This window comes from Trematomus bernacchii, unplaced genomic scaffold, assembly GCF_902827165.1.
Source record: "Trematomus bernacchii unplaced genomic scaffold, fTreBer1.1, whole genome shotgun sequence".
Classification (NCBI taxonomy): Eukaryota; Metazoa; Chordata; class Actinopteri; order Perciformes; family Nototheniidae; genus Trematomus; species Trematomus bernacchii.
Window position 1 is genome coordinate 14,064,761 of NW_022987648.1, and position 71,641 is coordinate 14,136,401.

Here is a 71,641-nt window from a genome sequence, read left to right on the forward strand (position 1 = left end):
GTTAACTGCAGGCCACTGAGCGCACGCTGGGAACATGGAGGAGATGGCATTATTACCAGTGGGTATTAGAAGAATTATTTCTACATGTTGTTCAGTAACACTGCTCACCTCAGCTGCCTGTCCTGGTCTTTCACCTGCCGACAGTTACGCGCTCTTCTGCTGACACCTAAAGGACAAACAGGATTCTGTAGCTTTAATGCAAAATAAATCTTATCTTAAAATAAAACAACAAAGAAGAAATGTTATATACAAATACTCTTTATTTAAAAATTACAATAATTCACAGTTCATTTGGGAATTACAGCACACAATTAAATGTGATGAGCATTCATTAAAATGTATCGCTTTGGTTATACTAGTACCCATATCCATAAAATAATGTAAATAAAAAAGGTATTTGCCTGCTTCTTTGAATGAATTACATGATTGAAGTGGGAAAACATACATTTTAAATTATTTTCATGGTCAAATGTCATGATTTTCAATGCTCAAAATACAGTATGTTTAATTTGTCACCAAATATAATAAAAGTATCATTTGCAGTGTACATAAAGCTACAATAAGCTTAAAAATAGAATCTATAAAATATTTATAAATGTACAGAGAATGCTGTGGAAGCCTCTGTTAGTGCGGAAGTATTCAGAATCTGCATAAGTCATAGAGAAATGGCAGATAAATAAGTTATGGACAAAACACTTAAGTCTTCGCTCAGCGATGGCGGCGGTGTTAACAACACGGGGTGATTAATCTGCCACGCTCGCTTGATTTTAAGCTTCTCACGTTTACAGAAGGCAGAGACGACCCAGATCACCACAATAACTTCATATTGTAATCCGAGCCCTCCGTCTTTCACAGTGGTTTTTTGGAAGATTCAGTTTCCATTTCTGCACATTATTAGTGTCATACTCTTCTGCTCTCTAAAGAAAGAGATGCGTTATAAAAATGACCTCCGCGGTCTTTGTTCACATGGCAGAAAATACAGCAAACACTGTTGAGGATCACCACTGCAGATGTAGTGTTTCCAATAAATACTTTGAATCCGATTAAAGTTAAATAAAATGGACTTGCCTTAATGTATTTCAAAGCAAATTTGATGATGAAAAGTGTCTAGTGTCAGCAAAATACATTAAAGGTCTTTTCAAAAGAAAATACAGTGTATTTACTTAACATTGAACAGAAAGCACCAGATGCTTTATGCAATGTCATGAACAGTATTGTGATAAACACACTGCAGTATTTGCAGCAATTGTCTTTGAATTAAAAGACCCCCTCCATCGGACATATAGCCAGTTGTGTTATCTGTAATATTGCACATTATAATATACTAATAACTTTCTGGTGTCCAGTACCGATACATCCACAACCTCCACTCAGTAATGTAGAAAAGGCCTCCCATTGGACTGCACTGAGACTGGGAGAAAGCTGCCGTTTCTAAAACCGAGCCCAGGAAATGGAGGACAATGACATCATTCAATAATTTATAAAAAATACTTTAGAACATTTAGACATCTTTTTTAGAGTATAAAAAAAACTATCTGCTAAACTTGATGTGGAAAAATTGTTTTTTGATTTAAAAATATTCAGTTTTAAAGTACAGCTTTAACGAGGACTCGCATGGGCCATCACTTCAGACGTTTACCTAGGTGATTTATTTCCCCCCATTATTCATGATTGCCCTTTGCCTCTTGAATGTACATTTTCTTACAACATCAAAAGCTTAAATACACACTGCTGGCCTACTGGAATACACTAGTCTTCACCTATAACCTCTGAAGACCAACAGAAGATCAACCCCTCCCCTGCTTTGAGGCACATTTAAAACCTGTCACCTTTAAAAAAAAAAAAAGTTAACTGACTCTCCATTCATTCCTCTCAGCTGTGTAACAGGCTTTATCCACAGTGGAAGATACTATCTCCCACCCAACAGTCAGTGTCAAGGCACATATACAAAGATTTGCCTTTGTAAATCAGAACGTGTCAAAAGCTCAATGCTTCAATGTGAATGAGCACACAACCTGTGGTGCAATATACCGATTATCTTTTAGAGCTTCACCTTAAAGCCCCATCTTACAATATCTTTGAAATTAACAATAAAAATGGACAATGAGTAGGATTTTTCAACATTCACAGTCAGCCCCTCCTCACCGTATCAATGAGGTTTACTGTGCTCGCCAGCGTGTAAAAGCAAAACCTCAGGGTCACGTTTTTGGTACAAGCATTGTCCGCATGGTGTTTCACCACACTATATTTGCATTTTTTTGGCACTGTGTCCACCATTCTTTTGGCTTTTTCTTTGATCTGTGCTTACAATCTGGCACCTGGTTGCTGCGTTTTATAAATGTTGGTGCACACAAAAGCCCCCAACACAGCAAAATGAACAGAAAATAGAAAATACAGGCAGAGCTGCTGAAACAGACACCATTCTATACACATACAAATACAATCCTACTCATTGTGCCTTTAAAATCAAATGACATTCTAAAATGTGAAAGTATTGCAGCTAATTCTTCTGATCCCACTGAATATCTGAACTGAACACGAGAGACGACACCATTGGGTCACCTATGTCCCCTGGACACCAAAGACATAACAGCTGGATGAACCAGCACTGCGTCAAGGCTCTGCTGCTGGCAGTTTCTCCCAACAAGTGATCAAAACTTGTAAATTGCAGCTTTTTAGAATCGTCACAGTAGCAAAAACATTTGGTTCTAGCAACTCATATGCATTGTAAACATTTAGGAAAGTTTTCATTAGGAATGTACTGCATTCATTTTTCCAAGCTAGCTACAACCTCAAACTAAAGAATGCTAGAGAATGTCAGGCAGCATCACATATGTCACCTCAGTTCTCCAGACTTTAGTTGTGCTAGCTTGTATCATAAGGTTTTAGAGCAACAAACACAGTTTGTAACCTCAATATAATGGAAGTTTAATTCTGGTTTCAAGTGCTGTTTCCTTGTTCTTGCTCAAACAGTAGCATGGCAAGCTGGGAGCGCGAACCGAGACCTTCCAGGTTGCTCTGAACACATCTGTGATAGATGTCTTCACTGAGCCGTGGGTTGCAGGCTTGGTAGCTGTACGGCTGGTGCAATGCTGGCTCCACTGCCCTGAACACGTGCAGGGCCGAATAGTTTAAGAACATGTCAAAGATGTCCAGGGTATCTAGAATCTCCTCATTCTCTTGGACGTCTGCCACCATTCGCGTTCGAGTTGCCATGTAGTCCGAGTTGTAAAAACACGCTTCTTCAAATGACCTGCGGTCAAAATGGCCTGCGTCCTTGACCAGATCAACTGTAGCCGGATGTGGCTGGTTGTGATAAGCCACGTCAGGGTTGAAGTCCTGGAAATGGACAGGGAAGAACACCTGCCAGTTGTTTATGGAGTTCATGCGGCAACGGTTCAGAAATTCTGAATTGACATTTGTTTTAATGTTAGCCAGGAAGAACAGCGAGTCAACTGGGTGCTTCTTTGAGATGATGTCCATGAATTTGATCTGGGATGGAGTTTCTGTCTTGACACTTATCCATGGGATTTTAACTGCAGGGTATTTACGTTCATAAGTGTTTATCTGAGCCTTCACACTGGCGAATATATCATTCTGGTTGACTTGCTGTGCCTCTACTGGGTCATAAATAAATAAAAATGTGAGAATGGCATTTTCACTGGTCTCAAAAGCATTTGAAGCATAGACTCCCAGGAAATGATCCACAGAGCTCCGGTCCTGCAGAGTAAGAGGTATAATGATGTGAATCCTGGTAGCTTCAGTGACGTAGGGCATGGGGATGATCTCAGTCCGACTCAAAGGTCGCACCAGATGAACTCGCTTAGTGATAGAACGGCTGTGACCTTTCTGGTTCACCACCTCCAGCTGAAGGTCCAAGGTGTACTCCATGCCCCTGACGGGGTCGAAGCGTCTATACCCGTTAATCAGCTGCTGCTTCTTCAGGTGAAGGACAGGCTTATACTTCTTGTTCAGCTCTAGCAAAGCTACATCAATGACATCGGCCACATCCATGCGGTCAATACCCTGCAGTTCACACTTTGGAGAGCCATCGACGCATGAATAAATCTCTTCCTCTGTAAAGTATTCCCACTTCAGGACTTCAAACCGAGATTTTGGTTCAAACGGTGGATTGATCCCCACAGGCCACTGGGAACTCCTGTTGCCATCAAAAGCAACCACACTCACGTTCTTTATTTCTGCCTGTGGAAACAAAAGATGTGTTTAAGATCTAGCTGACCTGCCAGAGGCAAGCAAAGAAAAGCCTGGTTTTTATTTTTGACTGAACCATAGGTGATTTGTGGCACTTGAAAAGCAGCTTACCTGCAGCTTAGCAATCTCATCGTAGGTCTTCTGGAGTTCAATCTCAGTGAAGTATCGGTGCAGCCTGTACATCTGTTCAGGGTCAGCCACTGGATGGACAGTCAGAGCTTTCTTGAACTGTTCACTTTCTTCTTTACTCGGATCTGAGTTTTTTCCCAACTCATAATGGTGGTACTGAAGCCCCTGAGAAGAAACAAGAGACGTCTTTACATGAGGCATATTAAATCCTGAATGACAGAAACATGTCTAACGTTTCTCCAAGCATAAGTTTTATGCTGTGCTGCTATTCAAACAAACATTACACGCTATCTAGGCAGCTTCTTGGGCTCATCTTCACTGCAAACAATCTGGTTTCAACCATAATTGCATAGTGAAGGCAAGACAGGGATTCATTCAGCAAAAATCCAACATTCTTTTGTTATACAACAGCTTTCTATTGTCAAAGTTTTGAACATTTCAGGAATCTAATTTGTTCTGGGATTATGGGATTCAAGAGATCCTTTATCTTAATTAAGCTCTCCAGTGTTTATTATCACAGCAGCATCAGGTTTAACTGCAAGAGCAAAGAATCTAAAAGGTTGAAACCTAATAACATAAATGACCGGAATCCCACTTAAGACACAGTCACTTAAGCTGAAAACAGAGTAGCATCCTAAGGAGCTTGAGTGATTAAAAAAGTGAATCCAATCTGATCAAGCTATTAAAAGAACAAAGAATGGAGATGCTGCTTAGCTGAGCAGTGAGGCCACTCTGTTGCAAATGTTTGCCAACAGCCTGTAGTGGTACGCTTAGTGAAGCATTATCCGTGCCTAATTGTCATCAATGTTGTCTCTTAACAGAAAATTGATGTCTGGCTCTGTGTTCAAGCTGATTTCTTCAACCGCACCAGGCCTTTTAACTTTCCCCCAGCTCCCCCTCCCTTGTTCAGGGGGAGCTGGAGCTCGTCTGGCTCCAGGCATTTTAGTTAGCAATGCAACTCACACTCAACTGTGTAACAAGATGGTATCCTGCACCGTGGCAAGGCCAAGGAGGAAGACATGGAAGCAAAATACTGGTGTATAAATAATAAGGTTGCATTTCCTTTGATAACATTCTGACAATATATTTGAATATGTTGTCCACAAATAAACATGGATGATGCAAACTGAATGCAACAAACAATCACCCGAGAGGGCACTGGGGCAAACAGACCTTGCTTGACCTTAATGCTAATGACATTACAGGAGCAGAGCATGTTGACCCACAGGGGATTTTCACACCATTGAACCTAAGCAAGGCTGAAATCAGCTGCGCTCTGTTGCCTGTTTAACTATTCCACCTTGGAGCTGTGTGGGGGGGGGGGGAGAAAGGCTAAAGGGTATTAGCAATCTACTCTGTAATATAAATACCACCTTTGTGCTACAATGGTAATTACACTTTTATATAGCTGTCTGTCAGGTTTAAGTGTTGTCCTTGAGGCAAAGCTTGATTCCGGCAATGACAGTTTGGTTATTCTGTCGAGAAGGAGCCCTAAACGCTCTAAAAACTGTGTGGCATTATTTTCCTCTGTTGCTCTTCATTCATTTGAACTGCCTCATTCTGTTCCCTTTTAACAGCAACCATTAAAAATGTTATGGATAAAGAAAATGTGTTATTGATAGAAAATTGAAAATACACTCCTACCTGAAATTCATTGACGCAGTTGGTGTGTGTGTAATCAATGATGCATCTCCCGAGCCACTCGTCAGGCCTTGCGCTCAGGATGTCGTTCCTGCAGTTTTCCAGGTAGGGCTGGAGTCGGAGGAGCAAGGTACGTGACAGGATGTACCCGTACCCTCCGTAGCAGTACTTCCCTTCCATTTCTCCTCCTATGAACTCCTCAGGTTTGCCCATGTAGAGCTCTCGATCCATGCTCAGGTGATCCACCAGGGTTTTGATCCTGTCAGCTTCCGTGTAGGCGTCATCCTGGACGAAGTAGAACCAGTCAAATTCATTGATGTAATGGTCTAAGATGTGTTTGATGTTCTGATACATGTTCCATATCAGCCTCTCGTCTCCGTGAGAGACCACGAACATGCCATGAGGGACTTTGCGGTTGCGCATGCCTGTGAAGAAGATCACAGAGTCCAGGTGATGGCTGATGGTGCGATTGACAGCTACACCCAGAGTGTTTAGGGTGTTCTTGGATGTCAGGACCCCGACAAACAGACGCTCTCGCGTCCCCAACTCTGTGCTTATGTATTTAGCCCTGAAAAACACAGCAAACAGTTAATGAATAAATGTTGAATCAAAAACTAGACAACACATTTTCACCAACGCTGAATACAAAATAAACTGCCTGTCACACAAAAGTACTACTAATGATTATTTCGACACCAACATATTTAATCAAATCTGTGGGTTTGATGATGCCATGGCAATTTGGGGATTTATTACACACTACCAAGGAAAAACACAAACTCTCTGGAAAAGTAAACGTGCAAGGACTTGAATTTTGATTGATCTTTGCAACCATGGCACACCCTACCCATGCCTCTATTATACTGTGCATTGGATCTATTACGCCTCTTAATAAGAACCACACCAAGGCAATTTGTAGAATATTTGATTAGCAGAGGAATCAGAAACTATTCTCCAAAGAAAGAAAAAATCAAACATTTTATGCTACTAACATCTCGTATGTAAAAATGTGATACCTTTCTTAAACATGTATAAAAGTTAATGAAATAGGTTTGAGATTTTAGAGATTTGAAATGTTGGTCAGACAAAACAAGATATTTAGTCTCTGGATTTTTGTTTTGATATTCAATTATCAATTTGTCATAACCGGGGAAATCAAACAGTATTTTTTGATAATTAAAAAAAATGATCTCTAGCTGCATACCTACCATTATATTCCAAACCACTAAATGGCACTGGTTGCCTTAACCTGTTCTTTAAGTTCTAACCTCAGAACACCTCAGGGAAAAGTCTCTTTCTCAGAATGTAATGCAATGCAACCACTTTGGGTGTGAGGGCTAACATTAAAACAAAGTCTCTATCCTGGAAATCTTGGAAATCCTGCCTGTTTACCAAGAATATGTGAGAAGAAATCATTCAGCATGGAGTCATGGAACTGTAGTTAATATTAGCTCTGGCAGAAAATGTAAGCAACCATAGACTGTAAATACAAAGGTAGAGACCAGCAGAAGAAGTTGTGGCTTACAGTTGGTCAGACTTTCTGTGGCAATTTCAGCAAGACCAATGATCAGTGTGAGGAAAAAATAATGAATAATTTAACCAAGTTATACCTGCCATTTGGTTTTGTATTGTAAGTGTAATGCAACATGTTGTTAGTTTAAAATCTCATACCAACATGATATTGAGTGGCACTTGTACATCTGGCAGCAGGTGAACACCATTATTATCATTCATGCATTACTAAAGATGAGCTATGGCCTCTGGTAGTCATAATGTGGCCTGTATTCAAACCAAGTATAAGCCATACACTCTGAGACTAGTTACAGACTGTTGACCAGCTTCAGTGAACGGCCATAAAAAGCTTACCTGAAAACTTTCTTTGGGGCGCTCTGCTGGACTTGTTTATATGGCACTATTCGCGGTTCAAAATCCTCGTCGGACTCCACATCGTTGCCAGTGGAAATAGAGTTGGGCTTTCGGGCTCCTTTGAGCAGTCCATCCTGACCCACAGTCACACCCTCGCCCTCCTTACCGTCTAGGTAACACGCTTCGTCTGTCCAGTTTACACTTAATAAACTCAACGTAAACCCTAAAGAAATACCGATTACCACCGGGCCGACCGACCGCAGCACAGAAACAAACGCCGAGAATCTCATCTTGTGTGTCGGCTGCTGTGTTTGGCAGCCCCGCGTCGCTTCAAAAAGCGTCCGAGCAGGCCTCTGGTCCGGGACGGGTCAACTGTACATCAAGTCAGAGTCTAAGCAGCTGTATCGACATTCAACTTGAGAAAAAGATGTAACTTCTTCCTTACATTTTACGCTGGATTCTTACGTGTCAGTGTAGCGGCTACCTGGCTCCTCCCCGGCCAGACGTTAGCATCAGAGGCGGGACTAGTTCCCCTCTGTGTGGATGCGTTCAGGCTGCGCTCGGCGGAGGGATATTTAAGAAGGCTGAAGGCAGGGAAATGCCAACTGGAACAACCATCGCCCCTAAGTGTGTTGACCTCCCTTTATATATCCTGGCATTATTAAATGAAAAATAAAAAGTGATGTATTTATCAATTGTGGGTATATATTTTTTTACTGGACCTGAAATTACAAACATTGGCATTAACATAAAGCTCATCATTACAAAACCATTACATATATCAAACCATGAGATAGTCAGCAACACAAGTTCATTCACATGCATTTTTAAAGGTATTTGTACTCTAATAAGGATTCACATGTAATTACCTCAAATAATTCCACTCCAATACAATTCAGAGGGAAACTATTGCTATTGCTTTTACTATATTGCTATTACCATTACTATTATTATTTGACAGCTCTAGCTGCATATAAGCTCCACACATTTCAGCATCATAAACATATTTATTTTATTCAGTCAGTGTTGTTTTCAATCAATTAAAATCAACATATAGTGTTATATTGTATAAAACTGTAACAATAATACTCAGAGGGAGCATGTAAGTATTTTATACACTTTTTACACACAATACTTAAAAGTTTTAAATGCAGGGCTTTTCCTTGTAATGGAGTATGTTTGGGTGTAGTTGAAAAGGATGTGAACACTTTCTCCTCGACCATTGGCCTGACATGCACCTTCATGCCTTTATGGATGAACAACTTCATTAGCAGACTGATACCAACCAGGTGCACCACTGAACACACAGATATTTCCTCCCTCTGGCTATCAATCTTTCCTCAGTGCTCACTAGACATTTACAAGGGTTATTACCATGTGCTCAACAACTTCAAAGTTTGCCCCATGTTGTTAACTACTACTGCTTTTATCACCTTCCTTGTGATGCGCCCTTTCATGTTCTATATAAATCATCTGAAAGAGAGCAAAAGCAATCAATCGAATGTCTGTGTACCTCATTTGTTGTTACAATTTAACTTTACCTTTAGTACTGTACATGTCAGTAAAAATGCATTTTGTCTGATTTAAGATTTGTAATTGAAGATTTTTAATGTATTCTGCTTTTCCAGGTCACTTGTTTTATCTGGTCCTTCCACCAGAGTCCTTAATGACTGTAAACAGTATGGTCTTGTAAAACGGTTTATTATTACATATTTAACAACCCAATAAAATATATTTCTTCATTGATTTACCTTACTATGCCCAATTCATGCCATTGTACTTTGTATTTTTTCAGTTTAAAATGAGTACAATGGTGCTCTTCACAACTTCAGTCGAGCTTCTCCAGACCTTCCTTATCAATGATCCACAAGAAAAGTCATCTCTGTGCAGCTGCTACATGTATGTCAGCGATGATTAGCTCAGCGTTCAGATCATCCACCTGGCTCCCCTCTCCTCTATCTGGCCTCTGTGCTTCTCCAGTCAGGGCCTCTGTGCTTTGTGGTCTGCTCAGTTGATCCTTTAACTGCATCTTTTTTTTTTTGTCCTTATCTGAAACTAGCTGCCTCCACCCTGAACCCCAATCAGCCAGAACAGCAGGTTTTTAAAAACGGTCATAATCTAAATACCTCTCTGTGATATGTTATTAAAATATAAATATAAAAAGTATCCTATCTTGTAATATTGAGATTGTGCTTTTGATCCACAAATTAATTCTCAGCTCTCTTGTGCTCTCTAGTGGTAACCAACATATTTACCTATATTTACTTGATTTTGGATCATACACGGTTGTCCAAATGGATTAAGATAAGGGGTCAACCATTAGAGAATAAACAATCCCTCAGTGTATCTTACATTTGGCTCCACACATTAATGAATAATTAATTGTTCTTCTTCTTCTTCCAAAGTTGCAGCCACAAACATATAGTCACTATATATTCTACTGCTGTGTATTTTTATTGATGCAGATTGAAACATATCTATTTTTTTTTTTTTCAATTATTGAAAACGTTTTTATATCCAACTTTTTGGTTGAATTTCTTCAGTAAATTAATGTCTTTGATATATTCTGAAAATGCTATACATGAATTAACAGAGGGAGAATTTCCTTATAAGCATTACACAATCACACAAATAAATTAATCAATCATTAGTTTGTGTATTGTAAGCTCTCATACACGCATGCTGAGATGATTTAAAGCTCTTATAAGACATTATTTAATTGACCATAAAACATACAAATGATTAAATATAGTTTTAAAAATGTTTAAATACTAAATACTATTCTAATGTTTATCTAAACCTAATATGAGGCTTTAACTTAAGTTTAATTGTTATGTACTTATACTTTAAATGAGTATCTATATTTAATGTTATTTTATACTTTAACTTAGGCTAAATGTACTATGAATGCAAATAGTGTGCTTTTTACTTCACTACATTTAGTTTGATGAGTTTATTTACTGCCATTTGTTCTACTTTGGTACGTTTTTTTAATATAAAGTATTTTCACACTGCATTATTTCTACTGTTATTTGAGTACAATACCTAAATACCTCTTTCACCACTTCTCTGAATATTGTTTAAATATAAAATTGCAAAGCTATCGTGTATCATCAATTTACTGAAGCTGAATTTGCCGTGATTTTGGTTGGATGCTAGTGTCTCCCACATTCGTCAGGAGCCATTGAATGCAACCGTTTAGGTGTCCTTGTAGCTGCCTGAAGAAAAACTAAATGTCACTAGCAGCACCGTCGCTTCTGTCCTTCAATGCTGGAGTTATTGCTCACATGCTTAGTGTCCGCGTGTTAGAGCCTGTGCACATTTTTAATGCAGCTTTAGGATTCATCACGTCTGTTGTCTCTGTACGTTTTTTTAAAACGCAGTCTGTGTTATTGCGGTAATGGAGTGTCGTGTGCTGTCCATTCAGAGTCATGTTGTCAGGGGATACGTTGGGAACAAGTCGGCAACATTCCCGTTGCAGGTAAGAACCGGATCTATCATCCTGTATCATGCGTCTCAGCCTGGCAACAAAACAGAGAAAACTGCCCTAAACATGGAAATTACATAATATAGGAAGTGCATTTCTTATAGAGCTTGACTTCCTGCTTTGGGGTTAAGAGTCTTGCATTCATTAAAACATTATCCGAAACATTTCCTGTCCTTTCAAACTACATAGGCTGACCTGACGTCCTGTGACGTAATATCAATTCTTAAATTATAGTATTATACAGAGCATTGTTGCAGTTATCTGCTCCTTACAAAACATAGTGTGTAGCTACAAGTAGCAAACAGTACAGCCGTATAAGCTATGGCTACAAACCATAGACTGTGTAAAGTGATTACGTTGAAGCTTGTCTAGAGATGTTTTTGTGTATTTATTTGAATGTCCCAGATGACAGTGTGGAGTTTTAAAATGTTTAAAATGATGGTAGTAATACGTGTTACCTCATCGTACCAATAAATGGTATTTATACTCAACTTTCAGATATAACTTTACATTGTAATTGGACATTTTGAAAAGCACATTGAAGTCCTGCCTTTCAATATGATTTCTCACCCTCGAGAAGAATGTCTGAGACTCACAACACTTACACAATGAATAACCATTGTAAGCCATGTTAATTATCAAGTGTCCTCAAACATGCCAAGACAATGATCACAACAAAAACATTGGGATGCCAAAGAAACCAAGACAGTTCGTATTGAATGCCTGGGTAATTCAGCATGCTGTTCCCACAGCACAGTGACATTCAGACGTCATTGTTGTCTGTTTTAACAGCTGTTTTATTTCTCTTTTCTCAGGTGCTGGGCTTTGAAGTGGACTCTATCAACTCTGTGCAGTTCTCCAATCACACAGGTTGGCTTTTAGATTTCCTAGTGTGGGAAAATAACTGATGCTGTTTCACTCAGTATGTGGATTCAGCTTTTATCTTTTAATTGAAATAGCAATAATAAGCAATTATCTTTGAGGTTTTTTAATGTTATTACTGATGAAGAACTAGAAAAGGGATGCTTTAAGTCTTGAGTCAAAAACGATTAGGTTGTGATGCATGTGGTGTCATACTGTGTCTGAGAGGATCTTCGTACAGACTTTGACCACAATTGTATTCAATTTGTATCTTGTGCTCTACCAGCACTCAAACAAAGACACGCAAAATGAGTTAATCACTGTCCAAAGCTCATGGACTTTTCCTGTTTGTGTAGCAACGTTGGATAAGCTCTGTATGCATTCTTTAGTCCCACTCAGTGAAACATTATCTGTTTGGGTTTAGAGGAGGGGTCTCTGTCCATCTGTTTTAAGTAAATATTTATGTTCTTTTCCGTCCTTTCCGTTAATGATTATTATTTTTTACTTTAGATCTTTATCTCTGGCTGGTTGTATTTTCGGAAGTTAAAATATAATAACCAACAGCGCTATCATTATTCCACATACAACTAGTGCTTCATTATAGTCATTTTGTAAACAGAGGCAGTCAAACTACTTATCCCTTAAGCAAAATATAATAAAAACGTAATGTCTTACATTATAACTTGCTGTCAGAAACACCTGTAGAGAGGATAGGTTTATAATCTTGGCTTCACATGCCAAAGCACCACAGGGGCAGGAGACATTTCCACCACGTTACATCAATAAAAGCCTCTGCTTTTAGTGAAAGTAGACTGTTTAGTTTTGAGTACATGAAGACAAATTATATTTCAAGTATACACTAGTATATGTAGACAACTTTAATATTCAGAAACGTTAACTCTTATCACTCAACACTTTGCCATCAAAGCACATGCCTCGACTTTACCTCCAGCTTTCTGTTAAACCCTTACCGGAGGGGGGGCTCTCTCTCGCTGGCTGAGGGTCAGGTTTGGCCTCTGTGTGAACAGTATAAAGAATAAACCAAAGTGTGTTTGTGTGTGCGTTCATTCTTTATCCAATCATTTGCAGTCAGCACAACTTTCGAGGGTTTATTCTAGGTCAGTGTTGAAAGAGGGACAAAGAAAGGGGGAAAGTGGCAGCCAGGATACAGGCATCCTATTCAGTCTGTGTGGAGGCCACGGTTTGGCCCTGGACACCACAGAGGAGAGGAACCTTAGAAGAGGGATTGGGGGGGGGGGGGGGGGGGGGGGGGGGGGGGGGTTGGAAGACGAAAGCAAGGAGGGGGAACACCGTTTGATGGCACAGCAGGGCTAATACAAAAGTTTTTATTTATTTAGTGTGTGCCATAGGTCCCCACGGATCCTCACAAAGTCTTAAAAGTATTGTCCAAATGTCAATGTCTTTCAAATGTCACGTAATTTTAAACCTCCATTCTCCTTCTTGAATCCTAGGCTACGCCCATTGGAAAGGTCAAGTTCTGACAGCGGATGAGCTAAATGTGCTGTATGAGGGCATTAAGCTCAACAAGGTGAACCGCTATGACTACATCCTTACAGGTGAGGCTATGCTTTGGAAGCATGGCAACATAGTTCTTTAGCAACGACATGTTATGACAGCTTTGGTTTGCCCTTTATTAGAAGAGGTATGTTTTCCCCTAAGTTATTGATATGTAAACAACAGTGTTCCCGACAATAAATCTGACCATTAGTTTGCTATTGATAAATTGGTTAGCATGAAAAATATTCAGTGTACTTAACAGTAGCAGCAAAGTATCACAGTCTAACAGTGGGTCATTCTCTTCATCACACGTTCATCTCCAAGGTTACAGCAGAGACACGTCCTTCCTGATGACGGTTGTTGACATCATTCAGGAGCTAAAGAAGGCCAATCCCAGCCTGGTATATGGTGAGTAAACATTGTTACTTTGTTTACATGTTCAAAATGAAATAAGCAATATTGCTTTGCTGACTCGATCATTGAATGGACAGAAACAATTGTATTCATAGATCAATCGTCACAATTAAGCATGCTATTTTAGCTTCTCTTTTGCTGCTTTCCTTTGTATTGAATGATGAATAAATTGATAACATGACTTTCGGTTTGAACTTTTCACTCATTTCTGACGTTCTACTGACTAAACATTAGATTTATTTATCAATAAAATAATTATAAATTAGGCTTAATTCATTAGGAAAATTAGCGTCAGTTCTTAACATACAGCCTTTTTGTTCTTAGTGTAAAGAAGTTAAAGCCCTAATAAAGTGTAACCGTTGTCCTCAACGCAGGTACAAAGTTTAACCTAAAGTTGTATTTTTCACAGTTTGTGATCCTGTTATGGGAGACCAGGGGGCTATGGTAAGCATATTACTATCATTTCCCGTTTTCTTTGTCCAAACTATCCAGTTGATGAGAGTTACTTTACTCTGCACTCTTTTATTTTTATTTTCACCATAAGTTTGTCCATATTTGTAATTGTTTTATTGTTTTTGTTGTCTGTATCAGTACGTTCCAGAGTACCTGCTGCCTGTCTACAGGGACAATGTGGTGCCTTTGGCTGACATCCTCACCCCCAACCAGTTTGAAGCAGAGTGAGTGCACTTCCAGTCATCATAAACTAAATGTATAGTACGCAAACCCACATACTAGAAATGAATAGAAAAACCTCCATACACGAGCCGTATACATGAATTAGGAAATAATACTAATAGCCTTATTAGCTGGCTTATAGGGAGAAACATTAAATGAGTAATTGATCATTATCTGATGCAGGTAAATACTCATCTAAAACAACTGCCAATATTTTACACAGACTATTAACCGGGAGAAAAATCATCACAGAAGAAGATGCTGTTGAGGTTAGTATCATTATATTTCTCACTATTTAGTTAAGTTTTTTAAATCAATAATGGTTGAGGAAATGGGACCCCTCCTACTCTCCAGGTGATGGACTTGCTTCATAAAATGGGACCAGAGACTGTCGTCCTCACCAGCACAGACCTGCCCTCCAGACGTGGGGACCAGTTCCTGGTGGCCCTCGGGAGCCAAAAGATAGGTAATATTACTTACCAAATGAGTTTTAGTGATTCCTGGTTCATATATATTGTGTTAGCACGTTATGTTAGACCTTAGTCTTTCTTTTAGCTAAAAATGTATTCTTTTAAAATTATGGGATAGTGGTTTACTTCAACCTCTTGTGGCTGATATAAGCATTACAACAACAGTTGAAAGGAAAAACAACATTTGTAAAATGATCCAAGGTAAAAAAACTATTTTTCTTTGGTATTGAAATTGTTTTCCACCTGTATAAATGTTATGTTATATATGTTTAAATCTTGCCATTCAGGGCTTCCATAGTGTTTTTTCCCCCTGGCAGTTATGATATCAATATCCTGTGTGTCTCCAATTTCCCCCAGGGAACAAATAAAGTATTTCTGTTTCTAACTTCTGATTCTGGATCACTTTAGTGAAACCAGATGGGACCGTCACCAGTCAGATAATCTGCATGGACATTCCCAAAGTGGATGCTGTATTTGTGGGGACAGGAGACCTGTTTGCTGCCTTGTTGCTGGCCTGGACTCACCACTACCCCAAAGACCTGAAGGTCAGTGGCACATTAGACTTTTCAATCTATCTAGGCTAATTATGTTGCTACATTCCTTAATAAACTGACACAAATTTGATTGTCTTCCTTCTGTTATTCACAGGCTGCCTGTGAAAAGACTGTTTCGGTCATGCACCATGTCATAAAGAGGACCATAACCTATGCTAACGGTAGGATTTATGTGTGTTTTGACTTTATTTTTTCTTTATGTTTAGTCATATATTGAACCTAAAGGACACTTATTTGCTCCCTTCTGCTGTTAGTACTATATTTACACAATCAATAGTAATATTTCAACCAGTAGTGTGCACTATGTAGACGCCACCAGCATTTTCTCAAAGAAAATGTGTTGTAGACACAGTTTATGAAATTACTTCACATCGTTTGCCATCTCAAAGATTTGCTTTTGCTATTGTTGGGTTTCTAAATATCATGGAGAAGGAGGCATACAAAGTTGTCATAACTGTTGCTCTTGTCACTGTATGTAAAGCATTCACTGAGACAAGACTCTGTGACTACGAGATTGAACAGTAAGCCAGTCAATAAAAACCTTGTGCTTTCTTTTCATCTGCTGTTCTCTATTCCAGAGATGGCTGGCCCTGGGAAAAGGCCCAGTCCGGCACAACTGGAGCTGAGGATGGTTCAGAGCAAAGCCGACATTGAGAGTCCTGCCATTGTTGTGGAAGCTAAGGTTTTACAAAAGTATTCACACTGAATACCCTAACGTTGTCGTAAAAAAATCAAATTTTGCTGGTTAACAACCGGCTTCAAATCTGGGCCGTCCTCCAGACACATGTAGGAATTTTACATAAAAAACTGGTTTGTGTCTCTGCCTTACAGAATCTCTGAGGGAGTACAATATGTTTTCATGAGTGGGTTCAGCAGGATATGCTGTATGTACATTCTGCTCACAAACACAGTAGAATCACTGTCATATACATCCGTCCTATGGCCTGTGTCGACATCATCTGCCATTCAAAACAAATGACGACATTAGCCAATGATGTTTAGGTTTAAAGATAGTGTTAGTGTACTTGAATAATCACCAAAATGGTGAAAATGATCTATTCTTTTAAATTCTTTATCTATAAAATAACTCATCTGAATTAAGCTGTAAAGATGCATGACTATGCCTTTACTTGTATGGATCAAAAGTAAGGACTAGTACTTGTACTTAAAGTGTGTTGCTCACAAGGCATTATAAGCACAGCCATAAATTATTTATGATATATTTAAAACATTACTGTTTAAGCCAGAAGCAGCACATGATGCAAAAGTAAACAGCTTCCGATGAAAAGTAATAATTTCTTAATGATGTCAGATTCACAGAGAACTTAAGTGCATAGGGAGTTTTCTGAATGTGCTTATAATGCCTTTGTGTGTTTTATTATGCACTTCAGCTCCACGTATACATGCAGATCTAATGCATTATAAGTGTTGAAATGTTAATTGTGAGTCCAACAAAATTTCAAATCATTTTATGCAATCAATGTGTGGTCTATACAGTTTATTTACCAATTAGTTTTATTTCAAATGTAGTTTAACGATAATCATGAAAATAGTTGATGTCTAAAATAGTTATTTTACTGAATATTCTGAAAATGTTTTTCACCTCCTTTTTTAATTATGCATTGATGTCTTGAACTAGCAGATGTAATACATGTTAGATCCATGTCTTAAGCATCTCAAATTGAGGTATTTGCACAGATAATCTTTAATATATTTACTAATGATCATCATATTAATTTTTGACTGTTGTCATATCTTACTTAAAGAGTCGGTATGAAAGACCATGCTGTAAAAATTGCCTTAACGGGGTTTAGAATAACAACATTGGTTGTGAATGTTTTTGTGTACCAATGTAATAGTTGATCCTCACACATAATATTAGAAAGTCAAGTGCCAAGCATTGAGCTGCTGCTCTGAAAGACAGCAATACAAGAAGAGAAATAATAAATGATTCATATTTTACTGAAACTGTGTTTTGATTTTATTTGTGTGTGTGTGTCATTTTGTGTCATTTGTTTATCTTTTATAAATAGGTTGCAAGATGAGTCTTAATTATGTGATGTTAATTTTTTTTACTGAAACTTTTTCTTTTAGGTCTATTAATGTAACTCTGGGCAAAAGAGCAAAATAAAGCCAAAGTGTTCACTTGAGGTTGGTCCATTTACTGTCAAGTAAAAAAGGAGTGATAACAAGATGGGATAAAATTGAAACACATTTGCCTGGCACAAAAAATAAACTAGACATGCTGTTTGTAAAAAGCTTTAGACCGCAGAAGTACAAGTACAAAATTGTACTTCAGAAAAAATGAAAAAGGTTGATTCAAAAAGGCATTCTAAATAAAGCTTATTTGATTGCATTTCATATTCATGTATTACAAATCTCACTAGATGCTTTTAATATGGAAGAAATAAGGAAATGAAGCAAAAATGTATAAGGAAGGCAAACAAGTCAGCTTCCAAGTGCTTACTATACTACAGTGTGATTAAACCCAGGTGACGGCTCCATTTTGCCAGCACTAATCCACAGTATGAATAGCAAGGGATTAACCCAAATAACCAGACAGGCCAATATGTCTGCCTGATGGCAAACTGGATGCAGTAAGCAAAAATAACCTGGCTGAGAAACTTGTTGTGAAAGAGCAGGGATGATTTGTTATAGTGACTGGTTCACATTACATTAGAATCCAGCAAGATATGATGCCATATGTTACCAACAGACATGCCAGATTTGTCACACTAAAGGCCTCCGGCTTCTGTGTGCAAGTTTCTCATCCCTCAGTTTGTCCCACTTCCAACTCGTGCTGCAGCTATGCAAACACACCAGCAGAGGGCTAAAGAGGTCTAAAGTTGACCCACCATGCACTCACACACAGGGAGGGAAATTACTTTAATTACATGTCACTGGCTGTGTAAGGTTACGAGCCAAAGGTCAGCAAAAAGGGAATACCTTGTGCACCATTACACATGCATCGACATGACTCTTTTATTAATGAAGAAAAACCCAATACATTTCCTTTTTTGTTTCCCATAACAACAAACTCTGCCACAGGTTATGGGTGACTGACATAAGGCTTAATCCAATGTACAGTGTTTGGGAGTCATTTAAGAAGTTTAACTACAATTTGCAGTAGCTTGCTGGTAGTTCAACAACATTAATATTTGCATAGGTATTCAAATCAAAAGTTAAATAAGTTTTTTTCGTGCCATTTTTGTGAAGTTTACTACTGAATCTACAAACTGTAAAAGAAAGGTTATTATATGGTTCTTTTATTTTACTCTTCCTTCTCTGCTGTAATTGAGCACATTTTTTACCAGGTGCATCCAAATATTCTTAAATAAAGGAATATCATTGTCAACAAGTTTTACACATTTTTACGGTTTAAAGTTTGTATTTCTACTTTGTAACCAGAGAAGCTCTGTAAATGTAGCTTATCATGAATTAGATAATTTTATGAAACTTGTTGAGTTATGTTGTCCGTTTTTTGTATACAGACGATTATTTGTGTCTTTCTGAGACAAAGGGATACTTACAAAATAATAATTACACATATTAATTCATTTCTAAATGTTTCAACCAAAAGCCTGCTTTATTAACTGGTGCATAGTGGTCACTGGGAATCACAAGGCCTATGACAAAGTACATAGCCATTATTTTTTTACCTGTAGGCCTACCTATACTTTCACTAATAAATAGATCAAGATGTTTTTTTCGGGCGGCCAGGGTTCCATTATTTGAAAAATATATGTGTTTAAATCATGTCTAAGAATGAATGAGGGGCCGGACCGGATGTGGGGCACGCCACCTTCAGGATGGGCTTTGAGGAAATGTGTGGCTTTAACAGACAAACAATAGCGCTCCTGCCAATCGCATTACCTCAAGTCATATTTATTGCGTTTGAGGAAACGAACGAAATAAGAAGGGCTTCTTAACCGAGTTGTTTTGCACCCCTGACGGCAAGGAAGCAGCGAAAAAGTAAAACAAAATACCGACTCCCAAGTGAATCATTTCAGGTAAGCCCAGAGTAACGTTAGCCGGCTAACTAGCATAGCGCAATACAAACTACTCGGGTCAGTTAACTATTTACAGATAACACTAATTAATGTGAGTAATGTGTCTCTTATTGACAGAATACACTATTCAACTAGACGACTACACCCGCCTCATATAAATACTCTTCTAGGTGTAGTGGTGTGTTAACTTAGCATGCTAGCCGTGCTGTTAGCAGCCCACTGCCCTTGTGCTGCTCTGCTGAGTTGCACAATGCACACTAACGTCAGGTACACACTCTAGTCACCCAGCGATAACTGATTTATCGTGTCTGATAGAAGAAACTGGACGGACTGGTAGGTTTTATTTTCTCTTGTAAAGATGTGTACTTTTTGGTGTTTTCAACTTTGAGCTCCCTAGCTAGCTTAACGTGCGTCTCTTCGGCCGCAGTCACGACATGTGTCAGACGAGGAGCCAAGGCACTGGTGGACTGAGGGGCACGCTAGCTAGTACGTTATTTAGCTTTATTTTAAAGATAGTCGCACTAGTGCGTAGAACTCTTACCCTAATAGTGCTTTATTTATCATGGGACTAATGAGCAACACTACTAAGCCGGGTACCGTTAGCTGAAGTAGTACAAAGTACGCCACGAGTAGAGTCACAATATCACGGGGTTCATTTAAAAAGCCGCTATTGCAGTTTGTACGTCATGTCAGGCAGCTGGTCGACCTGCGTAAAGATGTCGTACCACACATCAGACGTAAGGTTACTGTAGTTCATTCAAATCTTCGGCTTTTTCAGCCAGTGACAACTTTACACTTATTTTCACCAACGAGGCGAGCAGTGCGTACGTGACAGGCAAGTCATTTTTTAAGTGATCGTTCTTGGCACTTCTTGCTAGCTGTGATTGTGTTTACTACTGATCATAATAATGCTCTTCACTTTTCATGTTCTCACAATACTGTCTGCGTAGTTTAGTCAAGCTACAACAATAATGGATAGTCACATTGATACAGCGTCTGGCTTGATGGACAGTGCAATAACACATGTTTAATGGTAATACGTATTTTGCCTCATTGGTTCCACAATGGTAATGTAGAGTTTATTGTAAGGTGTGCCTGCAACAGACCTTGACAGGGAGACGTGCACACTGCTTTTGTGATGGCCTATGCTAGTGATTGTCTAGTGTTATAAATGGTTTGGTAGTGTGTACTGTAGTAAGGTGTGTGTGTGTGTGTCATTTTGGTAATGTGATTTAAAAAAAAACAATGACAACTATCTCAATTGCAATCTGTTAATTTTCAGTTACCCTTGACTGTCTCATTTTCTCAGTATTAGTGGTAATCAGGATTTCATACTGCTGACCACAGGAACTTCTAATAGCCATTTTGCAATCGAACAGATACATTTTGTAAAAAACTCTAATTATGACTATGCTGTATAGTAAGTAAGAAAACTGCAAACATCCAAAAGGTACAGCTTTCAACCCAACCAGAAACCTTTCTGGACATCTTGAGATATATATGTTGCTTGATCATTTTCCACTGAAGAATAAGAAGAAATTATGTTATTTTTCTTTTTTTGTTAATTAACTTTTTCAAAACCCTGTGCAGGTTTCAGCGTTATAAAAGTCTTTGTGTGGCAGGTTTTATGGGGACAGGACTGTTCATAATTGTCTAACTAATTATGTCTTACAACACTTTTAACCCTAATAAACCAAAGTGCAAACTGAATTGGGCGGCCTACTGCACAATAAGTCATGCATGTTTTGCAATTGTGGTAATTTGAAGTATCTCCCTCAAATCTTAAAGGTCCCATGTCATGGCCATTTCTACTGATCATAATTCCATTGTTGAGGTATACTAAAATAGATTTATATTGTGCAATTTTCCAAACTCACATTGGTTTCTCATACAGCATCTCTGTATAGTATGTGTATTCACTCTCTGTCCTAAACGGCTTGTTGGAGCTCCTGCCCCCCCCCCTCCCTATGAGCCCAGTGTGCTCTGATTGGTCAGCTCGCCCACTCTGTTCTGATGAGTCCACCACCGTTACAACGGAATATCAGTGATTATGTGTTACAATGGCGTTAGCAACCAGAAAATGACACCAGCAATGACAAACAGATGAGAATGCTGCGTGGGGTCTGGGTGCCGTGTTGGCGGGACGTTGCGGGGCTCGCTGCTGGAGCGGACAGTGTGAGCTGGCTTGCTGCGGGCGATCTGCGAGACAGCAAGACACAGCGAAACCCAGCCTGAACCCAGCCCGAGCACACACACACACCTGCAGCCTGGCTGTGAGTCTGCGTGTGTGCTCAGAACGAGCCCAGGCCGAGCCCCGCCGCGTCTCGCCGTCTCAGGCTGAGTTCAGGCTGAGAAATCCACGGAGCTGCAGCTGAGAAAAGATTGAGTCCCAATCCGCGGAGACGTTGCGTCACTATACCCAATACGTCACTGTACTTACTACACTATAAGAAGAAAACAATGGAAAAAGATAAATCTCCAACGAGACGTTCTGGGGCAGCATAGACAGGTATTTTCTGTGTTAGAGTTTTACTCGCTACAGGGTGTACTTTGAGGGTTTGTGACTCTGCAGACCGTTTACATGCATAAAAAGCTACATAACACACAAGGGGACAGTTAATACCCGGAAAAGCATGACATGGGACCTTTTAAATAAATATAACATGTCATAAAACTGTTGGAACAAAGTCCAGTAAGATGACTGTTTGGATGTAACTTATTTAACTCTTAATCAAGTATTGCCATATAGGTCTTTGACACATAGCTTTGTAGATAAGGTTTTATCTATGCTGAGCAGTGCCATCGTGGGCAGTAACTCAGCACCAGCAATGAATAGTTTTATTAACCTCAAAGTCATATTTGTGAATGTTCGATTACTGCAAAATACCTTAACTTACAGAGTTTGAACTCAAGCTGTCAAGGAATCAATTTCACCCATTGACTTCCCCTCCTACTTTTTCCATTAGTCCTATTATATGCTGACTACAGCTCTGTTAAGTGCCTCCATAACCCAAAGCATTCATCTGGTTGCATCTTTAGAATTTATTTAATTTATTATCATAATAGTTATAGTTAATTGTATTTCACTTTACAATATTTAACCTTACATTCTGTTTCTTTCACCTGCACTATTTTATTCAAATGTGTCGTACTCTGTTTCATTTTTATTTATTTTTGTATTATTGTTATTTTGTTGTCGTATGTCCTTTATATAATATGTTGCATTGTTGGAGGAGCTCGGGACTTATGATTTTCATTGCCATAACTACATTGTAGCTACTGTGATAATAAAACCCTTGAATCTTGAACCTTTTCGATAAGTCCTTGACCCTTATCAGTCATCACTTCTCACTATGGCAACATCCAGATTCCAGATGGAGCCTTGTAAGGGTGGTATTTAAGTGATGCAAGGCCATTACATGTCAGCAGGAGCTCCTTAACTTATTTATAAAAGACTCTGTCCATTTCTAAAACACTATTCTGTTTGTGGCTTTGCATGAAATGTTTGAGTAGTTTCCAAGAACTCCTCAATATCCACAGTTTACACTCCTGAGAGTAATAACGTACTCTTACTGTAATCTAGTAATGTAGCCTATATCACCTAAAAGCAAAGATCTTGAATTTGTTTTAATAATTGGACGACATTAGCTTTCGGCACACATAAGGTAGTGGGAACAATAAATTCCTGCTTTTGTTTTTGTCATGAGATGTGTTGATACAAATAACTTATAAAGTCATTATTATTTTTAATTGAATATTGACAAAATATTCTTGCATTTTCACCAAATTAAACTTCTTCTGGTGCATTATCATTCTCCATATTAGTTATATTGCTTTCTGGCCTATGTGTGCATTTTTGCAATCGAACGAATAGAACACACTATACTGTAAGTGTTGTACAACTGTATGATGGAAGTTACAATTGAGTCTTAAGAACTACAGTCGTGCTACGTGCAGTATTGAGAGCACTTCATGCTTTGAAACATGAATGACCTTCATTGTCAAGCTAACCCAATGTATTTTTAACTCTATTTATATTCAGCTTTAATGCCCAGTGGCGAGGCCTCTGGACTGTACTCTAACCTTTTGACCTATTTGATTTAGTAAACACTGGAGTTCATTTCTGCTTCTAAACCACATCTGACATTAGCTCTGTGAGGGAACCCAGAGGCTTTTGTCGGCTTGCCCACTAGGACTGTTTGCCCTTGTTGTGTGGTTGACTAATACAGATATGTTGTAAATAATTTTTGAGGATATTCATAACTTTCTTTGCTCTTCCAATTATACTAGGTCAAACAAAAACAAAGCACAGGTTGGCAACAATCATATAGGGGTTGTTTAAGGAAACTATTGACCTTTGAGGTCGTCACTTCAGCCTAGTGTCATGGGACCAATGGCAATGTGAGACAAGAAATTCTACATTCTGATTGGTTCCTTTAGCATAACAGATGCTTTTCTGCTTACTCGATGGAGGCAGGGTGGAGCCCGGCCTTCATCTTTGTTAACGTTAATGAAATGAGACGTATCCAGGGTGCCCATAGACTGCTAATCAGCCCTAATCTGATCCATTGGATTAGAGGATGGGAATGCTGCATGCATGTAAGCCGCAGTTTCTGTGTGCTTCTCTTCTTCAAGCAGTGAGCTATCCTACCGTCACCTAGCATTCATTAATGAACTCTTTTTGCACTTGCTCTCAATGAAGATCTATTTCTTTTGGTAACTTTTCCAGTGATATCTTTCTTCTCTGTAAACTGTTGCGCTGATTAGTCAGCTCTTCCAACAAGATCTGGGATCTGGCTAGGTTCCTGCTTTTATCATCATAATCTTCCTCTTTCCTTCTGTGGGATTATCATGCGATGAGGCAGGACAGCCTGTGACTCCACTGCTCCCGACCAGACTACCTTTTTATGTTTTTTTTTTATTCTGGCTTTGATTGGGTGAGATACCAGGAGCCAAAATGCTGAACCAGGGTGCTGTGACGATATTCACTGGGGTGTGTGGGGCCTTAGTGCTCATGGCAATGGCCTACTATGTCTACTGGTAAGTTTAACGCAAGAGAGGTTGTTTGACAGAGCTAGGATTGACCCTACCAGATTTAATATAACTTGAAAAAGAGATAGTAATCAGCATAGCACTTAAAGTCTTATTTGTTTATGCTCGAGTACACCATTTGGAAGCCGAATGGAGAACAATTAATATGACTTGACAAAAGTGCATTGTCTGCCAGGATGTGGCAAAAGTTTGCCTGTATTTAGCTGGTGTCTTTAATGTAATTTTTAACAGTTCTTATCACAACAGAGACTCCTAGCATGCAGTAGTTATTTGTTGGCATAAAAGCTGTATACAGGTGATGTAGAGTAGAAGCAGCTCTCCGGCCTTAAGCAGCTTTAACCCAGTCAGCAACTTTAATCTTTCAGGGGTTACTGTGTGGGCCTGCACCCAAAGGGAGGTGGACCTTCACTGGCTGTTTCTAGTTCAACTCAATGTTTGTTTCTCTGAAAGTCTTTTATTTCATTAGTTTGGTTCAACTGCCACAACACAGGAAAAATTACATTGGTTTGATTTACACTATAATGTGTAAGTCATTGCATTGTTTTAACTGGGGATAATGTTACTGGGCAGAGATGTGTGTGAACCTGGTTTTACTTTCTTCTCTTAATATTGAACTACTAACCTCAAAAGCTGAACCGTAGCTCTGATCCAATCAATTACACTTGAGCTCTGCAAAACACATTATGGTTTACCTATTAGGCAGATATAGATATATATATATAGTACAATGGTATGTTTTTTCTTTTGGCTTAATAATTATAAATACATAGTACTCATTATTTATTGTGGGAATACATCAAGAAAATACAGTCAGTATTGCTGTATATGCCTAAAACAAAAAATACATTGGTGTAAAGACATGTCAATTATTTGATAATGGCTGATTTTAAAAAAGTCACACAGCTTAGGAAAACGTATGTAAAAGTTGTTTGAGGAGACTATTAACACTGTCTTTGAGGTTGTCATTTCTGCCTAGCGTCAAGTGACCAATGGCAAGGTGAGGCAAAAAAATTAGACATTCTGATTGGTTGCTTTAGCATGACAAGGCTATTGTACATAACTGTTCCACGAAGTAGGCTACATATCTTGGTTGCAACTGATTGGTTACCAAATTTAAAGCATCCTAATTATATGTTTAACATAAAATATGTGTAATTTAGTGGATGATAGAACACAAGAAAGCCTGTTAACTTAATAGAGGAAATGGCAATCGATATATACAACATACTGTTCAAAACACAAACAAAAAGCACAGAAGAAAACCTGTTGGTGCACGGCCTCCTGTGCTGGCAACTCTTTTGATCTAAAATGTATCTCTTTGCAAAGCCCCATGTTATTCTTTAGGTTCCCCAGTACCTGGCATTTGGGATTTGGAACCAAAATGTGGTTCCCAACACTAGATATACAATCCGTTGTTATGATACACACATTAAAACATAGCAATATTTGATGACCTTTCAGATCACCAGCTCTGCCTCACCACTTCATTCCAAACAACCATGTTGACTACTCGATTTCTAGTTTATTGACATCCTAAGCTGGGAGTTAGGCAGAGATGGCCATATAAAGATGACAACAGATAAAGCAATCTACTTTTGAGTTTCACAACGGCTATTCAGCAACCTATGGGTGGCGGCATGAAGACTATGTCTATGTTTTATACAGTCAATGGGTTGGATTAAGATTCCCTTGTGGCCTTGGTTGGCCATTCAAGCTGAATTCTTAAAGCAAATATGTTGAGTGCTGCTGGTTATTTTAGGAGACAGAATGAGTGCACACAAAGTCAGTGATAAGATGCACTTTTGCTGTAGGCACTGTGAATTAAGGCCTCCATTTTAACTTGAGCGAAAATGCCTGGTTGCTCTGAATTGTATGACCCCGTGTACAGTGGCAAAAAGAAGAGTGGAATAAAATGAGAACAAAGGTCATGGGATGTTTGGCGCTCACACAGAGTTCGGCATCCATGTAACAAGTGTATTTATCTTTTCTGCTTTGCTGGAAAATCCTACCTCAAGCATGCATGTTGAATATAAACTTTTGGGCAGCAATGTCATTTAATGACAGAAGACATTAAATTAGACAATTTGAAGTTGTATTGGAGATGTGAGCATTTTTAAAGATCCCCCTCTGATCCTTTAAAGGATCTCACATTAAGACAATTCAGTAGATTATACTGCAGTGCATTTATTGATGAGTCTTATTTTAAACTGGGAGCTCATTTCACTTTCATTTGTATTGTCAACAGCACATTCACCTACTTCTGTTCATCATCACCAAACCGACTGAAACAAAATACCATGTGACCTAGGGCTGCACGATGTATCGTGTCGTGACGATAATCGCGATATGCGAATGCGCGATATTCACATCGCGTGGACGTGCGATTAATTTTTAATTTTTTTTAAGGACTTGCTATATTAAGTAGGCAAATTAACTCAAACACGTCATGTTACAATTATTTTGCTGCTTGCTACAAAAGGAAAACTTGCGCGGCTCTCATGTCAGGGGTACGTGAGTGACATGTAGGCTCTGCATGCACAGCAAACCACCAATCGCAATCAAATCTCCAAAGCAAACGGACCCGGTGATTAAAGGTAAAAACACTGAATAAAGTAGTTTCATGTGTTTCTCCAGGGCAGTTCGGCGCTGCTAACCGAGCTAGCTCAGCTTGTTGCTCTGATAACTTAAGATCCAGACGTCCGTGACTAAAATCCTTCATCCGGTTAAATCTAGTTAAAAAAATACCAATTGTATAGCATTAAAGTTCAAGAAAGGATGGTTTGCGGGAAAAAAACTGTCTTTTCTTCAATTCCTGTATGTTTTCATATCGCAATATATATCGCAGGGGGGGGGAAAAATCGCAATGTCCGTTTTTTTCCAATATCGTGCAGCCCTAATGTGACCAGTTGTTAGTATTATCTACACGCTGTCCTCTTTATCCTTCAGTGTTGGAGCCAGCCTTCCAAAATATTTGACTGGAGCCAGAAGTGAAATATGCAACAGTGTAACTTGACCCTTCCAACTCACTCTCTCCCAGTTTAAGTAGGCACAAAGGCCATATCGGTAACAAAATGCAGAGACATCTTTGGACTGATAATAATATTCATCAGGCGATGGATGGCACATGTGACATTATTTCAACACTTTAGTGTCAGTATGTCCTCCTAACCACAGGCACTATAACGTCTGTTTGCCCAAGAGACTGAGCTGAAGTTCTGTGGATGTGCAGTGTGCACGTAAGATTTAATTTCCCTTACACCCAGGTGTTGTGTTTTAAATGGATTTATTACAAAGGATCAGACTAGTTGCCCTCATTATTGCCTGCAATCAACTGACCTTGTGTAAAGTTTGTGGTTGAGATTGCTTGGTTTGCTCTTTCCTGAGATGGCGCTTTAAAGAATATGATACAAACTCAAGATAAAACATGGTTGTAAACAGTTATTTTGCTTAAAATGAAGACGTCTTGGGTGTCTGATCCAATATATTTTAAATGCTTTGTCAAGGTAAATAAATCAACTTGCGTTACCAACGTTTTTTTTTCAATTTGCTCACCGTCATCCATTTTGTGAGCTTTATCTAGTTCCAATTGTGTACAATTTTACACGAGCAATTAAAGCAAAGACAGTAGTGATTACAGACGCTGTGTAAACAAGACCCTGTCTGTGGATGAAGAGTTGTATGTCATTGTGACATGCAGACTGACACGCAAATGTTCCTATCTCTCCCTTGTTGGTTAGAATACAGTCTGTTGTTCTAAAAGCAGCGCCGTACGGCCTCGTTTTGGCTAGATGGCTGAAACAGTTGTATCAGTGAATGCAGGGGACTGTACATGTTGCTACTAGGACTGCACAGATAATGCTTAGTGTTGTCACAACACCAAAACTATGACTACGATAAATAATTCCTAAAGTATCTAGATACTGAAACAATAAAAGGGCAAAGACAAAATACATCACAAAAAAAGTGGAATCATTTTGTTTTGGTTAAAAATATAGAAAATTGTGAATTTGATAAGTTAATCAACATAAAAAGAAAATACTTATCTATCCAATTAATCCTTTAAATAGTTTTTCATGCAAAAATGGCAGATAATGCTGTATTTCAGCCACTCAAATGTAGGCATTTTCCACAGTTCTCTGTTTTTATATCATATTAAATTAAACATCTTTGAGTTTTAAACTGACACCCTTTTTTCTTTTAAAGAAAAGCAGATGGATCTATAATAAATTGCAGTATTGTTGCTTTACTTTGATGTTTTATTAAAACAATTACATAATAGGCATTTTTTGAATGGCCATATACGTAACAACTAAAAAGTGAAAAGGTTATAATGTAAAACAAAACAGGTGGAGTTGCCCAGTTGGCAGTCCTAAAGTGGATTTGGGGTGTCTACAGATTGCTACTCAGAGCTGCAAAAGCACTACTCAGATTAGAAAGTTTCTTAGAAAAGCTTTAAACTGGCTTGACCCACGCTGTAATGGGCTTTGGTGCAGATGTGGGGACAGTCCATTTAAGGCCGGGCGACCGGCATACAAGAAGTATAAACGCAGCAGATGCCAGCGCGGTACAGATCCATCTTTTCCTGTCCATTCATCTCCATACCTGCTTAATCTTATTGTGTCATGGAGGAGTGGAGCCTTTCCCAGCATGCTGTGCAGAGAAAGATGATAGAAATATTTCATGTGTGTTGCATTGGTATGTTGGAAAAACATGCCTAGGGGCATATAAATGTGTTAACTTACCTTTTGGAGGAAAGTGAATCACCCGAAATAAACTCTCAAAAGCCCCGACAATTATTTTATTGTTCTGTCTGATCAACAGTCAACTTAAAATAATATAAACGGAGAAAAGCAGAAAGTTCTCACATCGGAATAGATGAGACTTTATATAACTCATACCTATTCTTTGTCAAAAGAAATGCCTTGATACCAACTCAGTGTAGCATAGGGAATTGAGATTTAGTTTCTAAGATCTTTGCTTCATTTTTTACAACTATAAAATATAAACCCTAAAGCTGAAATGTGATCAACTTTTGGTCACCATACTCTATTGAAATATGATGGATGTATTCAAGTATTGCTTTTTATTGAAATGCGTAGTTCTGTGTAAAATGTGGCATATAATGTCATTTCTATCACTTCGCCCTTGTGAAAGGTCAGGCTCAGGTCAAAATGAGTACGGTCACAAGAAATCTAAATTGAGTAACAATGCTCTTTGACAATCCAACATGCAATGCGTGTGTTGAAATAGCACATTACCCAACCTGCCGTGTGCCACAGTTTAACCCAGCATCTGTCTTCTGCTTTTTTTTAACCACCGACCACACTCAGAACGACATCAGCTGTTTCTGGCGTCCTCTTGTCTGTATGAACCACCTGTTTGATGATACGTGCACTTAATTAAAATCTACTGTAATGGCACTGTACTGTTGTGTTTCATTTGACTTCCTTCACTATATGCTCATCCTCTGTTTTCTCTGTCTCCATCAGGTCTGTAGTATTGGCTGACGGACCGTGTAAACGCGGCTTGTAAAAGGATCCCACCGTGGTAAGAAAGACTGTTAGTTTTTTTATTACTGAATGCAATATTGCCTGCAGAAAAATTGAGTCAACCAGGACCCATTATTTTTACCGTTGTCTGTCAGTAAGGTTCATTGCTTTGGCTCTGCCTTCCCTCCTCTATTTCCGCCCTCTCTCAGGTTGGTCGTTGTGTATAGAAAGGAGCCCACTCAGCTCTCCAGGCTCCTCAGCCATGGCGCTGCTGGCCTACCTGAAGAGCCTGTTCATCCTGCAGCTGCTGATGGGCTTTGTGTTCGTGGTGAGCGGCCTCATCATAAACTTCATTCAGCTCTGCACCTGCATCCTCTGGCCCATCAACAAGCGGCTCTATCGCATAATCAACTGCCGGCTCGCCTACTCCCTCTGGAGTCGTGAGTACATCATACTCCTTTTCTGTTGCTAAGAGTTATGTTGTGCTTTGAAAATAGTGTAAACAAGATAAGGCACCAGGTTCTTTGGGTGACACTTGGCTTGGCAATCTGCTGAATTCATGTCAACAATTCTATTCCTTTTAGCTCTGAGATAAATCTCCAGATCAATGAAAATCAATGCAAAGTGAAAACATCGATACACGTCAACTTCTTCAAGATATGCCTTTATTTTGACCTTACCTTGTCACGTCGGTTTCACCATTTCTGTCCAAGTGCACCTCATTCTTAAATTAAAACAGTCCTGGCGTTGTTAGCAATTGGTGCTAATGGCTTAGCGTTGTGTACAGGCGAGATATTTTGTTAAATAAGCATGTTGCGTATGAGATAGGCCTGAGATTCAAGTTCAATCCAAAGTGTATCATGGAAGATTTAGTTTTCAGCGAAAAATGTATTGTTGTGCAAAGGCTCAAACTTATGATTTACAGTACAACCCCTACTAGCTGCTATAGTAAGTAGCTATGGCTGGCTGTTGTCTGGTGCGGGGCATGTTGGCTGCTCATGCGGGTTAATGGGAGCAGCTGAGGCTCAAACATTACATCTACCAAAATAGCTCCATACAGCTGAAGTGTTCTGATATCTCATGATGAGGAAATAATATGTGGCATGGATCACTGTTGTGTTAATCAGCAAAACTGAGGAGCAACCCTGACATTTATTAAGAGGAAAATGCTTTGAACTTGTACTTAGTTCTCATCGTCAATCCTATAAATGATGAAGTGTTGTTTGAACATTCCCAGTGCCCCGCATGATGTGTTGTTTTCTGTGCAGAGCTGGTGATGCTGCTGGAGTGGTGGTCGGGCACAGAATGCACACTATACACCGACCAAGCTACGGTGGACAAGTTTGGCAAAGAGCATGTCATCACCATCCTCAACCACAACTATGAGATCGACTTCCTGTGTGGCTGGACTATGTGTGAAAGATATGGCATCCTAGGGGTCAGTACTGTCGCAAAAAGGAACTGAATATTTTGTTGATTTAGTTACTTGTCATCTCAGATGATGCTCTTCAAGATGAAGTCCATCTCTACTCCTGATGGCGAGAAATCAAACCTTTGTCATTATACACGTCTACCTGTCCCCCCTCTCTAGAGTTCAAAAGTGCTAGCCAAACACGAGTTACTGAAGGTTCCTCTGATTGGCTGGACCTGGTACTTCCTAGAAATAGTCTTCTGCAAAAGAAAGTGGGAAGAGGACCGGAAGACTGTCTTCAGTTCACTGGATAGGCTCAAAGACTATCCTGAATATATGTGGGTAAGTACACAGCAGACACACTGTCTTACTTCCCGTGTGTGTTTGTGTGTAATAATAAGATGGTTTAGCAGTTTGCTTAGGCCACGTTTACACGGAGATGAAACGGGTTGTATCCGCTACAGTTCTCTATCGTATGGACGGTTCTTCCACACGAGGCCGTAACGGAACCGCGGAAACGGAGCCCTCAAACGGTAACGGGTCCCAAGGTGGGTAGATCTGCGGACGAACCGCTCTGGGGGGCCAAGCGGCTCCGTGTGTACGTCCTATACGATCATTTCCTGATAACGATGACGCCATAGCCCCGCCTCTCCCCACCTCTGCTGCTTACCCCCGCGTCACCCGCGTGTTTCAACAACAATAACAACAACAACAACAACAACAACAATGGCGGATCACAGGGTTGCTTTCGTGCTCCAGACGCTACTGACCATGCTACAGATGTTAGTGCAAAATCTACAGCTCCTCTACCACAACCATCAGCAACAAGTGGACATGGAGAACTACATGAACTACATGTTGCTAAATCCACCGCGGAGAATAAACAGAAGGGCAACCATGGCAACCATGCTTGGGGGGTCTTCTTCGCTGCTTTTGTTGTATTTTGTGGCGGAAGTACAGCGCCACTTACAGGCCCGGCATATGTACTACAGCGTCTCCAGCGGGTCGAGCGGTCTCGTGTGGACGGACACGTATCTTGAGCCGATTCTGTGTGGACGGAAGACTTTTTTTGATATCGACTAATGCTGCGTTCACACCGGACGCGATGCGATGTTTGGGGGCGGCGCGATTACATGTAAAGTCAATGCAGAGACGCGGACAGACGCGAATTCGCTCCGACGGCGAGCATGAAGCGGTGGACGCGAGAGTTCAATTTGTTCAACTCAAGCGTCAAATTCACGTGGCGCGTTCTCGCGGAAGCCAATCAGCGGTGAGGATCTCAGCCTGCCGTCACTGACGTTCAACCACACAACATCAGCCGTTAGCTGTTAGCAGTTAGCACACAGAGCTCACAGCTCCTCATATCTGTTCAGAAACTGGACAAAAGTTAAACAAGTACAAACCACAGACTGTCTGTGCCATGGCGAATACAGTCGCTGGTTTATTAATGTCTGTAGGCCGTTGTTATGAGTGTGGAATGAGCATATACAACGTTAGCTTAGCCTGGTCGACCCGATCTTCATTCAGAAAACAAGCATTTTAAAAGATTTTTCGCCTGCCGTCTTGTCTGCAGACTTGTCAAAGCATTAATTCATGGTTTTTACTAACCGGTATCAGTATGTTGTTACTTCGGCATCATTTAGAAAACGTGTATTACAATTTAATCACGGTAAAATATGTTCATTTTGTTGTAGTTGTAGCTCCCGAGCCAGCGCGTCTTGTTTGAATGATGCGAGTAAACACAGCTGGCAGCTGCGGTGAAACTCGAGCGTTTAGAGCGATGCGATAGGAGCGATTAGAGCGAAGCGAATATTCGCATCGCGTCCGGTGTGAACGCAGCATAAGGTTCATTTTCGTTTTCGTCTCCGTGTAAACGTGGCCTTAGAATCCATTCCATGTTACAACACATCCATTTGCACAAATACCACATCATATACTTGTGCAATCAGTGAACTCTAGCCCAGTCTCAAAACATTCCTCTTAGAAAAAGACATGTAGATACTCGAGTTAATCATCTCAGTAAAATATAGGATAGAGTGTTTGAATTATCTAAAGGAAACATTACATTTTATTACACCTCGGGGCTCATTGTTGTAGATAAGTCTTCACTTTTTCTGTTGATGAAGAAAAAAAGATCCAAATTGTGATAAACAGGAATTTCATAAATAAATGTCTTAACTATTCTTTAGTTTTCATTGGAAGAAAATACTCTGCCTATACAAAATCTAGATGCTGCCCTTTGACCCAGTCTCTCTTAGTGTAGGAAGATACATCAGAGGAGGTTACCACTCAGTTCTCTGAGTGCGCCAGCTGGATGTGTGTTTTTTTTCTCTGTGAAACTTCCTGAACCGGGCTCTCCACTGTGCACAAACAGCCTGAGGAGGCTTTCACTCTGCTTTCTGAGGAAAAAACGTTTGAACCGTTTGAACGTGCAAGTGGCCTACATTCATGGCCTCTAGTTCAGCACCTTGTTACAGATATTCACCATGACTCAACCAGTTCACCTGCTGAGATTAGGCAGATCAGCTGTTGATCTAATTACCCCTCAAATCCGGCATTAGGCCACTTCTGACAGCTTTTGTGTCCAGATTAAGTAAACACCAGAGCAATTAGTCGGCAAACCCATAAAGCGTCAGATTGAGATATCATCGCCAACTATTTCGATAATTGTTTAATCATATTTTCTTTTAGTGCGAAACTTTTTGAGCCTCCAATATGAATATTATCTGTATTTTACATTCAATTCAATATCTTACATTCAATTCAATATCTTACATTCAATTCAATATCTTTGCGTTTTGGACTGACGTCAAAACAGACTGGGAAGGACATTTTCTCTGTTTGACACTAGACTGGACTACATTAATCGATAACAACAGTGATGTTATTTGCAACCATCACACACCCTTAGGTAGAGTTAACATCCACCTGCCTATTGAGATAGCATTTTGTTACACTGAGGTGAACTTGATCTGTAATTCCACCAAGCAGAAGTAGGTAAAAGAATCAAGGGTTTTATCGTCATGTGCACAGTAGCCACAGTGTAGTTATGGCAATGAAAATCTTAAGTCCCAAGCACCTCCAACAATGCAACATAATATGTATAGGACATAAGACAAAATAAAAAAATAGAACTAAAAATAGTGCAAAATGAAACAGAGTAGGATAGATTAGAATAAAATAGTGCAGGTTATGTTGCAAGACAAGTAGTGTAGATGAAGTTAACTATATACATGCTAAATGATGCAGAGAATGTTGAAAGTGACCAAGTAAATGCAGGATCCTATGTACATGTAAATAGAATAAGATATACAAGAACAGAATGTAAGATTAAATATTGTAGAGTAAATGCAAGAATGGGTCAAGAAAAAATAGGTCACCTCCAGTGGGTCATTTGTTTGTATAGGTGTCTGTGTGTCTGCATGTGTTAACACAGCTCTTTTCTCTCCACAGTTTCTGCTGTATTGCGAGGGCACCCGCTTCACAGAGGCCAAGCACCAAATCAGTATGCAGGTTGCAGAGAGCAAAGGCTTGCCCAAGCTCAAATACCACCTACTGCCCCGAACCAAAGGATTCACCACCACCCTGCAGTGTCTTAAGGGCACAGGTAGTGTGAACAATAACACACAGTTTGTCATGCTGGATTCACACAAGACTTTTATTCTAAATCTGTGTTCTCCTCTCTCACAGTAACTGCTGTGTATGATGTGACTCTCAACTTCAAAGACAACCAAACCCCCACTCTCCTGGGCATCGTCAGCGGCAAGAAATACAAAGCTGACCTGAGTGTAAGGTGAGTGTCACAGGTACCATTTTTAATAATCACTCATCATTATAATGATCTATTACATTTATTTTTCAACTGAAAATGATGAGTCTTTTCCAAACGTTTGGGCCCCCTACTGACTGCCTTTTTGTCCTCTAACAATGAAACACACAGTGAGAGCCCTGACAAATGTTGGCTGGTTTCCCAGTAAGTTTATGGTTTCAGAACAATAACTAATTGGAAGGAGAATCCTACTGAGTGAAGAGCTGACCGATAGCTCATGCTGAAAAGGCTGAGGAAAGAGGGTCTTTTGTCTCCTTGCCTGAACTGCAAAACAATATGAAAAAGCAAACTGTTTCTTCTTTAACTCAATTAAATAAAGGAACGTTTAAATATCTTTTTACTAACATGGTTGACTAGACCGGAGTCAGTTAAACATACAAGTGTTTAAAGAAATCCCCCAGCACCAAAATAGGTGATCTATGGTGCAGTGAAAGTGTAATGTGAGGGAGCCACCTGGTGGGGAGAAACTGCCACAACAGGCCACAACAGGCCACAACAGGCATTTGTTTTATTAACATGAAATATCTTTGACCATGAAATGTTTCATTACATCTTATTGTCCATTATATTATGATTTGATAACTACATCTGGTTAAAATTGTTTAACATTATTGTATGTTTGAGGTTGCAGTGCCTATGGATAGTGTCAGTATTCTTTAATTTACAAATGGTACTATTAAGGTGGTAGTTCATGATTTATTTTTTCTTTTCTTTTGCTGGGCACACAAATTACACTTGATGTTCAATTTGCAGTTATGATTTAGACGTCACAAGTTAGGTGCGTTTCAGATTGCTGGTGTTGATAATGTGGATATGTGTGAACAGGAGAAATTATGAATGAAGGTAGAAAAAAAGAGACCGTGTTAAAATTGTGAGGTGTGCAAATCCAATTTCTGACTGTCAGGGGAAAAAAACAAATCTATAAATATTGGATATACTCAAATACTTATCCTAAGTTTAAAGAATCTTAACAACTGTTCCCAGTTTAAGACGCCTTGTGTTTTTCTCTTTTCAACCCAGGCGGTTTCCGGTGGAGGACATACCCAGTGATGAGAAAGAGTGTGCCATCTGGCTGCACAAGCTCTACCAGGAGAAGGTAAACTGAAGAAAGCTGACATTAAAGGCAGATTCAGTAATCAAAATGTATAATGCACGGCTTCATTCAGATATGTAGTTACAATACAAGCTGTTTTCTGATTCATATAATTTATTACAGCCTATAGAGTTTAATGTATGTATAAGGTGGGTAGCTATGCTCGACATGCATGATTAAATGATAAAGTGCAAACCAATTCTTCTTCCTCTCCTGCTCAGGATGCCTTACAGGAAAGCTATAAAAAGGAAGGCAAGTTCCCCGGACCCACAATCATTCCTAAACGCCGGCCATGGACGCTGCTGAACTTCCTGTTCTGGGCCACCGTGCTGCTTTCGCCCCTCATCAACTTTGCTTATGGAGTGGCTGTCAGTGGCTCCCCGCTCCTCATCATTGGCTTCATCATCTTCCTCATCATAGGTAGGCAAACTCTGCATCAGTGGCCTGTAGAAGCAACTCTGCTTCCTTTTGTGGACTGAGCAATAGGCAATGCCTCTCTGACTTTACCTGAAAGAGAAGTAATAAAAGCACTGTGTTGTTTAATCTTTGAATCGCTTGAGTCCTCACTCTCTTCTCCTCTGTTCTCTCCCCAGCCTCGATAGCTATCCGCCGCCTCATAGGGGTCACCGAGGTGAAGAAAACAGGCTCCAGTTACGGCAACCCGGAGGCCAAGAAAGAAAACTAAAGTGTCACCCCCCTCCGTGTGCGGCCGTCTGTGCGGTCACCCTGCGGCGTCTCACCCCTGCCCGCCTCCATTCTCCTCCTTCTGTTGAGTCAGTTGGCAGGCTAGGGAGGAGACCCAGCTGTGAAAACATAATAGAGCCCAGAGATAGAAATACTAATGGCACTAGTGAGAGAGAGCGTGGAGAGTGTGGACAGTGTGGGCTTCACGCTCTCTGGTGTACAGAACATGAGGAGGGGGAGATGCAGCACTATATTCCCCTTGTTTCTTTCTTAATCCCTCATCCATGTCCTTTAAGATCCCGCTAACACCCAGGGTTAAGCTCCTAACCTGTGTGAGGTCACATTTCCTGCTCTCTACTTCCTGTCAGTCATCAGCCAATCAGGGAGGGGCTCATTCTTATTGCCCAAAGACCACAAGCCGATCTGTATCTGATCTTTTTAATCTTAACCACCGAGGGGCAGTGTGTTTCTGCAGCAGCGTACATCACTCTTTTCCTCACCCAGTGGGACTTGTAATCAGAACTGGTGCCTTGAGGCCCAGCCTGTTCTCCTTTATCTTAAAGAGTCATTTGACCCGAATCACAGAACGACTACCTGTTAACCTCCAGGTATCAAGCCATGCAGATAGATTTCATTGTATGGGCCAATCCAATACAATGTAGGGAGGTACATTTTGCTCAAATCATTGCAAAGTACATTTGAAAAACTTCAACAGCAATGTGTCTTTCAGAATATAAGTCTATTACTTTGGATCATTTCTGAATATTTTCATCATTACCTATGTTGGTAGTGAATACTGACCATATTATTGGATCATCCAAGTAGTAAGCACATTTCTGTTTTTGGAGAAAACAACTTTGAATTAGTTTAAGCACCACCAACAACATCACCTCACCTGTATTGTCCAACATCATCTCCAGGGCTAGATACTGCAATCGTTAGGTGGGAAAACCTTATTTTTTCTCCATCAAATTGTGATGTTGGTGAACTGATCCTTTATTTTGATTGCGTGGAAAGGCTGGTGTCTGCAAAACTCAAGCAAGGGCTCCCAATGTGAAATCTGTCCTCATCAAGGACACCTGCCATCTGTTACAGGTCTCATGCGTCGCCCTCACCAACAACACACACACACACACACACACACACACGGAGTCACCCCGACACATTATTATTAATTTTCCCATCTCTGTTCCTATTTTACTTGCTTAATAAGAAATCGCATGTATGTTGTTTTTCATCATTTTGACGATTTCTTACCCCCTAAATGTGACGTTGAATCAACCAGCAAACCCAGTCGAAACACTGAAGCAGTTCAACCTACCAATCCCCGATCCAGAAAAGGTCATCAGCTGTCTACATGTAGTGTCGCAGTACTGATGTTTTAACCTTTGCCTTAAATCAAGCTTGCTCAGGCGAGGGATTGCTTATTCGCCACCCCTTTAAAACAGCACCCACCTCTTACCTCTGCGCTCTGGCTGAATATTCATCCTCTCCCTGCCATCACAGTGCATGGAGGAGCAGTGTGGATTCATTGGGTTTGATTACCAAAGCCAATGAGCAAATAAAACCCTTGTTGTTCTTTCAAGTGAAAAGCTGTTGGTCCGTTAAAGGGCGTCCCCTGTACATCGTTTGTCAGTTAAACAAAGCTGCTTGCTTACACTCCATGGGCAGGCAGCTGTTTTACTCCCAACATCGTAGCCAATGTCGGTGCACAGCTCTAAATATTTCACAATTTACAAATCGGTCCTCCCAGTTGTATTAAACTGCAACAAATTAAACATCGGCTGCTGCAGTAAAATTAGTGGATTTCTTCCCCAAAACAATGGCAGCAAGACATGGAGGGGATATTTTGTGTTCTCTCTCTCTCTCTCTTTTTTTTTTTTTTTTACCCCTCCCCTCCTGTGCCACCTGTAGTGTTAATCATTTATTTTGGTTTTAATTTGTCACTCCTCAGCAGCAATACCTTGTGTACGTCCTCTCTCTGTAGCGTTATGTCAACCCAGACAGATTTCATGCAAGCCTTAATAGACAGTGCTGCTTAATTTTTGTGTGGAAATGTAGAAGCTAAATGAGCCCCTGTGGTAGTGAAGAAAAACAGTCCTCCGGTATAGCAAGCAGGTTGCTGGGATTAGTTGCCGAGCTGCTTCTTCTACAATCTAACATTCAAGATTTAACAACTGGATAAAGTCTGCTCTTATGCACAAAGAGCTCTGTTCATAATCAACATTTTTTACAAGGAGATATTTGAGTTGCTTTACCTCAAATATTTGTTAAAAGCTTTAGTATCACGGCCTGCTATATTTTTCCTCAAGAGATCTGATCAGAATTCCAACTCATTCTGTCATTCAGTAAAAATGTCTCATTTCAAAGATGCCGAGAAGTCCTGATCAGTATTTGGAAAAAGGTTTTTTATTCAGTTCAGAAGTTTAACACGAGGTTGTTGTTCTTTTTTCTGAGGTCTCCGATGGAATTAAATAACATTACAAATTGAGATTTAAAAAGTCTTTAAGTGGTGTCGGAGATAATTGAGTTAGTGGCACCTCTTGCGTCAGCTTTTCTTTGTTTTCTAAGGCTATTTTTATGTTTTCTTCAATTAAAGCACTTAAGAATATTAAAGGATTTAATCACAAAACAACTTTTACTCTTGACTTATTTGGATTTGTGTGAGTTTTTGTGTTTGCAATGCAGTTCAGATACAATATAGCTTCATGACTGGGGAAGGGTCTGGAGCTGAATCCACACAACCTGCTTCATATTTCTCACTCCATCTTCTCTCATCCATCAAGGCAACACGTTCACATCCACCCTCCTTCATTCATCATGACACCGCCACACGTTTCCATTAAGATACAGTGTGAGAGAATGAACCAACTGAATATGAAATATTTTATTTGTCCCACGGCTGGTAAAGGATTTCTGTTTTAGTCTCTACATACTGTTAACTGAAAATATGTACGCAAGGTGATTGATGAATGTCCCTCTCACTTCTAGAAATTGTAGAGATGTACGAGCTGTTCCTTTAAAGTAGACTTTCTGAATGGAACATTAAAAAGTTGTCCATAAAACGTCCTGAGGACATTTTGGGTGTGCTGTATGGAAATGTGACTGGATGTTGAGCGACTGTAAACGTATGTACATAATGTAAATTATGAGTATGATTTTAGAAATTGCAGTGACAGTTTTTTTGCAATAGTTGTTTTAAAGGCCTTGCATTCAGGCTACGACCAAATGTACCCCTGATGGAAAAGCTACAGCAGGAGGAGATGTAATGCCAGCTGGCCTCTGGGTGCAGTTTGGGAAGGGGTCCTGCAGATTAGGAAGGGGTCCTGCAGTTTGGGAAGGGGTCTGCAGATGTTAGAGCCCAGACTGGCTCACCCTTCAGGTTTGGAGCTGTGAAAGCCTTCAGCAATGCCTCTTTCTAATTAAAGCTACAGACAGAAGGCTGGAGTCACAGATGATGCTTATGAAGCGTTTTTACAACTTTGTAATTAGTTATGGTTTCTTACAGTAGTCAGTTAATTTTTGCATGATGTGCACGATTGCACTATCACGGAACCAAGTTACTTCTGACTCAGGGACTCTTTTACTGACTGACACCACAGAAGCTGTGGCATTAACTCTGAATCTGAATAAAGAGGTGTTCTAAGGAAGCCTCGAAAGTGTGATTATTTTACTCTTGAGGCCGACTTGCTGCATAAATATCCTCACTTGCTTTCATTAAAGCCCCCTGAGAAGTTAGTTGTAAGTTGTTTTTCCTGTACAACATTATGTATTCATGACTAGACACAGACCAAAGCTAAGTTTTTATTGTTCCTTAAAAGTTGAATGTATAAAATGCTGCTTATCTTTATTCTTAAATCAGAATAGACTGAAAAACTAAGATCTGCGAGAGAGGCACAGGTAAAAACTAAAGTCTTTTAATAATTATAGTACGTCCACACCTATTTCGAGCTAGAGTTTTGTGCTTAGATAATTAAAGGGCCTGTCCCAAACAAAGGCCAGCTGACTTCAGTGATTCAAACAAATACAAAAACTGGGCCATTAAATGGAACAGTAAAGACACACTTAACTCAGAAACTGGCATTAAATATAGTGGCGACTTAGTGTAATTACACTGTTCGAAATGTGTTCACGGTTTGTAATAATTACATCGGATACTGATATCTCTCCAGAGTCATATGACTGGTAGGGTTGGCTGGACTTTGACTTTGGATGTTTGCCGAGTCAAACATTAAATCACAGGTGAACACTGAGGACTGCAATGTGGTGTATTTGACAGAATAAAAGATGGAAGAAGGGGCTGCAGTGAGCTGCCGAGCACAGTCCCAGAAAGGTATGCTGTTCAATCTGCTATTTACATTTAACACTTAATTGAGTGTGAATAACATTGTGTCTTTTTGACAAGTTATATTACAGTTATATGACCTTAAGTTTATCGTAGAACAAGAACACAAACCTGACAAAACAACTTGTTAAGATTAGCGAGGTCTATAGTAGCTGTCCTGGAGCTTTCAGTTGCATCAGGAGCCTCCTCGGCAGATAGAGTATACCCACCCGTCTTGCTCAAATTTCTTTTTTTGTGTGCTGAGAGCATTTTCGCAACACATTCAAAGAGGTCGTTTCTGGAGCTTTAAATCCCACCACAGTGTGTTTATCATTAACCAGTTGAGCCCCGAGCCTGTTTTTCAGGTCTCAGGCTCGAAAATGACATGCCCAGAACAATTGACTATATCTTCACTTCTAAAAGGGGTAAATTAATAATCTTTTTTCTCAAAGCAATGATAAACCTGTGAGTTGGATGTAGAAAAGTCAGAATCAATATAGATGTTTTTTATTTTAAAGTAAATTCAGATTGAACATAGTAAAAAAATGTAAATGATAGTGTCCGTCCAAAGAAAAAAAATACTTATAGTGAAAACCACCCTTGAATGATTGGTAGACTAAAAGCTTTAGGAATCCAAACCAGGGCCGGCCCTAGACTTTTGGGGGCCCTAAGCGAGCTTTGGCTTGGGGGCCCCCCTCACTCTAGCGCGTTCTCACTTCACACAACACGGAACCAACTTTTGTCTTATGATGTTAGCATAAGCACACATATTGTATAAATAAGCATAACCAGGGAAGATTCTTTTTTAAATATTGAAGTTGAAAGCATCAATCTGGTGCACTTTGAGAGCAACATTAAGAGATCTATGGATACATCTCTCAACACCCATATGAAACAGAACTGTAAACAGATTTTTCTTTATGGATATTTTACAAATCACTATATATGATATACTGTCATATAGTATTTCATAACTGTTTTTCATTTATTCTCTCTGGCTGTCCAACTCATAATGTTCACATAAAAACTAGCTGTCAATAGGAATATCATTCAGAAGAATTATAATTTCATGCAAAAATCTGTCACAAAAAGAGGTTGCACATTTACATTCAGGTGTTGTTATGGCAACGTCAGTGGCCAAACAGCCACATTTACTGCTGCAAATACGTTTAAACATGCTGTCGACACGTAAAGCAGTGGCAACTATGCCACCATTTCAGCTGACTTTTTCTCAGAAATACTGTCACATAACATCCATATATTTCAGTGCTAGGTTGATGCTTAGCTAAGCTAACTATGAAACACTTTAACTGACAGGACTCAGGATCAACTGTGTACTGTAAGGTAGCTTCTAGCTTCATGTCGAACAGTAAGTCAACATTTTCCAGAGAGCTTTCTTTGAAATCACCAGATAACGCTAAAAAACATTACATTTAGATTGTATGACAAAGTGTTTATTTAATATATCTGGCTAGCTGGTTAGCTACTAGCTAACGGTTTAGCTTACCCCCGCGATTCAAAGTAATGTCAACGTAGCTGTAATTTCTCCTGGCTCAAGTGCTGGCTCTGGGGTTGTTGTGTGAACCACCACTTGAGAATTGTCGTCTTTTTTAAGAACAAATGTTCTTATGTCCATCTTCAAAAACTCTGGGTCTGAGAGTCTGAGTTTATTTTAAACATTCTCACAGCTCACAGGATAGGTACCTGTCAGCCAATAAGACAGATGTTTATTTCCATTCAACTCTCTGGTTGGTCTGGTGCCTTGCCTCTGTTGCATTCACTGAACACGGGAAATTACATTCCTGCCGTCTTCTCTAGTGTCATGATGAGGTTCAGGTAAAGCACGGTTAATGTATTATATGATTGACTCAATAATATAATACATGACTTTGAGAGTAGGCAATCTAGGCATATTAACAAAATTAATTAAACATACTTATCACGGCGACGGTGTACTGAGATAAAAAACGGTGTACTGAGATAAAAAAATAAAAAAATAAATTCTTTCTTTTTTTTTGCTAGGGGGCCCTAAGCGGCCGCTTATGTCGCTTAATGGGTCGGGCCGGCTCTGATCCAAACTATAATATAATAAGTACCCTGTATCAAGATTGATGCAAAACAAGTGACATTTGACCTTTTTAGAGAGGTTTAGAGAAAAAAACCATCTTCTGGGGTCATTTGGGTGCATTTTCTATATCTCTGGCCGCCCTCGGTCGATTTTGATGATTGACACCTCTTTTTAACCGTTAGAGCCAATAGATCGAGGGGAAGTTCCTAAAATCCATCTAAACATTACCCATTGGTGAATGAGTGATGCATAGCCAGAATGCCTCGGAACCGGAAGCTGTCATACACTCTAGTAGCTATCGTAGCAGCTAATATGAAATCTCAGTTATTGACATAAAAATTGAATGATGGATTATCAGTAATCATTTCAAAGTGACACAGACACATTGGATTAACCTATGGCTTAACCTTCAATGGCGTGTTTCTCGTTTTAATGCCATGGAACACAACTTTTGATCAGAACACAGCAACGGTAAGACTTATTTTCCGATTTGGTCCCTTAAAGCTAATTCTTTTGTTGTTGTTTGAGTTCTGATCGCTCAGTGATGATACTTATATGTCTGGAATCTGTGGAATCTCAGTTTGCTAATCGATATCTTGTTTGTGCAGATCCGATAAGTAATAAGGGTATTTTACCTTGAGTTCTGTTCTAAGTGCGTTAGCATTTCTTCGCTCAGGGCTAATTCAGAGCCTTTGTTATTACCCTTTTTTTTTCTTTCGTTTAGCTAAAAATTGTTAATATTGTCTGATAGCTGAGTTTCTTTCCGTTAAGTGGGTATGACACATTCATAGTTTATTAAATATTAATAAGCCCTCAGATGCTGTTTCTTGCAAGATGTTGCGTTTTGCCCCTGCCCGCGGGGCCGTGGGGTTTAACTGGTGTTTACAATGTCCACAATGAACTTTCAATTTCTTTCAAACTTCTTGGGATACTTTTTAATCCTTAAATATCATTATACATTTTTATTTAATTCATGTGGACTTAATCAAGCATTAGTACTGTCTGCATCATAGATTATGATACAATGACATGTGCACTGCTGCCACATAATGCTGTCTCATTCCAGGGGACAAACACTGTCTTCAGGAGCTCAGGATTGTCCTCCTGGGGCACGACTGGCTGGAAAAGAGTTTGACAGGAAACACCATTCTCGGCCGACAGATGTTTGATATCAGCAGAGACGTGAAGATGTGTGTCAGAAGACAGGGTGTTCTGGACGATGGCCTTGCGGTTATTGTTGTCAACAGCCCCGAGAGGTGGATCCACTACTCTGTCCGAGACCCCGGCCTAGTGAAGGACAACATGGCAGCGTGCATGGCCGTGTGCAACCCAGGACCTCAGGCCTTCCTCATGGTAATACCCATCAGCCCTCACAGAGGCCGGGAGTGGACAGTGGAGGGACCTCTGGAGCTGCTTCATGACACAGTGTGGAGAAACACGATTGTGATATTCACCAGATGTGAGAGGCTGAGGGGGTCGATTGTAGAGGACTACTCAGAAAGACACAGCTTTCTCAAAGCCGCTCTGGAGAGGTGTGGACGCAGATACCACCTTTTAGACACAAGCGTTTGGGGAGAAGAGGATGATGCTCAGGTTGGAGAACTTTGGGAGAAGATTGATGCAATGGTTGCAGGAAACATAAAGGCAGGGGGGGTTGGTTATGTGTCTTCAAATGAGGAAGTCTCAAAAATAACTGGAAGGGGAAGGAAAGAGGTAGAAGAGAGGGCCATTCTGAGGCGAATGAATGTGAAGACGGCCAGAAACAATATCAGATCTCTGATGGGTGAGCATCACTTAATCCAGCAATATCTTTTATTTTAAGTTAATTTTGTTTATACTGCCCAATGTCAACAGATGTATAACTGTATTAGGTTAGTTGAAACCAATAATATTAAGTAAATAACATAAAGACAAAGTTTCTGTTTTTCAGTGTACTATAGTATTACAGGTTTAGAAAGTTGTGTTTTGGTGCGGCCTCTAGAGCATGTGACTTGGATACCCTGAGAAATACATGCTGAAGTAGTAATCTTCAGCATGAAGTCGTTTTTCCTGGTTCCATGGTTTATACCACAAACTACAGCACTGTCATACAAGCTGAATGGAGGAAGAACAACAGATTTCGCAGCTGGAGAATTTGAAAAATGTAGATTTTTGTTTGAGTTTAGCAGTCTGAAGTGTTGTTCTTTATCCAGAAAACGTTACATTTACAGAATTGTATGCATAGTTCAATTTGAATCAAAGCTTTCAATGTTTTTAAGGAGTTAGGGTACTCCACACCTGCCTTTGTCAATGCAACTTCTTCAAAATGAATTCAAACATCCCTTTAAGATTCTATTGTTGCCTTAATCCTGCATTTTTATATTTAAACCCAGGAGAGTCTCCCCCGTTTTCAACACTTCGAGTTCTTATCGTGGGACCGAAGCAGGTTGGGAAGAGCTCGGCTGGAAACACCATTCTCGGAGAGAAATTATTTCTTGCTGAACATCCATTACCACGGTGCACAGAGAGAAGGGGTTATGTTCACGAGAAGCAAGTCATTCTGGTGGAGGCTCCTGGCTGGCATGGGAGATACTGCTCAGAGGACACTCCACAGGAAGTACAGCAGCAGATTACCCACAGTGCATCTCTGTGTGCCCCCACTCCCCATGCTGTCCTGGTGGTCGTACGCAGCGATGAGACTTTCACTGAAACGGACCGGTTGAAAGCAGAGGAGCATTTAAGCCTGCTGGGAGTTGGGGGTTGGTCTCGATTCATTGTGCTGTTCACTTGGGGAGACAAACTGGGAGTCACATCCATCGAGGAGCACATTGAGAGATGGCCTGCCCTCCAGTGGTTGGTGGACAAATGTGGGAATAGATATCACGTTTTCAATAACTCAAACAAGGTTGAAGACATTCAGGTTCGAGAACTGCTGGCGAAGATTGAGGAAACAGAGGTGGGGAATGATCATGAACACTTGTTGCTCAGTGTTATACAACTCAAAGAAAGCAACAGGAAGCTGCTTCAAAGCTCCCAAAAGAAAGCCAGGCAGCTTAAGAGGGAAAGAAGGGAAAGCGATATGCTGAGGCAAACATTGGAAGAGAAGGAGAGGATAGTAGAGGAGATGATTAAAACTGCCAAAGATAAGAGAGATGAGAAGATAGAAGCTCTGAAAGCAGCGAGGGACTCGGAAGAGAGGAAAAATAAAGAGTATGAAGAAGAGATTGGCAGAAGATTAGTGGAGGCTGAGAGGGAGAACATCCAGCTCAAACAAGTCATCATGGGGAAAGACAGAACCATAACAAGCCTTAGTGAAGGATGTGTTGCAAATGATGATGTGACTGAAGTTACAAAGCAAAAGAGTGAGGTGGAAAACAAAGCGCTTCAGGAAAGAGTGAAGGAACACGAGCAAGAGACAGCAGCCTTTAAGAAAAACTGTGAGGAGAAAGATCAAGAGTTGGATCAAATGATGAGGAATCACAAAAGACAAGCGAAAGAGCTTGAAGAGAAAATTGAACAGCTGCAGAAAGACAATGAAAACACAAAAGAGGTGTTGAAGGCCACACTTGAAGGGATGCAGAGACACTATCAGATAAAAGAAACTACAGACAGAACATATGAGCCTAAAACTGAGCACTTTAACAACAGGAACCACCACAGGCAAACAATGACGGATCTCAAGTCACTTAATGAGCCTGGTCGACAACAGAAATGGACGTACACGATGCCATTGAGCCAGCACGGAGATACTGATAAACCCAGTGAGTACAACCTTATTCACAGCACGGATTGTGAAATAATGCTGATACTGATGTGGTTATGTAAGTACATTTCATCAAACTCTTTATGTTACAGAAGGAGAACACAACTGTCTGGAAGAGCTGGAAAAAGACACCATGCCACCTGAGAAGGTAAAAAAAAAGCGGTCTGATTTTCACATTTTTGCTAAATAATTATTAATCAGAATCAGAAATCCTTTATTTGTCCAGCAACGAGGGAAATGGAAATGATTACAACAGCAGATAGTGCAGATGAAGTGAGGAGATAAGACTTACATTTAAAACAATTATTAAGTAGCACACGTTATTAATAACAAAATAAGTAAAAAACATGAACAAAAAAGCAGATAAGTACAAGATGGTAAAAAATTAGCAGTATATTTGTTTTTAGGATAAAAGTGACCATATTGAACTGAAGAGGTAGCTGGTACTGTATGCCAATTGTAAATAAACTGAGAGAAAAAAGTAAATATAAACATAAAATTGCAGGAGGGTATAGGCCTACTGCAGATTTTTTATATTTACAGACATGGTTATTGCACATCAGGCGTCTTCCAGTCTCTGTGTGTGGTGGTCTACCAGGGAGCAACATAAGACAACTCTATAAAATGTCTCTAAAGTAACTGCAGACGTTAGTTTTAAAGGATCATGTATTGTCATTCTCCAACAGAGTTTTGTAACACAGTGCAGGGTTGTCTACTGTTGTCTGTCTATCTCGAAAAACAAGACCAGATAAAAACATGAGTGTGATTTTTAAAATGTTTAAATCAGGGGGAATGTAAATAGCAGCAATGCAAAAACAATAGGGAATACTCTGTGCAGATTATAAGGCCTGCATTTTAATATGAAATACTCAACCTGAGGGACACAATCCATCACCTTAGAGCACCACTGATGTAAACACAGTCTGCCCCTCCCCCCCCACCCACTGGAGTTTTGCCAGTCATTCTAGTTTGATCTGGATTTTCCTCCCACTGCACATCAGACAGTCTCCTCTGGGGAGTGTGAATGTATACAGCGAATGTCACGACTCATGATAGAAAATCTGTAGATCTTGAGGGGAGCGTGCTCTGATCAAGTCAGAAGAGGGGGAGAAAAATAGATCTCCGTCCTCCGTGTTTTATTATATTATTATATAGACTCGTTATTCATTTGTTTTAAAGCTCAATAAATAACAAAGAAGACCTTTGACCGGCACTTTTCTAATTTTGTCCGGAAGATTTAAACTTTAACGGACATTTTGACCGGCGAAGGAAAACCTAACTGAAACTCTGCCGCACGGTCCCCTCGTTCCTTGGAAGAGGCGGAGAGGTGGGTGTTTGTCATCTGCTGGTGGACTAACCGGAGAGAATTACAGTGCTTGCCTCGACGGGGAGGGATTGCATTGAATTAAAGCAGCGGGAGCAAACGCTTGCCTCGGGGAGGGAGAAAAAAAGCCACAGCGGAGAATAAACAGAAGGATAACCATGGCAACCATGCGCGGGAAGTCTTCTTTGCTGCTTTTGTGGCAGACTACAGCGCCACTTACAGGCCTGGAATATGTACTACAGCGTCTCCAGCGCTTTCGAGCGGCAATGGCCGGCCGTGGCCCAACCCCACATTCCCCTGATAGGTGGAGAGTTGGCCCAATAGCCGTAGCGCCACCGTCCTGACGTCAGGACAGTGTTCAAATCTGGATCAGTTTTTATCAGATCCGTTGCAGCCCCTTTTTTAGAGATTTGGGTATGGAGGAAAATAGAGAGGGTTGTGTTTTCTGACACTTGGTGAGTTCCCTGGAACACCGGGGACACATATTCATGTATAAAAGACGTACAAAAGTGCATTTTGCATGATAGGTCCCCTTTAAATATAAAAAAATCAATAATCAGTTGTCCCAATACAGCCAGAAAACAAAATAATAATAAGTACACATTTTAATCAGCTGTAAGGTAATATATTGATATTATTTATTTATGTATGTTATTTATTTATTATAGATTCTATATCTGAAGTACGGAGCCCTGGAGGGTTCATAGAGAGAAAAATAAATAAAACGAGGCCACGTTTTATTAATTCGTGCACACAAGATGTAATTCGTGGCCTCAATTTAAATACGCACGATATACTTTCTCGTTCGCACAAGATACTTTTTCGTGCGCACGAGAGTTATGTTTATGTGGGGAAATGACAGTGCATACATTATTTGCGATATATTTCAAACTCTGACTTCATTTTAGTGACATTTCGGCCAGAGGTGTATAGCTATTTGTTTAAGCACCAGATTCGCAAAACAGGAGAGTCTGTGAACCAGTCTGCCTTGATCTATGAATTAATGTCCGTGACTCTCACAGTATCTGCTATCTGCACGCAGAGAGCTGTGTCTTTTACGCAGCGCCTTCACTGTGTTTACCTTCAGAACAGCTGAATAGAGATCGAGGCTGCTACGTTTTTAGCCACACACGCACGCACGCACACACACACGCACGCACGCACACACGCACACACGCACACACACCTCTACACACATCGAACTGCCCGATTATTCCCCCTATTACTCGTTTTATGAAGGAGATGTCCTGTCACCAGGGCGCATGATGTGTAAATAACCCAAGTTGTGTTCTGTGAAACTGAAAAGGATATGCCATTGTTTTTGTTACTTTCGTTGCAGTTGTATATGTCTTAAATGTAATTTAGGTTAACTTTCTGTTTTATTTAGATGCTTTTATTTTGAAAGCGAGTTTACGCTGTTGACAGAAAGTTGTTGTTGCTATGGAAACGTGAAATGCTACATGATGTGTGTGTGTGTGTTCGGTGTATGTGTGTGTCCGACACCGGCATTTGTTTTCAAATGACCATGAACAGTAATTTACATACATCTGGCTAACTCCATATGTGTATTCCCAAGTGAAAGAAATTAGTTTAATCTTAATCTCGATGTAGGCTAGTGCTAAATACAGTCGGAGTGCACCGGAACGAAGGCCACTATCATAATATCTTCTGAAACCAAATGCCCACACATAGGCCTACACACACACACAGACAAAGACACACACACAAACATACACACACACACGCCCTGGCGACCGGACATCTTCTTCATAAAACTAATAATATGGCGTAATAATCGGACAGTTCGATGTGTCTAACCATAAGAAAGTATCTTGTGCAACGAGAAAGTATATCGTGCGCTCAAATTAATAAAGCGTGGCCTTGTTTTATTTAAATTGAGGCCACAAATGACATTTCGTGCGCACTAATTAATAAAACGTGGCCTCGTTTTATTTATTTTTCTCTCTATGAACCCTCCAGGGCTACGTACTGAAGTGTTGATTTGTACATGGTTTTGTATGCTGCATAACAGTAAAGTAATGTTGTTTTCTAAATTGACCAGCTTTTTTCTATTGTTAGCCTTTGCCCCCCTGTTAGTTCATATGACATCAATTATCTAAATGTTCATTGTGCAAATATCAATGGCCAACCATACAATATCATGACAATTTCAATGTTGCTTTATTTGTTTAAAAACATATTGATATTTAATGACTATATATTGCCAAGCTGTACTTCCAGATACCATGCACTGGATTTGCTGAATGTGGGGATGGTGGCATGGTTTATTTGATACAGTGATTGTGATTCTGGGTCCATAGAGAGACGAAGATAACCAAGTGTTGCAGCTTCAGGCTGACTTTACTCCATCGTGGTTGAGGGCCGGAGCGGCTGCTCTGGGAGCTGCAGTCGGGGCCCTGGCCGGCTCCTCCAGGGTGAACACAGGTCCCAAGTCAGCTGTCGGGGCTGCAGCTGGGGCTCTGCTGGGCAGCTTACTGATCCAAGGAGCCTGGCCCCAGCAGGGGAGGATGACCCGAGACACTGACAGCAAGTGAGTCACTATCAGTGGAGATGAGTTTTGACAAACGGACAAACATTTCCTCATTTGTATCTGGACACAGCTACATTATGATGTAAAGAACATTTCAATGAATTCACAAGTTATTTATATCAACCAAGATCTGAATCTTCTTACATCCTAAGAAAAGGTCAGATTACACAAAATAAATAATTTAGTTTAGCTAATTTGTGAAGGTACACTGCAAATGTATAATCACACATTGTATATAAAATGCCAGAATTAGCCATACTGCATTTTTCATCTGAAGTCCCTGACCAAAGTGTTACAGAAATACATTGGAGTAAAAACAGGCCATGCAGTTTAAAGGTTTGAAAAGGACACACAGTATATGATGTAAAGAGATATATACATGTAGAACAGGTTAAGAGCAATCTGGATGTTTTGTTCAGAGGTTGCATATACATGTTTAAGGTGTACTTAATACATACTGGACTATTTGCATTAATTGAAATATGAACTCTAAATATTCGGATGTAAGGGCTAAGTCCTCCAACGAGGTGGTCACAGAAACAGTCAGTAATACTGCAAATTAAAAAGGGCCTTCATCACTGGGCAATATCACCTAACCCTATCACCATTGTGTTACCTCATTCAGCAAAAGACAGAAATGTGCTTAAATGACAATCTTCGATATTATTACATAAGAACTTGTGCGGTCAAACATTTTAATATATTATTTGTGTGATGCTGTAGAGCAAATTTCTGGCTCACAAAACATAATTGCATTATAAATAAGAGCAGAAAAATCACAATTCATTCATGTTACAATACATACAAATAAAGTGAGCAAAATGGAATATTTACAATTTTGTTAGTAAGCAATATTGAGAAATTGAGTCATTATTACATTAAATGTAATTACACAACCAGGGGAAGGGGCACCATATTAGCTTTGATTAGATGCACCATGTATAAACGTTATCTGATGTTTTACTCATTCCTATCAAACAATGTTTATCTGTATTATCCCCGTTAAAACTAATAATAATAGGAAGAAATCAGAGTTGACATTTTATGGAAAAGCTTATTTTCTTTCGAAATGCAATAAACCTAAAATTCTGTTTCGTATTTTGGTCAGTTTAAATCCATATATTAGAGGATTAATCATAGGAGGAATCAGCAGAAATTCAATAGCAATAAAGTTCTGAAGGCTTTGACGTATATCTGTGGAGCCAAAACGCATATACATCAAATCAAATATTATTACAACAAGGAATGTGATTAAAGAGGTCAGATGAGGAACACATGTCTGCATAAACTTTACCCTGTCTTCTTTGGACCTTGAACAAGATTTTATAATATGCATATAAGTCCATATTGTAAAAAACCCATGAGACACATAAATGACTATGGTTGTATATGAAAGAATCTCACTGGAAGTGGTGTCAACATCAGAGCAAGCAAGTTTAACAATTATCCAGTTTACACAAAAGAGTTTCTGAATTTTGAAACTACACAGCTTTAGTCTGGAGGTTAGCAGAAGACTAACAGAGAAAACGCAGAAAGGTGTTAGCCAGGAGAAACATATGAGCTGAGAGAGCCTCCTCTTTGACATGACAGAGTGGTAGTGTAGTGGTCGACATATAGCCAGATATCTGTCGTAAGCCATGACTGCTAAAATGGATAAATCACAGCAAGCAAACGAGTACATGACAAAAGCCTGCAAAAGGCATCCTTCATATGAGATTTGTTGAGAAGAAGTCAGCAGATCTAAGAGGAATTTAGGGAAGAAACCTGTGGTCCCATAAAGTCCATTAATGCAAAAACTGCACAATAAGATGTACATGGGTTCATGCAGGTTTTCATCTAAGATGATGATCAGGATGAGAGAGATATTGAGAAACAAAATCACACAGTAATACAGTAAAGCTAGTGAAAAGATAGCCATTCTGATATTCATTGTCTCATTTACCCCTGCGAGAGTGAAAATCCTTACAACAGAAACATTGTCCATAATCAGATATTACATATTCCCAGTGTTTAAATCTTAAATTGTTACCTGTACAGCATACAATAGGAGGTCAGAGTGATATGATCCTCTGAGCCGTCTGCTCTGACTCTAGTTTCCCTCCATGCCATCTATTTATAACAGCTTTCACTACAACACCACACTTAGGAATTGGAAGATATCATTAATAAAACCATCGGATCTGTCCAGAATAGGGCAAAAGATGATATCAAAATACATTTCTTATTTTGTGTTGGTTGATTGAGATTCATTGTGTGGTCAGGTAATTCAACTGCTAGCCTGTTAATGGGGAACTTCTAGTTTTTGCGGAAAAGAAGATGTATACAAATATTGCTCTATATTTAGGCCAGATTCAGGTGAACAATGAAGAGTGTCCCACGATGGATTACAGCTCCCACTCCTTTAATATTAGACATAATTTGCTTCCAGGTGTTTCTCCATGATGGTAGCTGTATAAATGTCATATGTCAGGATGTGAGCCGACTTTTAGTAGATGTAACTCTGGGTTTACAGGAAGGTGACAGAAGCAGAAAAATAAAGAGTTTATTTGCAAAGCTGGTGTTAAAACAGCCAGTGGGTCATTGTGACCAAAATATTTAGAAAACTCCTGTAGATTCTCTTTTTTATTGCAATGTGCACAGCAATAACAGTGATTGGCAGTGAAACGTCAGTTCTTAGGCCCCAACCAGCAATGCTCAATTAAATATAAAGAAAAAACACAGAAGTAAATATGGGAATCTAATACATAGGGATACAATTTATATATATAACATATATAAAATAAAATTACTTATGTACACAGTTTTCACAAAAAGAGTACACTGTAACATAAACAAGGATGTGTTAAAAAAAGCTGTATTTGAATGCTGTTTAGTAGACCAACAAGCTGACAGTTATTCTGAACCTCTTCTAACAGACAGAAAACAAGCACATAAAATAAATATTTGCATGATTTTAAAGAAGGCTTCCTGATATTGTGGAACATCATATGGGGTCAGATCAGTCTCAAAGATAAATAAATGCACACAGAAGGATACACAAATGTAATTCCGGATTTATATATAAATATTTCCATCCACACATTTTTCAATGCACACACAAAAACGATAGTTACGTATGTAACTACGGTTCTATGAATACTGGATGACCGCCAGAGGCGGTGCTTTAGTACTGGATACCTTCTGTCTCGTGCATGCGTAGGTCGAATATTTATATCAACAAAGTCACGTGTGACCTCGTATGACCCCGGAAGGCATAAGTTCCGGTGTTGTCAACGAGTTCAGTTCTATGGAATCTTCTCGCGGAAACACGAGATTCCTAGTGACCAAGAACTCTGGCGGTCATCCAGTATTCATAGAACCGTAGTTACATACGTAACTATCGTTCTATTTCATCCTTACTGACCGCCAGAGGCGGTGCTTTAGCACTGGATGACCTATACCAACAGAGTCACGAGGAAGTCTGAATACTCACCCTATAAGGATGGCCTAGGCGGACTCTGCAGGAGGACCACACCCAGCGGGTGAGGGGCGGCAACATTCACCCTGTAGTATCTGGCGAATGTGCTCGGGGATGCCCATGTGGCCGCAGCACATATGTCCTCCAGGGGCACACCTCTCAAGGTCGCCCATGACGTGGAGACACTCCTGGTAGAGTGGCACTTTACTCTGGGTGGCATGGGACGGTCATTCGCTTTGTATGCCCGGGCAATGACGTCCACGATCCAGTGGGACAAGCGCTGTTTTGAGAGCGCACAGCCCCTTCTAGGACCACCGTAACACAGAAAGAGCTGTTCAGACTGACGTATGCCTGCGGTAGTCTGGACATAAGCTCTAAGGGCCCGCACCGGGCATAGGAGTCTTGACCTCTCTTCCCCCTCTCCTGATGGGGGGTGAAACCGTGCCAGCTGGATAGGCCGATTAAAATGAGAGCGTGCCAGCACCTTAGGGAGGAACGCTGTGTTCGGCCATAAGGTGACACCTGAGCCATCTGAGTTCCACCTCAGACCCGAGCTGTTCACGGACAAGGCCTGAAGCTCGCTTACACGCTTTGCTGAGGTGATGGCAAGAAGGAAAGCAGTCTTAGCTGAGAGCCACTTCAGTTCTGCCTGTAACAAAGGTTCAACAGGAGGCGAGCATAGGGCATCCAGCACCAAGGGCAGGTCCCATGTAGGGGCCCCTTGGGATATTCGGGGGGCGATGCCTCAGAGCTCCCCCTTAAAAAGAGGGATACCAGCCTATGGCTCCCCACTGTGCTGTTGTCAGCCCTTGCGTGTTGAGCTGATATAGCAGCCACATACACCCTGACGGTAGCAGGACACCGGCCGTTGTCCAGGAGGGACTGCAGGAACTCAAGGGTCGTAGGCACCGAGCAATGTGCTGGGTCCTCATTTCGCCCTTGGCACCAGTCAGAAAACAGTTTCTACCTGTTTTCGTACTGCCTACGAGTAGATGGTGCCCTAGCATTTGAGAATAGTTTTCCTGACAGACTCTATGCAGTCGCTCAGCAGTGGGTCGGGCCCTCCAGTGGCCAGACCCACAGCTGGAGGCGGCAGGGGTCGGGGTGCCACATCCGACCCTCCAACTGAGACAAGAGGTCCTTCCTGTTGGGGAGACGCCAAGGCGTCCCACAGCAGAGTCTGTGCAGCAGATGGACAGGCCCGCACCTAGCTGGGTTAAATAAGGAAGTTTAACAGGACAGCCTAGCCAGGCGGCTCCTGCTAGAATCAAGCAACACGCCTACCAGGGGCGGGGGCGAGAACACTGCCTTCACTGGTTGAGTTGATTACGAATTCCAGATGCAGCGTAACCGGGAGCGGCTGCAAGAACACAGCCTCCACTAGCTACCTGCTGAACGTAAAGAGTAGAGCAATGCTCCTAATCGCCGAACACAGAGAGGGATGTAAATGTCCTACACCCACGTTACCAGCAGAGGGAGCGGGAGCGAGAGCACTGCCTTCACCTAGGTGGATTAGATAAGGAAATTTAACAGGGCAGTTTAGCCAGGCAGCTGCTGCTAGAATGAAGCAGCGCGTCTACCAGGAGCGGGGGCGAGAACACCGCCCTCACTGGTTGAGTTAATAACGAATGCCAGATGCAGCGTAGGCGGGAGCGGGGTGCGAGAACACAGCCTTCACCAGCTACCTGCTGAACGGAAAGAGTAGAGCAACGCTCCTACTCGCCGGACACAAAAGGGATGTAACTACACCCATGTTACCAGCAGAGGGAGCGGGAGCGAGACCACTGTCTTCACCTAGCTGGAAAAAATAAAGAAGTTTTAGCAGGACAGCTTATCCAGTCGCCTGCTGCTAGAATGAAGCAGCACGTCTATCAGGAGTGGGGGCGAAAACACCGCCTTCGCTGGTTGAGTGACTGTGTCCAGAGCGACCCCAATGAAGGTTAGGCTCTGAGAGGGGTTCAGACAACTCTTCTCCATGTTCACCCTGAGGCCTAGCCGGGCGACATGAGAGAGAAGTAGAGCCGTGTCCTGGATCGACTGTACAGATTAACCAGTCGTCTAAGTATGGCCGAATCTTCAACCCTGAGACTGCACCCTTGGGGAGAGGGAGAGTCCGAATGGGAGCACCCTGCTAACTAGAAATGACGGCCTCTGAAGGCAAAGCGAAGAAACTGCCTGTGATGAGGCACAATAGGCACATGAAAATAAGCGTCCTTCAAGTCGACGGACGTGAACCATTCCCCCCTGGCCACGGTACGAAGAACGTCCGCTGTGCTCAGCACATGGAAAGATAAAATCTTTAGGAACTTGTTGAGTCCCCTCAGATCGAGGATTGGGCGAAGTCCACCGCCTTTCTTCCTTACCAGGAAGTAGGTCGAGTAGAAGCCCCCGGGCTGTGAGATGGGGTCCACAGGCTCGATTGCGGTAGGGGGGCATGTCTCTGCGAAGAGCTGAGAACTGTTGCCTGGTCTGACTAGCTTGGACAGTCCGTTCGAGCACCTGTACGGCAGCTGAACCGAACAGCTCCCCCGGCTCCACTGGGACAGCACGGAGAGTCCTCCTACATGTCTCTGATAAGGGTGACTGTGCCAGCCAAACCTGGCGACGAGTCTGGACGAGAGTGGACATCAGGCGCCCAAGCTCTCTAGACATCAGAGCGAACGCCTGTAATGAGGCGTCACTGAGGCTGGTAGAGGAAGCGCTAAGAGCATCCTGCTGCAGGGAAGCTGAGAGGGCGAGCATGAGGTGAGAGAGGGAATTGCCTATACGGCCCATGCGCGCCGCTGCATCGTAAGCCTTAGTGAGCAGGTCATCAGTGACCCGACGTTGGAGTCGAGGGCACCTGGCCTCCGACCTCAGAGCTTCGTCAGGGGAAACTATGAGGGAAGCAATGGTAGGCCCAACAGCCGGCGTGTGGTCAAGGCCAACTCTTGCCGCATCCTGCATGGCTGCCAAGGCTCGGCCATCGGACGTAAGACGGTAAAGAGCCTTAGTGTCCCTCCAGCATGCATGTAACTCCCTCAGATACTCACAAGAGGGAGGAACAGTAAAGGTGGCGGGTGCCGGAGTGCGCCTAAAGAACGCACTGGCAGGCGCTGTTTCGGGCTGCTGTGCATCCAGCTGCTGGTGAGCCAGTGCCATGCGAATGACGGTACCCATGGAGCCGTCATCTGCCTCCTCCGAGGATCCATGAACTGAGGTACAGGAGCCAGGCCCAGAAGCATGGGATGGGCTCTCCCCGTCATACTCATTAAATTGAGTGGCTGAAGCTGCCATCGAGAACACATCGTCATCTAGAACCAGCTCAGCCACGGGTGGATCGGGTGCAGTGACGTGCTCTGTACGGGCACCAGAATGGAGAGCCAAGAGGAGTGACTTCATCTGGGCTAGCTCAGTAGTGAGTAGGTCCACCCTGGAGGACAGCCTATCAGGCTTAGTCCTCTTCTTGGGCGGTGCACCTGCAGCCTCTGTGGCCCAACGCCTAGGATGGGTAGGTTGGGCTGGAGTCTACTGTGCAGGTGGAAGGCCACCCTCAGTCAGTAGTTCAACCTTGGCTAGTCTAGCAGCTCTTATCGCACGAGTCATGATGGTGCAATTCATGCACGGGTCCTCCGAAAGGCCCTCCCTCAGATGCTCGAGGCCAAGACAAGAGGGGCAAAGGTCATGGCCATCCTCTGGTTGAAGAGGAGCCATACAGGTGTTAGAGCCGTTAGACATAGCGATAGCTAGAGCACTCAGCTGACTGTAAATAACTGGGCCAGGAAACAAATATGCAGTGGAGGGGAGTGAGCACAATAGTAGTTAGCGTGAGCGTGAGCACTCTGCTAACCGGGGTGAGAAAAATGAAGTCAGTTAATGGTTTTATGCCGTGAGAGGAGAGCGGGAATACTCTCTCCACTAGCGCCGTAGCGAGTTAGCCTGAGCGAGAGCACTCTGCTAACTGAAGGATGGAACGGGCATTAAACCAACTGTGTGCAGGGAGCGGAAACACTCTCTTCACTAGCGCTGTAGCAAGTTAACTTTGAGCAAGAGCACTCAGTTAACTGGAGGATGGAACATTGCACTTTATATGTCGTTGCCACTCTTTGCATATCATGTATTTTGTTTCCTCACTAGCGTCGTAACATTTAGCTTGAGCGAGAACACTCAGCTAACTGGAGGATGGGACAGGTAAGGAACCAAATGTGTGCCATGAGAGGGGAGCGAAGACACTCTCTTCACCAGCGTCGTAACAGTTAGCCTGAGCGAGAACACTCAGCTAACTGGAGGATGGAACAGGTAAGGAACCAAATGTGTGCAGTGAGAGGGGAGCGGAAACGCTCTCTTCAGTAGCGTCGTAACAGTTAGCTTGAGCGAGAACACTCAGCTAACTGGAGAATGGAACAGGTAAGGAACCAAATGTGTGCAGTGAGAGGGGAACGAAGACACTCTCCTCACTAGCGTCGTAACAGTTAGCTTGAGCGAGAACACTCAGCTAACTGGAGGATGGAACAGGTAATGAACCAAATGTGTGCAGTGAGAGGGGAGCGGAGACGCTCTCTTCAGTAGTGCAGTAACAAATTAGCTTGAGCGAAAACACTCGGCTAACTTGGACACAATTATGTCATTAGCTTGAGAATATATAGCACAAAATGGTAGCGATCTCACCGACTGACGTGCAGGAGCGTCCGCTCTTAACCGGTCCGGCTCCTGGGGTCCGAGCGGTAAACACCGCGGTCCCCTCCCTTGGGAGGCGACAGCTCGTCGCAGCCTTTGGAGGGCGAGCGTTTCTAGCCCGCAGCTCCGATCGAGACGATCACAAGGCTACAGGTAGCGATGAGCTAGAATCGAATTTTCAATAAGCTAGCTTGGCTTCTACTCAAAAAGTAGTAACCTGCGCAGCGAGAAGATGAAAAAGAACTGAACTCGTTGACAACATCGGAACTTATGCCTTCCGGGGTCATACGAGGTCACACGTGACTTTGTTGATATAAATATTCGACCTACGCATGCGCGAGACAGAAGATATCCAGTGCTAAAGCACCGCCTCTGGTGGTCAGTAAGGATGAAATAGAATCTAGCATTTTATAAATGTAAAAAATGTTCACAAATATATTTCTGATCCACACACAAATAGTTACATCAAAAACATATTTGAGTGTTGTTACATTTATATAAAAAACGCTTTCTGTGTTTGAATCTCTCTGCATTTGTGTGTGGATTTTTGAGACTCCCCTGACGCCGCTAGATTCACACATACATTTTTTTAAGAGGTGAGTGTCTTCGGCCAATCAGATGTCTGCTTCATTTTAAGCCAATCACATGCTTGTGTCCCCACTTGGGTGTGCCTAATGAGTTTGCAACGTAGCGTAACATCTACGTGGTTTGCGGAGTCCGGGGGGTGTGACAGCCCCTTTTCCACCAAACCGGTTCCAGGGCCGGTTCCGGGCTAGAGCCTGATTAAGCTCCGGTTCTTCCTGTTTCCACCGCAGTGGAGCCGGCTCTAAGCACCGAAACCCAGCTCTTAGCTGACCCCACTCGGCTGCCTGGCAAGAACCAATACTTCACGCTTACGTCGGAGGGGGGCGAGATTAACCTGATCAATAACAGTTCATGGCAAGTACGGCAGTGGCGGCGCTAGGGAGTGGCTACTTGGGCTCAAGCCCCGGAAGTTTTCGGAAAAGGGTTCAGAGCCCTCCCCTTCGAGGACGCTGGCCGGCCCTTCTCCTACGCGCAGCAGCTCCTCGATGCGGCGAGGCGCTGGCTTCAGCCGGGGATGCACTCCGCTGAGGACGTCGTGGAGCAGGTGGCGCTGGAGCAGTTTGGCGCCGGCCTGCCATCGTCAACGGCGGATTGGGTCCAGTGCCACCGGCCCGCCAGCCTGGAGGCAGCTGTCGCCCTCGCGGAGGATCACCTCTCGCTTCCCCGGCGGAGTATGACGGAAGAGTCCCGACCACCTGCCGTTCCAGCAGGCCGACCTACCCCAGCCCTGAGGAGGAGATTCCCCGCAGCATCGTCATGCACACAAACACACACACACACACACACACCACAGCGGCAGCCCCCGACTAACTCTCCCCTTCTTTCTGTCTCTTCTCAGGGTCCAGTCTACGCGTCTGCTCGTCCGGCACCACAGGGTCCTCAGACGCCAGGGCAGGGTTGCTGGCGGTGCGGGCAGCCCGGCCACTTCCGACGCGAGTGCCCGCTCATGGAGGTCGGACAGCTGGTTTGGGTTGCGGGACCGCCAGTGTCCTCCCCCGGTCCCGAGGGGACGTATCGTATACCAGTATGTATACAGGGGGGTACACACCAGGCTCTGATGGACACGGGCTGTAATCAGACGATGATCCATCAGCGCTTGGTTCGGCCTGGGGCATTGGTAGAAGCATTGTGGGTGAAGGTGAGGTGTGTGCATGGGGATATTCACCAGTACCCGGAGATGACGCTGGAAATTTATTTTAGGGGCAAAAAGTATAGAGTCAGGGCTGGAGTTAGTACTCGCCTTATGCACCCCCTGATCTTGGGGAAGAATTGGCCGGGGTTTGCTAAGCTAGCGGGGGCTATGGGGGTGAGTTCAAGGACGTCAGGGAAATGTGAGTTGTGTGCTGTGTTGAGTAGAGAGTCGGAGGCGGCTGACGACGTCGAGGGGGAAACAGACACGGAGGGGGCCGCGGAGGTCCCTCTAACGCTGGTGGTTCCGGTGGAGGATTTCCCCCTCGAGCAGTCTAGGGACGAGATCCTGCAGCACGCCTTCGGCCAGGTGGTGGGTATCGATGGCTCCCAGCTACACCCGAACGCAGCACTCACTCACCCACACTTTATTGTGATTAGGGACAGGCTGTATCGTGTGAGCCATGACACACAAACAGGAGAGTTAAATACCCAGTTGTTGGTGCCAAAAAGCCGTCGGGAAATGTTTTTCCCGGCAGCTCATTATAACCCCATGTCAGGTCACTTAGAGTACGACAAAACACTACACCGGATCATGACCCGATTTTATTTGCCGGGCATTCGCGCAGATGTGAAGCGGTGGTGCGCATCTTGCCGTGAATGTCAGCTGGTTAACCCGCTGTCCACCCCAAAAGTGCCTTTTCGCCCCCTACCATTAATTGAGGTGCCTTTTGAGAAAGTTGGTATGGACCTCATCGGGCCATTAGACCGGAGTGTATGGGGATATCGCTTTGTACTAGTCCTAGTGGATTATGCAACGCGGTATCCCGAGGCGGTGCCGCTGCGTAATATCTCTGCAAAGAGCGTTGCGCAGGCACTGTTTCATATAATCTCCCGAGTCGGGATGCCGAAAGAGATCCTAACTGACCAGGTCACAACATTTATGTCACGCACACTGCACGAGCTGAATGAACTGTTGGGCGTCCATTCAATCCGGACGAGTGTTTACCATCCTCAGACCGAAGGCCTGGTGGAGCGGTTAGTTCACGAAGATAGTCGTAATTGGGATAAATGGCTAGACCCTCTGTTGTTTGCAGTGCGGGAGGTGCCCCAGTCCTCCACAGGATTTTCTCCCTTTGAACTGCTGTTTGGCAGGAAGCCACGGGGTGTTTTGGACCTATTTAAAGAAAACTGGGAGAAAGGTCCGAGCACAAGTAAAAATGAATTTCAGTACGTCATGGACCTGCGAGCAAAACTCCATTCACTGGGGCAGATATCACGTGAGAATTTGCTCCAGGCTCAGGAACGTCAGCAGCGCCTGTACAACAGTGGGTCAAAACTGAGACAATTTTCACAGGGAGATAAAGTGCTTGTGTTACTCCCATCCTCTAGCTCTAAACTACTCGCCAAGTGGCAAGGGCCCTTCGTGGTCACACGACGAGTGGGGGACGTAGATTATGAGGTAGTGCGTTCTGACAGGGGAGAGCAACACAGATTTACCACCTGAACCTCCTTAAAGCATGGAGAGAGGTGGTGTCTGCTTCTCTGGCCACCACGGTGATTGAGAGGGATGAGTTGGGACCGGAGGTCATTACTAACACCAAATTAGCCCCGGTCTGTTGTGACAACCATCTCTCACCGGGTCAGAGAGCAGACGTTGCTTCGTTGCAAAGGCAGTTTGCCGATGTGTTCTCCCCGCTGCCAGGGAGCACCTCTCTCATTCACCACCACATAGAAACGCCCCCGGGCGTGACCATTCGTTTACGGCCCTATCGGCTGCCTGAACACAAGAGGAAAATTGTTCAGGCGTAGCTTCAGGCCATGCTAGAGATGGGAGTGATAGAAGAGTCCTCCAGTGACTGGTGTTGCCCCGTCGTTCTGTTACGTAAGTCCGACGGGTCAATCTGGTTCTGTGTGGACTACCGCAGGGTGAATGAGGTGTCCAAAGTCGATGCTTACACAATGCCCCGGGTCGACGAACTCCTGGATCGGCTAGGCACTGCTCGCTTTTACACGACACTGGATTTAACCAAGGGCTATTGGCAGATTCCCCTATCACAAGAGTCTAAGGAAAAAACGGCCTTCTCCACTCCGTATGGTTTGTACCAGTTTGTCACACTTCCTTTCGGGTTGTTCGGAGCTCCAGCCACCTTCCAGCGGCTCATGGACTGTGGGTGTTTCTCAATGTCGAGGACGCTTGCTTGGTAGCACATGTCTTCCGAGTCACTTCCTTCAGAAGCGAGGCAAGAATCCTTCCTGGCATTCGGAAAACGAAGAGTGGAACAGGCGAGCAAGTGTGCAGGTGTGCGTCATATGAGAGGCCCCGCCTTACATTTTCCGCCACAGATTTTGGGAAATTGGTCCGTGCGCAAAGCATTGTGGGGATTTTAAGAGGGAGGGAGTCAGCTTTCGGCCGGCGGGATCCCGGTGGGGGTATGTGGCAGCGGAGTGTGGTTAGAGCGCCGGCTGCTGGAATGATGGGAGTGGCTCGGCAGGAGACCAGACAGCTGATCAGAATCAGGTAATTAGGCTCTCAGTAAAAAGCACGCTTGTAACCTGATTCTGGTCCAGTGGCGGACTGGCCATCGGGACGTTCGGGACGAATCCCGATGGGCGGTACTGAAGTGGGCCGGTCGGACGATGTGGGCCGGTCGGATAAGTCACCAGCATCCCCCCCCGTTGGCAATTTACTAGCACAATTTACTAGCGCAATTTACTAGCGCAATTTACTAGCGGTACCGTGGTGGGCCGGTCTGATAAGTCACTAGCACCCTCACTTCATCGCCGTAACATTGTTATCCTTTGTCTCCTCTTTATCTGGTTGTTATGACACTTCCTAACGCACATGTAACTCAGGCCCAATTCCAAATCACACCCTACCCACTGCCACTCCGTGACGGAGTGAGACTCGCAGCTAAACGAGGCTCCCTCCTTTCAGGTTGAGGGTGTAAATACAGTGGCAAGCTTTGGGAAAAACTCCCCTCTCTCCGGCAGAAACAGGAAATGCCGTAACTATATGTAACAACGGTTTCAAATCAGCATCTCTTGGACAAAAAATAAAATTAATAACTAAAATAAAACTCAAAACATCTTTAATTGTGTTACTTTTTTGTAACGCTCTTTTAGTTTTAAACCTGATGTTTATAAGCTTCTTAGTTTTTGCAACAGTCTGTAAATATACACAACTTTATAATAAAATGCATAGGTATGATGACTAAACACAGGTTACAAAAATATGAGGTTATCATGAGGTTGTTAACATTGCAATTTATCAGTGAATGTTTGTAGGAACTGTTTGTAAACTGCTTGTTTCCTGACGGACACACACAGCGTTGAGTCCGGTCAGGTAGTGCAGCAGGTGAAGTCAGCACCGATGCAGACTCGCTGTTTGAGGGCTTGATAACCCACTCCCACTCCACACTCATTGGTTTGGAACAGCACTTAATGTGGCGGACCCTCCGCGCGAACGCGCAAACGGAGGGGTAGTGTGTAGGGGGTGGATTGGAATTGGGCCACACTGTCTTCAGATTCATGGCATATATTTACTGGAGCTTGTTTAACTGAGATGAAATATATGTTCTATTTAAAATTAAACAAAAAACATACAAGTGAAGATGTATTAGCATTTGAACTGTTCCTTACATAAACAAGGTTTCTTTATTAATCATTTGTGACAAAAACAATTTATTGGTTAATTCAAATAAGTTTATTGTACCGTTCCACTATGGCAAAGATGTAAGCAAAATACCTTCAGCTTTATCTTGTGGCTTTACAAACGTTTAGTAAAATAGAACAGAAAACACACACATCAAATACCCATTTGCATGTTAGATGATAAGAGAGGAATTGTTGTGATTAATGCGATAACATTTTTTTTATCAACTGACAGCCCTAATCCTTTTACAAAGGCCTGAAAGTAGCAATGAATGTCTCCTCTAGAACTAAAAATGATATGGTGTCTGTTTGAGCTTCAATATAAATGTACAACTGAAAAGAATAATTGGCTGACAAAATGTAATTTCCAAACAAATCACAGTGATCAAGTAATAACAATACAGTTGTTGTTTTTTCCAATATGTTGAAGTAATATATATCCTGACAATATTACCTGCAGGTAATGGGCTATAGGACAAAGGTTAGAAGACACATAGTGTGCCTGCAATGAATTTGTACGTCGTTGAAATAAGTATTTGAAAAAATGAAGCACAAAATGTAACATTCGTTGAAATATAGGGACAAATTATTACATACAAAATAAAATAATACCATGTGGTGGTTAGTAAATGCAAAATGGATAAACCGTAATGTAAATAGGGATGTATTGTGCATAACTTAAATATATACATACAGAATATGAGTATATATATATAAGTATATTTATTCAGAGACCTGAGCTGGTTATGGATAACATTGTTAAACGTGAAAGCATGTTTTGCAGAAAATAACATTTTCATCCAAGAATATTTTTTTACTTAGACTATTTTTGTGTAAAATACAGTTCTATGCAGTAATAAAATAAATATTCAGTACTTTCTGGTTAAACGCCCAAACAACATGGCTTCAGTTCAGAGAGTAACATATAGTCACATATAAATATGATATACAACGTATTTTCTGGAAAGGTAAATGAATGTATGGAAAAAATGTGCAGGTAAGTATGTGTTATATTTTGTATAAGATGTAGAAACATCATGAAAAGGAGCATAGACATTAAAACGAGAGTTGTAAGAATGTGCTATTTAACAGAAGTTTTGTCCTTGAGATATCTATACGAGCTCTAAATGCATACATGCAAAACATAAAATGTCCATTTACTGTAGCCACACATGCATATGTAGCAAATTATCAACATATTATCAGGCTTGTATTTATTTGTTCGTATTAAATTGCATTCTGCTGACATTTTAATGAAAACCTTTTCCCATTCTTATGACATATCCTAAACATTGCATTTTTAAATTTTACAATCTGTTACATTTGAGGATATACTCAACTGAAGCAATTATTTTCTTTTAATATACACTAAACCTAAAATTCTGTTTCGTATCTTGGTCAGTTTAAATCCATATATTAGAGGATTAATCACAGGAGAAATCAGCAGAAATTCAATAGCAATTAAGTTTTGAAGGCTCTGAGGTATATCTCTGGAGCCAAATCGCATATACATCAAATCAAACACTATTGCAACAAGAAATGTGATTAAAGAGGTCAGATGAGGAACACATGTCTGCATAAACTTTACCCTGTCTTCTTTGGACCTAACACAAGTTTTAACAAGATGCATATAAGTCCAAATTGTGAAAATCCCATGAAACACATAAATGACTATTGTAATATATGCAGCGATGTTGTTTGAAAGGGTGTCAGCATCAGAACAAGCGAGTTTAACAATTATCCAGTTTACACAAAAGATTCTATGTATTTTGAAACGACACAGCTTTAGTCTGGAGGTTAGTAGAACATTAACAGAGAAAACGCAGAAAGGTGTTAGCCAAGAGAAACATATGAGCTGAGAGAGCCTCCTCTTTGACATGACAGAGTGGTAGTGTAGTGGTCGACATATAGCCAGATATCTGTCGTAAGCCATGACTGCTAAAATGGATAAATCACAGCAAGCAAACGAGTACATGACAAAAGCCTGCAAAAGGCATCCTTCATATGAGATTTGTTGAGAAGAAGTCAGCAGATCTAAGAGGAATTTAGGGAAGAAACCTGTGGTTCCATAAAGTCCATTAATGCAAAAACTGCACAATAAGATGTACATGGGTTCATGCATGTTTTCATCTAAAATGATGATCAGGATGAGAGAGATATTGAGAAACAAAATCACACAGTAATACAGTAAAGTGAATGTGAAAAGAGTTAGTCTGTAATTATTTGTCTCGTTTAACCCTGATAGAATGAACATTTTCACAACAGAAACATTATCCATCATAAGATAGTTATTTTCAAACCTGTCTCTTCAAATTCTGCTTTCCCACTGTCATGGCAGGGATGGTGACTGAGTAAGAGGTCACTCTGTGATGTAGCTACACTCCCATCAAAACCTGTTCTCCCTCTACGTTTCTATTGCAACGGCTAATGGGACAAGGTAAAACCATATGGGAATTTAACCTCAACGCTAGAAACAATGTTAATGTCAAATAAACATGGTAGCTATAGAAACCTGTCTCGTATGGGAAATTGCTCAACAGATATTGTGCAAATGCAAGGGCGAATTCAGTGGGAGTTACGTCTTTAGCCCTAGAAGCTCTGAATCAAGGTGAGCTGCTGATCATTGTCCATAATAGATGGCTGAATGAGCTGTGCTGAATCTACATCATTTTGAAGAATATAATGCTTATTGGCAAGAGGGAGAGGGGAGAAGATTAGACCAGTAGTGGTTGTTGAGTGTTGGACAGTGTGGTGCAGCCTCGGGCACATTTCTCCTTGTGTACCTAGTGTTCTAGGAAAGCAGATTCAGCATCAGCCTTATTTATTTGTATTGTTAGACATCTCAAATGATAAATCATCCTTACCCGGAGAAATGTTGTGGGCTACGATGCTCAGCTAAAGAGTCAGTAGGTTGGCAGATTGCACTAAGAAAACTAAAGGTAGCTGTGTCTGTAATTACTTGTTAGCTAATGCTAGTGGCATTGGTTCTCTGAATACATTTCATGATCAGTAAGGTCTGTCTAATGATACAGTTGAACATGCTTTACAATCTGCATATCGCAGAAGTATTAAAGAGTAAACTGTGCACCAGTAGTTGAACTCAGACCCCTATCACTCGCCAAATAGCGAACTATTATCAGGATGTGACTTAACTTAATTCTACAACATGACTCTAAACCTCTGCAGCTCTCGATCTTGTTAACTAAATATAATAGTTTTGCATATTTACAAATGCTGATCTTAAAGCAGTTTCAGCACTTATTGATTTATTCAAGGCACGGACATCACCAGTGTTAGCTAACAACTTATTGAACATAGGCTACAGTAAAGCTAGGTAGCTAGCTTAATGTGACATGAATCTGACAACCTGCAGTCAAACGACGTAATTGGCTGGCAGTACCATGGTTAATTTAAAAGTCATTCAATGTTAACATTAAACCATTAACCACCAATATATAAATACCTATACACCAAGAATACCTACATACATGTATTACACAAATATAAATAGGTGCAAAGTACTGTTAAACTTCCCCTCTGCCCGATTCCCACTTGGTGATTCCCTCCCGGAAGTATTTATAGTGCGGGCCCCGGGGAACAGTTTTGACCGAACACCCTGTGAGAAAGAGACAGGCAGGGGTAAGTTTACACATCAACAATCAATCATTTAATTGAATTTACTTTGAAGAATGTCACGGATATTTACTTTACCACCAATAATACTCAATAATAATACGATCATTCATATCTAAATGAATGCGCATTTTAATGCAGATTTATCTATCACTCAGATGAACGACAATTATGGAACCTCCCAGTGTCCGAAACATCCGCAACAAAACAATCTTTAATAAATAAATGTATTAAAGGTGGGGTAGGTAATTCACTTCAGAAACACTTTTTGTTATATTCCATGGAATGCTCTTAACATCCCGATAGCAATGAATATAGCTTTGACAATAAATACATAAAAAAATATCATCTGTGGAAGCCGTAGCGCTGTAAAAAGCACGACCAATCATTTTAGCCGGCCTGGCTAAAATAACTGGATGGCCTACCTGCCTGTCAGCCTTCCATCTGTGCACAAACATATCTCGTGCCCTCATTGGTCATGTGCGCGTTCGTGTGTGTTGGAGGAGGGGCTCTGTAAGGAAGTCTGAAGGAAGAGGCAGATTTCTTCCGGTTGTGTACTTTCAAATTCTAGCGCACTCGAGCTGGTTTCTCCATTCTTCTTACCTACCCTACCTTTAAGATCCGACGTGTGTTCTTTCAACAGTGAAAATCACTGCCTGACACTGTTCCTATTAACCATTATATGTCTACTAATTATTATTATGCGCTATAGTAACGGCGCCCCGTCGTTACAAGCATCATGGCTTGGTTATTTTTCAAGGGTGAGGGAGGGTGATCATTCGTTCTAATTCCCATCCATCAAGTGTTAAACACACACAGTGGCGGTTCTAGAACATGTTACATGGGGTGGCAAAGGGGGGGCAAGAGGTCATGCCAGGGTGGCATGGGAGGGCGGACAGTATGTGGTATTTTGTACTGTATATATAACCTATTTATTGTTAAGTCATGCCCTAACACAAGTGTTCTTAATGCACTAGAGAAACAAGGTGTTCACTTAGACAAACTAAAATATAGTATAAAACAGCAGAAAATACTCATGACACCCTAGAATTCTGTTTATTGTAAGTACAGTAAAAGTACTAAGTTATAATTAAGTACACAAATGACATCACCCATCTCTTAAGAGAGCTAAATGTGACCTGTGCAGCAACACATTTCAATAAATATTTGTCACAACAAGTCCTCCAACTCATACGACCAAATAGGTAGATTGTTCAAGCCTTTATTACGACCAAATAGGTTGTTTGTTCAAGCGCTTAGTACGACCTATAATCACGTTTTAAAGTTTTCGACCTCTAGTGCTCCCGTTGACTGCAAACGTTACAGAGGGTCGTTTATTCACAAATAACCCTCTCTGTAAAATCCTAAATTGTAGGATAGTTTGGCCATTAAAATGCTTTTTGATTAGATTTCTAGCAAGAAGTGTATATTGTACTTTTAGAATCCACGTCCAGTGGATGTGTAGGATCTATAGTTTGATAGATATTACGAAGATGATTTGAGGTCTCGCCAGGAGAACGTGTATATGCGGCAGCTTCCATATAAAGTTAGCGTCAACCCTCAGAGGGTGAAAACAGTATTTCCGGTCTCGAAGTTTTCATAATAAAACCAATGATCAAATGATTTAACAGTGATATCTGCAGTACTCATCCACTAAAAAACATCAGTTTATCCTTGTTAATTACACAACATTCATTGGTTTGAATTGTGTACAATTGTGTTTTTCCCATAGGTTTTTCCCTTTAGATTCTGAGAGACACATTTATTTTTTCAGAGGTTTTGATAGGCTAAAACATCGAACTACCCATAATCCTGGATGTTTTAGCCGCAATGCACGTCGGGATATGGTGTTTATGCGATATGAAATTGGAAAACATTTAAAAAAATAATAATAATACTTTATTCCAAGTGTGCTTGCTTTTCTCTTTGGAAGTCATCACATAACGTTGGGGGTATCAACAGATAAATATTAAGTCTGACAAAGTACTTAACGTCTAATATATTGCATAGTTTATTTGGCACTTGACAATCACCTTCCCTGAATTTGACTCAGGTGTAACTAAAGTCTGATTTAACGGTTGAATATATTTCACATCATTAATCAGAATCTGCAAAGTAACTAAAATAAATGTAGTGGAGTAAAAATACCAGGTTAACCTCTGAATTGTAGTGGAGTAGAACAAAGTTGTACATGCTGATGTAACAAAAACATTTCCCAACTTGGGATCAATAAAGTATATCGTATCTTATCTTATCTTATCTTATCTTAAAGCTCCCATGTCATGCTTTTCCGGTTATTACCCGTCCCCTTGTGTGTTATGAAGGTTTTTATGCATGTAAACGGTGTGCAGAGTCAAAACCCTCAAAGTACACCCTGTAGCGAGTAAAACTCTAACACAGAAAATACCTCCCCAAAACGCCTCGTTGGAGATACGTCACTGCCCATTTGAGTCTTCCATTTAGTTCCGGGTACCGCCTGATGTCATGCGGTACCCGGAACGAAATGGACCAATCCCGAAGAGCTATGGCCACACCAGCAGCGGCGTGTTCCTCCTCCAGAGGTTTGAAGAACCGGCATTTCACAGACGAAAGCTTCCAAAACATTGCCCAGTTTGAGGCCGGATATGCACAGCTTGTTTGGACCGTTTGGAGCAGGGGAAGATCTGGGTATACAACCTGTAAGTTTGCATTGTTATTTGTGTATTTATCAAACAAGACTGTTTTAAATGTGTAAACTGTGTTGGACTGCTAAGCCATTGACACAGTGCTAACTGTGCTAACTAAGTGCTAGAGTTTCCATATATCAACTCTAATATCAGCAGATGGCCTTGCATACATGTATCTCATAGCAGGAGAATGTCTGCATTCACACACAAAATACCTATTGACAGTATACTCCGGGTGATTTGCCGGTCAGTCGCGAAACGTAATTACATTATAGCTGGCGTAGCGATCTAACACACGGAGCTAGAGCTAGTTTTGGTCAGAAAAACATTTTTGTGATGCTACGTTGCTAGCGTTTAAATATATCAACTACAATGTCAGCAGATGGCCTTACATGTTTGTCATGGCAGGAGAATGTCTGCAGTCACACACACGGAATACTCATACAGTATACTGTACT

General features: G+C 41.4%; 5 protein-coding genes across 7 annotated transcripts; 2 read left to right on the top strand and 3 right to left on the bottom strand.

Moving 5' to 3' along the window:
- Nucleotides 1–256: 256 nt before the first annotated feature.
- chpfa (chondroitin polymerizing factor a) lies at nucleotides 257–8,339 on the bottom strand. The gene is made up of 4 exons (XM_034134587.1): nucleotides 7,849–8,339; nucleotides 5,986–6,550; nucleotides 4,324–4,506; nucleotides 257–4,203 (listed from the first exon to the last, which is right to left on the bottom strand). Exons 1-4 carry the CDS (start codon nucleotides 8,136–8,138, stop codon nucleotides 2,941–2,943), a joined length of 2,301 nt encoding a protein of 766 aa, XP_033990478.1. The 5' UTR covers nucleotides 8,139–8,339; the 3' UTR covers nucleotides 257–2,940.
- A 2,725-nt stretch (nucleotides 8,340–11,064) lies between these two features.
- LOC117485956 (pyridoxal kinase-like) lies at nucleotides 11,065–17,795 on the top strand. The gene is made up of 11 exons (XM_034134665.1): nucleotides 11,065–11,329; nucleotides 12,151–12,205; nucleotides 13,669–13,773; nucleotides 14,039–14,122; nucleotides 14,538–14,572; nucleotides 14,720–14,805; nucleotides 15,027–15,072; nucleotides 15,158–15,269; nucleotides 15,682–15,818; nucleotides 15,922–15,988; nucleotides 16,406–17,795. Exons 1-11 carry the CDS (start codon nucleotides 11,249–11,251, stop codon nucleotides 16,531–16,533), a joined length of 936 nt encoding a protein of 311 aa, XP_033990556.1. The 5' UTR covers nucleotides 11,065–11,248; the 3' UTR covers nucleotides 16,534–17,795.
- A 1,831-nt stretch (nucleotides 17,796–19,626) lies between these two features.
- agpat3 (1-acylglycerol-3-phosphate O-acyltransferase 3) lies at nucleotides 19,627–40,043 on the top strand. Of its 3 annotated transcripts, none has more exons than XM_034134273.1 (10): nucleotides 19,627–19,837; nucleotides 30,379–30,436; nucleotides 30,588–30,818; nucleotides 31,647–31,816; nucleotides 31,970–32,131; nucleotides 35,243–35,396; nucleotides 35,480–35,582; nucleotides 36,639–36,714; nucleotides 36,933–37,131; nucleotides 37,305–40,043. In XM_034134273.1, exons 3-10 carry the CDS (start codon nucleotides 30,641–30,643, stop codon nucleotides 37,394–37,396), a joined length of 1,134 nt encoding a protein of 377 aa, XP_033990164.1. In that variant the 5' UTR covers nucleotides 19,627–19,837; nucleotides 30,379–30,436; nucleotides 30,588–30,640; the 3' UTR covers nucleotides 37,397–40,043. The 3 variants fall into 3 exon arrangements, with proteins under 3 accessions (XP_033990164.1, XP_033990166.1, XP_033990165.1); XM_034134275.1 differs by lacking the exon at nucleotides 19,627–19,837 and adding an exon at nucleotides 20,148–20,170; XM_034134274.1 differs by lacking the exon at nucleotides 19,627–19,837 and adding an exon at nucleotides 20,528–20,672.
- A 12,415-nt stretch (nucleotides 40,044–52,458) lies between these two features.
- On the bottom strand, nucleotides 52,459–53,388 carry LOC117485803 (olfactory receptor 142-like). Its single transcript, XM_034134502.1, has one exon. It carries the CDS (start codon nucleotides 53,386–53,388, stop codon nucleotides 52,459–52,461), a length of 930 nt encoding a protein of 309 aa, XP_033990393.1.
- A 12,844-nt stretch (nucleotides 53,389–66,232) lies between these two features.
- On the bottom strand, nucleotides 66,233–67,165 carry LOC117485905 (olfactory receptor 6B2-like). The gene has a single exon (XM_034134612.1). The coding sequence runs from the start codon at nucleotides 67,163–67,165 to the stop codon at nucleotides 66,233–66,235; it is 933 nt and encodes a 310-aa protein (XP_033990503.1).
- Nucleotides 67,166–71,641: the final 4,476 nt, after the last annotated feature.

Bases quoted from the DNA above. Each gene is read 5' to 3' on its own strand.
- chpfa (XM_034134587.1), bottom strand. From the start codon at position 8,138: ATGAGATTCTCGGCGTTTGTTTCTGTGCTGCGGTCGGTCGGCCCGGTG. The intron at 4,507-5,985 runs GTAGGAGTGTAT...GTTTCTTCTCAG, and splicing joins ACTGCGTCAATGAATTTCAG to GGGCTTCAGTACCACCATTA. The intron at 4,204-4,323 runs GTAAGCTGCTTT...TTGTTTCCACAG, and splicing joins ATGAGATTGCTAAGCTGCAG to GCAGAAATAAAGAACGTGAG.
- LOC117485956 (XM_034134665.1), top strand. From the start codon at position 11,249: ATGGAGTGTCGTGTGCTGTCCATTCAGAGTCATGTTGTCAGGGGATAC. The intron at 13,774-14,038 runs GTGAGGCTATGC...TTCATCTCCAAG, and splicing joins CTATGACTACATCCTTACAG to GTTACAGCAGAGACACGTCC. The intron at 15,989-16,405 runs GTAGGATTTATG...TCTCTATTCCAG, and splicing joins GACCATAACCTATGCTAACG to AGATGGCTGGCCCTGGGAAA.
- agpat3 (XM_034134273.1), top strand. From the start codon at position 30,641: ATGGCGCTGCTGGCCTACCTGAAGAGCCTGTTCATCCTGCAGCTGCTG. The intron at 30,819-31,646 runs GTGAGTACATCA...TTTTCTGTGCAG, and splicing joins CGCCTACTCCCTCTGGAGTC to AGCTGGTGATGCTGCTGGAG. The intron at 37,132-37,304 runs GTAGGCAAACTC...TTCTCTCCCCAG, and splicing joins CATCATCTTCCTCATCATAG to CCTCGATAGCTATCCGCCGC.
- LOC117485803 (XM_034134502.1), bottom strand. From the start codon at position 53,388: ATGGACAATGTTTCTGTTGTAAGGATTTTCACTCTCGCAGGGGTAAAT.
- LOC117485905 (XM_034134612.1), bottom strand. From the start codon at position 67,165: ATGATGGATAATGTTTCTGTTGTGAAAATGTTCATTCTATCAGGGTTA.